General features: G+C 37.4%; 2 protein-coding genes across 3 annotated transcripts; one reads left to right on the forward strand and one right to left on the reverse strand.

Annotated features, from left to right (window-relative positions):
• Positions 1-25,805: 25,805 nt before the first annotated feature.
• LOC145057396 (F-box/LRR-repeat protein At2g42720-like) lies at positions 25,806-27,383 on the forward strand. The gene has a single exon (XM_079005226.1). The coding sequence runs from the start codon at positions 25,806-25,808 to the stop codon at positions 27,381-27,383; it is 1,578 nt and encodes a 525-aa protein (XP_078861352.1).
• A 1,068-nt stretch (positions 27,384-28,451) lies between these two features.
• LOC145092814 (uncharacterized) lies at positions 28,452-54,648 on the reverse strand. Of its 2 annotated transcripts, XM_079030806.1 has the most exons (7): positions 54,429-54,648; positions 30,935-31,057; positions 30,296-30,796; positions 30,086-30,217; positions 29,516-29,985; positions 28,856-29,236; positions 28,452-28,687 (listed from the first exon to the last, which is right to left on the reverse strand). In XM_079030806.1, the coding sequence occupies exons 2-7, from the start codon at positions 31,020-31,022 to the stop codon at positions 28,604-28,606; spliced, it is 1,656 nt and encodes a 551-aa protein (XP_078886932.1). In that variant the 5' UTR covers positions 31,023-31,057; positions 54,429-54,648; the 3' UTR covers positions 28,452-28,603. The 2 variants fall into 2 exon arrangements, with proteins under 2 accessions (XP_078886932.1, XP_078886925.1); XM_079030799.1 differs by having other exon boundaries at positions 28,452-29,236.
• Positions 54,649-72,089: the final 17,441 nt, after the last annotated feature.

A 72,089-nucleotide genomic window follows, 5' to 3' on the forward strand; every position in this document is an offset into this window, starting at 1 on the left:
GAGGATATAGCCAATTTTTGGTGCTCCAAGCTCTCTCTCATTGTCATCCAGTTGTTGGTGGTGTTTTGTGAAACATTTGAGGCATCACACTTGAGGTGTTAAGCTCTTGAAAGGCCAACTTCTACAAGCTACAACAAGAGGTAATCATCTAACTAGTTTTTATGATTCAAATATCAAATTTGTATGCTAGTTAGGCTTCGTGCTTTGGAAAAGGAATATTTCATGTATAACTAGAGAAAAATTAGATCCAAAGCATTATGGTTGTATGTGCACCATAGGGACATTATAGTGCTCAAAACCTATCAATGGTATCAAAGTTTAGGTTGTTTTCTGTTATATTGATGCATGGCTAATTGTTCAAAGTTGAAGCAAAAATGAAAACTTTTTTCTGCCAGACTGAACTCGACGAGTCCCATGATGAACTGGACGAGTCCATTGCTTGACTTGACAAGTTGGACGGTCTGTTGGCAGTTTTTCGGGTTTTTTGGCCTGAATTGGATTATGATCATTACCACAAACTGTTTAATTTGTATCAGAAAATCTGTTTTTTGATATGGTAGTGATTATCCTCATCCATTTAATAGATAATTGTCAAAATTTTAAGATAATTGTTAGTTTATATGATAAAGCTAATCATTTGTATTTTTTTGTTTTGAAATTATCTTACTTTATGAGTTAAATTAGGTCAATTTGGTAAATAATAAATTATATGATAATTTTATTAGTTAAATTCGATCTAAATGTTATTTGAAGAGTTTCATAACTTGTCCTCAAGTTATGGAATATGTAAAGTCTCATTCATGGTACATTAACTCCTTAAGTTATGGAATTCAAGAGGTTTTGAAGAGTTTCGAAACTTGCCCTCAAGTTTTGGAATTTGAAAAGTCTCATTTATGAAACATTAAAATTTCAAACCCTAGAATTTTAAAAGTTTAAAATTCAACCTGTATACTATTATAATATTAAAAGTTTAATACTTATATATATATATATATATATATATATATATATATATATATATATATGTATAAGACAAGTCAGTCTTACCGTTAGTAGGCCTCATTCATGAAGCTGATCTATAAGGGGGTATAAGGAAACTGTTTATAAAATGGTGGTTGAATGGGTGTCCACTCTCACCCACCGCTTCCTTGATTGGTGGAGGGTCGTTAGCCGAATGGGTATGATAGGACATTAATTCTCATTAAAAAATATAATGATAATTATAAAGTAACTAAATATTTTATAAATTCTCAATCTTAATTACTTTAGGAAAAATGTGAAAATTGTGTTATTCCGTGAAATTGCACTTTACACCTTGCCAAGTCGTTAGTGGAGCGTGTGCGGTTAACCGGCACACTAATTTAGGACTAGCAAGGGTGGCAAAGGGTAGCTTGATGTTTGTCATAAATCAATGGAGCGTGTGTGGTTAACCGGAACATTGATTAGGTGATAAATGACTTTGGGTAGGTCCAGTCTAATAAATAGGTGGAAAGGTTTTGGGCAGTCGTGGTGTGGTGAAAGTTTTGTAAGACTATTGGAGAGCTGTAGCATTCACTAGTGATCAGTTGGGGAGAGATTGTTGTAGGACTGTGGGGTAGTCTGTAGCATTCACCAGTTCCTAGGTAGCGGTAAGATGGTGGCAAGTCTGTTATTGCCCTTGGATTTCTTTAGTAAAAGGGTATCATGGGATGTGATTTGGATTATCTGATTGATTAAGATTCATAGAGTACTCTTCAGGATTTCCTGAGCTGGGTAATCATTATGTTTGGCTAGCAATGGAGCATTAGTATTGTTTAGCGTAGGGTATGGGCGGTTCACACTTTTGAGGAAGATGGATCGTTGATTATAAGGTTTAAGAGGTGGAAAACATGGTTGGATGGAAGTATTGTAAGGCTGCAATGGGATCGTAGCATTTATCAGTTCAAAGTAGACTATTATGTGATGGTCACGAGCATGAAAGGGAAATCAGTTCGTGCCTTGGGCACGCCGGCCATGGTTGTCGGGAAATTATTTTCTGTTCTAGGTTGAGGTTCTTCGGATTCTGTGGGTGAGCCCAAATGATTATGGGAATTTAGTATGGATTTAGTAGAGACCGTTGGTTCAAGGGTTTGGATCTTGAGTTGCAGGATGTGACATCCCCATTTTCACAGCCAGAAAAGACCGATTTGTTTATGCTTTATTTTGAAAATCATAGTATCTTTTAAAGAAATATGTTGCCGAATTTGTTCCTAGAAAAACATGCTAAATATATTATCAAATCATTTCCGAAGAAATGTATTTTATTCCTTTTTAAAACATTGGGATGTCATCGTCAATACAGAAACATAAGTATAAACAGACCTTACATTCATTTACACTAGTGGTCTATATATCCTTAGTCTCTCAGTGTAATGTAGATTCGTATCGACACCTGTGATACAAATAAACTGAGTGGGTCAATTTGGGAAACATGGTAAGTACTTAGGGGTTTCAATCCCACAATGTTATATCATATATACAATTGAGAACTCAAAATATACAATTTCACCATATATATAAACAACTCTTACCTTACCCTGTCGATCCTCACAACGAGACTATCCATAATATCAGACCTTAAAAATTATCTCATTACTTAATCCATACTCCCGGATCTAATCCATGCTCTCGGATCAATAACTGTGTCCATTCCATATGTCTAAATCCATACTCTCGGATTAATGTCAAATAACTATGTCCTATCCATACTCCCAGACTAAGGACAACTGACTATGTCTTAATCCATACTCCCGGATTAATGACAACTGAATATGTTTTAATCCATACTCCCGAATTAATGTCAAATAACTATGTCATATCCATACTCCCGGACTAAGGACAACTAGTTGTGTCTTAATCCATACTCCCGGATTAATGACAACTATGTCTTAATCCATACTCCCATATTAATGAAAATTAACTATGTCCAATCCATACTCTCGGACTAGGGACAATGACTGTGTCTAATCCATGCTCCCTGATCAATGACATAATTTAAATTTCTATTCTCTGTGTATAACTCACTCGTACTCATAAGAAGATACTACCCAATATTCCCCATAATTAATTTAGGATTACTCTTTATCCTAAATCATCATATATAATCAGGTATGTTCTTTAACATGTATTTCAGGCAACATCAAATAACTCACACATAAACATATATTTAATAATTCAATCAATACTTGTATTAAAATCATGTTCATGAAAGGTACTATGCACTCACTTGTCAAAGTGATGATTTCAAACTCGGGCAACACTTCGCTTCTAATGATTCTATTTTCCTTCAACGAAACCTAGCATTATTATCGCTAAGTTTTAGTCTAATCTTTATTGAGACTAATTATTAGTCTATATTCATATTTAAATCAAAGTCTACATCATGATCTATCAAGTAAGGAACAACCAGGTAGGATCATATCGGAGGTAGGGTCGGTTTGGTATACGAAGTATACTGTTTGGAAATCTCACTTTAAACACCTCACTAAATCACAGCCTAGACATCATCCCCGTAAGTAGATCAATCAGCATAACGACTTTGAATCACTGATAAATCTTATATATAGGTTCATAATAACGATATTATACTTAAATATAAGCTATATTTAAATTAGGGTAGGCGTATCTCACTTATAGTGGGTTTTGCTAAAGATCGGGTTCTGCTGGAGCAGAGCTTTTGAGTCGAAAAGCTCTTTTTCTCAGAGCCTTCAGGCTCTCTGGGTCTTTCCTCTAATTACTTGAGGATACTAGGGATTCAAAGGGGTTTTAGGAGTCTAGAGAGAAGTTAGAGAGAGAAAGAAAGGCTTATGGTGTGAAGAAAAAATATGAAGGATTCACCCTTTATTTATAGGGGTTTTATCATAGAGTAGGCCATAAGTTTCGTCCGTATCTTCCGCATACGAGCTTTGTTTTCTATGTTCTTTATATCCACACGTTGGTATTTACAATTACTACAACTTTCATTTAGACCCCGTCGGCTAATTTTCATTCTATCTCCGATTTGCAAAACTTTATCGAATTTATCGCGCTCGAAGAGTAGGGACTAAGTTTCTTCCATATCATTAACATGCGAGCTCTATTATCGAATTTCTTTATATCCATGCATTGGTATTTACGAGTACTACAACTTTCTTGTAGATCTCGTCGGCTAATTCTCATTCTATCTTAGATTTACAAATCTGTATCGAATTCGTCGCGCTCGAAGAGTAGGGACTAAGTTTCGTCTGTATCTTTCGCATACGAGCTCCGTTTTCAGCTATCTTTTTATCGTTGAACTCCTATTAACGATATCTTCATTTCTTGTTTAGATTATTTTGGCTAAAAATCGACCGATCTAAAATTCAAATTTCGGGTTGTGCACTGCTATGCTAAATCTTAGAAAAATCATAACTTCCTCATACGAAGTCAGATTTGGACATTATTTTTATGCACACTCTCGGTTTAACATATACTAAGGCTTTCGTTTAGATCGCTAAGGCTAGAAAGTATTTTATCATAAATTCACTTTTTACGATTTCTGGTGTCGTGCCAGTTTTGCCATAAAACTTCGACGGGTCATAACTTCTTTGTTATAACTCAGATTTCAGCGTTATTTATATGTACGAAACCCTTGTGACATATACTATAACTTAGTCAAGATTATTTATTCTAAATAATCCTATATCAAAAAAAAAGTTATTTTTGACGCTTATTGTCTATAAATTGACTAACCCGAATATGTGGGTGTTACACAGGATCATGTGGATAATCAGTATGTGACACGGTACGGTTTAGGTTGGGTAGCCTTTTTTTTGGTCTCTTGGGAACCTGGCAGTTGGACCAGGTGCGAGACTGGTAGTCTCAGGGATGGTTTGGGAATATTATTATATCTCGATCTAGTGATGGGATGTCAGGAATCAGAAGGTTTTGAGCGTAGTGCAAGTGCAGCTTCGTAAATCTCGGGTTATAAGCGAAGTACCAGATTGGATTTGGTTAAGACCTTGAGTCGGGATTTTCTTTCAGAAGTCACGAGGGGCGACTGTGTGGGAGTATTTTGGCTCAACAACCGAGCAAGAACCCGATATTCAGAAAATTGGCAGACGGGTTGGATCAGGGAGGTCTCGGTGGATTTGGAAAGCAACATCAGTGTTTCGGGCAGTATCAGTGCTTCGGGCAAAATTAGTGATTAGGGTTTTCATGTGTGTATGTGAAGTATCTGGGAGTTTGGGAAAATGCTAAGTCACTCACAGCGGGATTAAATAATCTCATAGTAATTGATTTAATCCTGTTGTGCAGCTCTTGTCTAAGTCTAACCGCTACAGGGATGAATTTTCTACTCGAAGGATTATCTAAACCTCATGTCAAATATAAGTGTTCTGTAGTGGTATATGGTTAGTGACTTTGTTCCCTTTGAAGCATTTGTTGGTTCAAAACTCTATGGGATTGGCTTGGTGGCAGTACGGTGTGGGAGGTCTGACAGGGAGTCGAACCATTGAGATTGTAGGTTTCAGAATTCAGGCGAGATAGGAGTAGGTTTATTCACAAGATTGAGGATTCGTTCTTCATCTGGCTTGAAAAACTACTTTGAGGATGGTTTCAGTAGACATGGATAGGTCGTTATATGATCAGAGTTGGAAGTGTTATGATTGGGTGTTTTTCGTTGAGAGTTGGCATAGGTTATTTCAGCGTGGGTGGTCAGTCAAGAAATCAGGGCATTATAGATTTTAGGTCTCAGAAAGGTAGAGGTACGTGGTTTGCAAGGGTTGAATGTTTGATTAGTGTCTTCGGGATGGAAGTTTCGTTTGGGTTTCGGTTGTTTCGAGAAGATTTTTCTATGCGCAAAATCTTCGTTTGTGTTCCTCAGGTTGTTTGTTTTGATATGGGTGTTTGTAAGGAGTGATTCTGAGGATTAAATCTAATCTAAGTGGGGGAGAGTTGTAATACCCGGAATCTAAGCGGGGAGAGTTGTGTTTTTGGCCTCTTTATGGGATGATGATGATGGAGTGAAGTTATCTAATGGGTTTGTTCTTTTAGATCTTAGTGGGTTTTGGTATCCTTGGGCTTAAAGGTGCAAAATTTTTGAGGATTTTGGTGTCATGCATGCATTAAGTCAACTATTAAGTCCATTTTAAACTTAAGAGCTTCATTTAGACATGCATGAACGTAAAGTTGGCAAATTTACGTGGTTTTCCAGCTCAAGAAAGTTAGATCTATGTTTTGAGGCCAGGTCCTATCAGACTAAGTGCTTTTTGTTTTAATTCGTTGGGTTTCTAGAGAACTCAGCGAGTTCATTGGTGAAGTCGGCAAGTTGGATCAGTTTTCCCCGATTTTGCAGAATGATGGAGGAACTCGACGAATTGAGTTAACTCGGACCGCTAACTTTGACTTTGACTTATGTCTTTGACCAAGTTTGTCCCAAAGGGTGTTTGGGGCAATTTGAATTGTATTTAAGGAAAATATGGGCTTAGGATAAGATCTATATGGGATTGGGCCCAATTTAGTAAATTGGGCCATTAGTGGGCCTTTTTGGATCTTTTGGTTTAGGGCCTTTTGGTTAATGGATTTGGGCCTCAGTTTTGGTTCATGTTGGGTCAGGGGTAAAATGGTCACTTTACCCCAAGTATGGATGGTAGGCCTTAGAATGGAACTCAATTGCTAATTGGGTGTATGTTGATCTGTTAGATCGGAGGTGTCTTTAGGGAAGCAACTAGGGATTTCTTTCAGTAAGCTTCATCAATCGAGGTGAGTCTCCTCGCCATATCCATGGGTCGAAGGCACCAATGCCGACCCATTATGTGTTATGTTGTATGCTAGTTGTCTTTGTGAAATGTGGTATGCTAGTTGTCTCTGTGATACTTGCATGGAAGAACCCAGGGGTGCCCGAGGCAATTGGACATCAGACCATGGGGGAGCCCATGGTATTCCAGGCTAAGACCATGTGGGGTTTCCCATGGCAGTTCGTTAAGACCATGTGAGGGTTCCCATGGCACCGGAGTAAGACTGTGGAGGGTTTCCATGGCATCCTTATATGTTTGTATGCATGAATTATGTGGACTTATGTGGTTTCATGTGTGGTATGCTTTGGAGAACTCACTAAGCTTTGTGCTTACAGTTTTCAGTTTTGTTTCAAGTACTTCAGTTTTCAAATGAAAGAGTTCGGGACGATCGCAACACATACACCTGTGGATTCCGCAATATGTTATCTTTGGGCTTGAACGCTGATAATTGTTTTATTTGAAATGCTTTTCAATGTTTTAAATAAAGTTGGCGAGCAGCCCTTATAGCAATAGTAAACGACATTTACACCACCTATTACAAGTCAGGTCCTAAAATAGTGTAATTCCCTGTGACTATTGACAGGAGATCCTTCTATGCTTTCACCGATAATCACATCCAACTACATCCAGGAATCGCATCTGCCAGATGTGGTTCCGGGACCAGGCGTGTAACCTCGATAGCATGTGCCCTAGCCACCCAAGCCTATTAGTCGCTTAGATAAAGAAGGAAGCCCTTCGGGAGCTATTCTTTCCCTGATATTGGCAGGACTTACTAGTCCCTAGCTGTTTCAATGGTAGGAGCAGGGGATTAAAGAGGGACATTCGTGCTAAGAAGAAGGGACGACAACCCCAAGGACAGTGTTTTGAATATAATAAAAATGAAATTTTTACCTTGGATATTTGGGCCATTACAGGTTGTCTATGGAAGAACTATTGTGTTCAAACCCTACCGTTGCTTGGGGAGGAGAGGTAGCATGAAGATGGTGATGTCAGATGCATGAGTTGTTGGTCATTGGAAGTTCCAAGGTATTTTTATATTCGCATGGATTGTAGTTGGTTATAATTCAAAAAATCTTTGAGAATGGAAGTTGGGATAAAGATTCATCGGTTTAGGGCAAGGGTTATAATTTTAGTCGTCGGCATAAGAACTCATGAATTGGTATGGTATCATGGGAGTTGATTTCGAATGTCAAACTCGTTAAGATTACAAGAGTATTCTTCAGGGTTTCAGAAGTCGGGCGATCATTGGATTTGGCTAGTAATGGAACGCTAGTAGTGTTAGCTCAGGTCATAGGCGGTTCATGCTATATGAGGTTGTCGGTTTGGGAATCCATCACGATTTAAGAGATGGGAGAGCTCTGTCGAATCCAAGTGGGAGAGAATCGATCAAACTTTTCGAAGTTTAGAAGGTTGTGGAACTAGGGCAAGTTTCACATCCTGGCCAGGAAAAGATACAACCCAAGTGGTCGTTTAGATTGATATTGTGTAAGTGGGAGTTCAGGAAACTTCCAACCGCTGGTCGACGTCTTCTTTATTATGCTTAGCAGGCTTGTTATTGAGTCCAGGTCGAGGGATACAGAATTTGAAGTATGACCTGGACATCTGATTTGATGCAGTTGGGTGCAGGTTTCGGCTCAGGATTAGTGAGGTTGTGATGGTTTTTGTATGATAAGGCCATGGGTGGTAACCATGGTTGGGTTGAAGTGTTGTAATACTACGATGGGATCGTAGCATTCACCAGTTCAAGGTAAACTATCATTGGAGTGGTCATGAGCATAAAAGGGGGAATCAGTTTGTGCCTTGGGCATGCCAGTCAGGATTGTCGAGGAGTATTTCTCTGTTTTAGGCTGAGGACCATTTGGGTCCGATGCGGAGTCGGGCCTGGATAGCTCTTGATGGACGGGACCCGTAAGAGAGGCTGCTATGTGGTATAGTTTGAAGGGACTCGTGGGAGAGTTCGTGTGATTATGGTGATACAGGTGGGACCCGGTAGAGGCCATTGGGCCAAGCTTTTGGATCTTGAGTGGCAAGATTAAGTAGATGGTCAGTGTGTGATGCATAGGGGTTTATATAATGGGTAGCCTTGTTATTTAGACTCTTGGAAATTTGGTGGTTGGACCAGGTGTGAGATTGGTAGTCTCGGCGATGGTTTAGGAACCTTTATATCACGGTCTATTGAGGGTTTTTCGTGAATCAAAAGGTTTCGGGTGAAATGCAAGTACAGATTTGTGGGTCTCGGGTTATGAGTTATGTATCGGGTTGGGTTTTGGTTGAGATCTCAACTTGGGAATCGCGGGTGTTTATGTGCAGCTTCTTCTTTTCAGTAGGGTAAGAATTAGGGGTATCTATATGCCAAGGGCATCAATCAAGGGGTTCAAGGGTAAGGAATGGATTCAGTTTTGATGATAGATCAAGCCTATGTGATTGTGTCTTGGATTGTTTCTATTCATGAAGGGCATCAAGATAAGTCAAGACGGTATTATGGAATTGGATCTCGTGTGTGGAGTTGCTTGTAAAGCGGAGAATATGTTAGGTCACTTGCAGTGGGGTTAACTAATCTCAGAGGAAAATATTTGACCCTGTTGCACAACTCTCGTTTGAGTCTAACCGTTGCAGGGGTGAGTCCTCTACTCAAAGGACTATATGAGCCTTCTATCAAGTATGAGTGTTCTGTAACAATATTGGTCAGTGATTTTGTTTCTATTAGAAGCATCAAGTCATTCAAGGGTTGGAAGCATTCTGTTTAGGTCTGGGATTAAATGAGGTTTTGGCATAGTAGTGGTACAGCATGGTCGGTCTATCGGGGAGTCAGACCAATTCGAGATTTCAAATTTTAGGTAAAGTAGGATTGGTTTTCTACATGGGATTTTGGATTCATATTCTTCGGTTTGGAAAGTTCTATTTGGGATGGGTTCAGTTGCCTTGGGAAGGCCGTTGTATACTCAATGTTATGATTGTGTCCCTTAGGTTGTCGAGCTTGCTGGGGATGGTAAGGAATGATTTCGAGGACGAAATCGAATTAAGTGAGGGAGAGTTGTAACACTCAGTTTCTAATCACTTCATCATTCAGGGTCATGCCCCGATCATTAGTTATCATAAGGATTAGTGCATTTGAAAATGTGGGATCTAGGCCCATTTGGATGCGAGTGATGTATTTGAAGTGATTCGGGTGTTCGGTTCGTGTTTTGGAGCCAAGGGGTATTTTGGTAAAGTGTCAGTTTGGGCTTTTATGGAAATTGGATTCTTGTTTGGAAGATCTTAAGGATGGTATGAGTTGATAGAAGTGTTGGATTAATGTCTAAGTCCATAACTATAATTGGTAAGACTTGACCCGACCCGGCATGGTCCATTTGGGTTGCATGGCATCATGCACTTGGATAGACTATAATGAGAGAAATAAGACACTTATTGTAACGCCCGGGTTTCAGGGCTAAGCATTTTTTTCAATCTAATAGTCTAGGTCAACTCTTGTAACTCTTTTTGAAGAAATAAAGATGAAATATTTGAGTATTATGTGAATTATGTGTGTTTATGTGTTTATTATTTAATTATAAGTGTATAATTAATAAAGAATAAAAATAAGCGTCAAAATTAAAGTATGAGATAAGCCCGATGTCTCTACATAAAGTTGTAGAATATGTCTCAAGGTTTCTGTACATATAAAGAACGCCGAAATCCGAGTTATAACGAAGAAGTTATGACCCGTCGAAGTTTTACGGCAAAACCGGCACGACACCGGGAAGCGTAAATAGTGAATTTACGATAGAGTGAGATTTATCCTTATCAATCTAAACGAAAGTTGTAGAATATGTTAAACTAAGAACGTCGATAAAAAGAACGCCCAAATCTGACTTCGTATGAGGAAGTTATGATTTTTCTAAGATTCGGCTTAGCAGTGCACGGCCCGAAACTCGAATTTTTGTTCGAGCGGTTTTTGGCTTACGTGACCTAAATGAGAGTTGAAGATCTCATTAATAGGAACTCAACGGTAAAAAGATGGACGAAAACGGAGTTCGTATGAAGGAGTTACGAATTCTTCGCGGTCATTTAACAGTCTAAACGCCTCTTACTGTTAAATTTGAGATCGGTCGAGAATTAGCCGACAGAGTCTAAATGAAAGTTGTAGAACTTGTTTTTACCTACACGTGGAAAAAAAGAACGTCGAAAACGGAGCTCGTATGCGAAAGTTACGGGGTTTAGAAGTTGGTAGAGTGCTGCTGCAAAAGGGGTGACGTGGCTGAATATGGGCCAAGGCTTTCTCCCCAAGGAAAGCCATCAGATGATGACACGTGGCACTGACTCGGCGAGTCAGTGAACCGACTCGGCGAGTCCGTCAGGATTTCACCCTATAAATAGAAGTGCCGGGTTCTCTCATTTCTCACACCTTTCCCCACTTCTTTCTCTCTCTACACTCTCTCTCTAAGCCTCCTTAAGCCCCCTAAAGCCTAGGTAAACCCCCTAGCACCCGAAGGAAGCCCCGAGGCTCCCGGAGTCCCGAGAAAAGAGCCTTTCGGCTCAGGAACGCTGCTCCAACGAAGCCCGGTTTTCGAGAAAACTCGCTGCAAGTGAGCTACGCCTAACCTATCTTTAGTTTAGCTTACGTTTTAATATAGTAATGTTATTAGGACCTTATAATAAGTACTTGGGCTATTATTATGGGTTATATAAGTATCGTTTAACGCTTATATAATAATAATAATAGCTAGACTATTAATTAATCGCGGTTATTGTTAGACTAAACCCTAGTGGTGTTGGTACTAGGTTTTATCGAAGGAATATCGTTTTGAGAGTATCGAAGCGCTGTCCGAGTGCTGAGTCACCACCTTTCAGGTGAGTGCATAGTTACTTTCAGCTTACACATAGATATGAAGTATTTTATAAATTACGTGCTATGTGTGCATATTATCTGATTACTTGCTATCTATGCTGGATGAACGTTGTTATACATGTTTTCAATGATTTAAATTGTATATGTATTTTATATCTACGAAAATGTTGGGGTAAAACATGGGTAGATGTAATAGGTGATGTGTGATAAAATGATGAGAGGCCTCGATGTTGATGTTGTTGTTTCTGTCATCTAGCGGAGTATGGATGACGACCACGGACTCTTCTAGACAGTCCAGTGGAACACTAGCAGGCTCGCAACCTGTAGGTGTTTGTGAACGATGTGTTCACCGGTGTACTCCATCCCCCACATGGTTGCCTTTAGGACATTTATTGCTGAGGAATCCCCTTAGCAGTAGTGTCCGTCCCGATGATGATCCTTAGGCTAGGTCCCTTATGATAGGTGTTTAGGGACGTAAAGTGAGGATAACGGGAACGGGTAATCGGGTTATTGTTGATTGATGAAATTAATAAACTTATTTATTGTGGGTTGAAAACCCTATGTGCTCACCAGGCTCCCAAGCCTGACCCACTCAGTTTTATGTATTACAGGTAGAGGCGCATGAGCATAGATGTGATGTTTTGGACGAGGGATTACAGATATAGGCCTGTAGATATGAAATAATGTAGTAAGGCTTATATTGTACTGTTTATGCTTTTGATCTGTACGAACATGACATCCCAAGTCTTTTAATGAAATACATTTCTATGGAAATGCTTTTGATAAATCTTTATCATATCTTGTTTTAGGACAAATTCCGCAACACTTTCATTTAAAATGTAACTGTGATTTTTAAACAAAGCATAAACAAACCGGTCTTTTCTGGCCGTGATTTTGGGGATGTCACACTTATGGTTATTAATATATTATAAGTTCTAGTATATTAATAATAAGAATAATAAGATTATTTAATTAGTATTGATCAAGAATTAATCTAGGATTAATTAAGTGATCAAAAGAAGACTAATTAAATATATGGGTTGATTGTGTAAATCATTCATACTTGTATAGTTGGGCTAAAACCCATAGGATGGTCCATGGATGCTCCATGGTGTATTTGAACCCATGGATCCAAGGAAATGGAAAGTCATGACAATTAGGGTTTACCCTAATTGTAACACTATATAAAGATCTTATTCTTGACAAAATCGGCCACTAGTAAGAGTAATAGAAGGGCTAGCCGATTTCATGAAGTGTAGATTTCTCTCAAGTTATTCCAAGTGTATTTGGTGTTGTGTGAACCATTTGAGGTGTCACACTTGGGGCACTAGGCACTCAAGCTTCATGAAGACTTTCTACATCAAAGAGGTATGTATTCTATCTTGTTACACTCATTGTTTTGTATGCTAGATTAGGATAATACCTTGGAAGTTCTGATTTGCATGTATAATAGAGAAAACATAGATCCAAGGTATTTAGGGTTTCATGTACACTTAGGAGTGTTAGAATGCTCAAAACCCAACAGTGGTATCAGAGCCTAGGCTTGTTTTCTTGTTATACTTGCAAAAGAAGCTGGAAAAATCGAGTTTTGATGCTGTCTGCCCAGCAGACTCGCCGAGTCCATGAAACTCGCCGAGTCCAAGGCAAAAAGCATCCAACTCGCCGAGTTGGTTCGTGCACTCGACGAGTTGGACCCCCAGACAGCATAAATTAGACTTTTTTTGGCTGGAATTGGACTAGGAACATTACCCTAAGATGTTTTTGGACTTATAAACTTGTTTTTGATGTGGTAATGTTCACGCTAATCCAATTTCAAAGATAATTGTCAATAGATTCATGTTTTGTATTAGTTTAAGGTTTAGACTAATTACATGAAAAAGTTTGATTTGAATTATCTTGTTCTTATGAGTTGCTTAGATTAATAGAAAGTTGAGTGAAATAGTTGTTTTCAATCCAAATTAATCTAAGAGTTGATTCTAAAATGTGTTTTTGTAACTTGTCCTCAAGTTATATGAAAAGTCACATTTAAGTTTCATAAAACTCATAAAAGTTGGCAAGGTTACAAAAAATGAAGAGTCTAGTTCTAATTAATGGTTTTATGACTCCATAACTTGTCCTCAAGTTATGGAGGACCAAGAGTCTCTTCATTAAATAATAAATAAATAAATACAAAGTGTAACCTTAATTAATTCCATAAGTTATAAAATAAAGAAAAGTTAATTCTTTTATTAGTTTAAAGTCTTCCATAACTTGTCCTCAAGTTATGGAACTTGAAGAGTTTTTGGATTAAAACTACTTTAAACACATAAGTTATGGAATTAATTAGTTTTGAATAGTTTCAAAACTTGCCCTCAAGTTTTGGAATTTGAAAAGTTTTCACTTATGAATACTTTAATTCCAAGTTAGCCCTTAGAACTTTTAAAAGTTAAAATTCAACCCTTATACTTTATAATATTATAAGTTAATAATATATATATGTATTAGAGTAAAGTCAGTCTTACCGCTAGTACGCCTCATTCACGAAGCCGGTCTATAAGGTGGGTATAAGGTTGTTGCCTATAAAATGGCGACTTAATGGGTGTCCACTCTCACCCACCGCTTGCTTGACTGGTGGAGGGTCGTTAGCCGAACAGGTTTGACAGGACTATAATTCTCCCTTCATTAAAAGTATTAATGATAAATACTAAGTAACTAAACTCTTAATAATACCCAATCTTAGTTACTTAGGAAAATGTGAATAAGGTGCTAATCCATGAAATTACACTTTGCACTTTGTTTAAGTCGGTTAGTGGAGCGTGTGTGGTTAACCGGCACACTAACTCGTATTTAACAAGGTAGGTAAAGGGTAACTTAATGTTTATCATAGTATCGATGGAGCGTGTGTGGTTAACCGGCACATCGATTGAGGGGTAAACACTTAAGGGTACCAAGTAATTTGCATGGTTACTTCACACCTTGTTTTGTGATCCTCAGCATCCCAGTCACAAAACCCGAAGGGCACACTCGAGATTGAAACATGCCATTGAACAGTTCAATGAATCTCAAAAGATCTAGGAGTTTCAAAACCAATTAAAACCTAATAATACATTTCGTTTATCTTGGTGGAAATCGGTGAATCGTCATTCACCTACCTTCAAATATTTTATAGCTTGGATTACGGCATACCTCTTCTAAGTTATAAAATAGTTTGTTGGGTCCTAGCCTTAATATTTCATATTGGGTGTCATATTAAGGACTTTAGATCAACTATCTTGAATATCTCCCAAAAGATGTCTGGTTTAGACATTTATGATCTTCCCAAATCTCTTGAAACAAGCTTTCCTAAATGAAGATGATGTCCCTTGGAAATCATGCTTCATTTACCTCCTCCAATTATTCTGCCCAACCCACAAGTTCTTGAAAAGTTTAAGGTCACTCAAGCCCAATTAGCAAGGCAAGGTCTAGGTGTGGTCACGTCTTGGAGATGTAGTCACATATTGACAAGCCGGGAGAGTTGGGTGTCAAAGTCTTGAGAAAGTTGGTGGTTCAATCACTTTCTAAGTCACATAGTGAGTTCCTTTGGGACGCCTATGAAACAGACTATGACAAGACCCTTAATGATCTTATCTATTTGTTAAGATCAACTTCCTTAAAACTTGATGGACATTGACAATAGTGACACAGGAAATCCAGGAAAGCATTCTCTTCCGAATGGAAAGGGATCGGCCATAGTCAACTCGGTTGACCAAATGGTAAAGAGAAAAGCTAAGTCTGTGATAGTCCCGTGTACCATTATCAAAGGGTCCATATGTTTATATTGCCAAAGAAAGGGGCATTGATTGCGAAGCTGCCAAATTTACCTAAGGATGTTAAAGTCAATAAGTTTGGCTCTACTTCAGGTAAAGTCCACTATCTAACTCTGCTAAGTTTCTATTCTGAGATTCTTGATACATGATGTGACTGGGTCACATGGTGATGTTTTAAGAATCAAAGAAAAGTGAAGAAACTTAAAGAAAGAATATGCTGAATCTGATCGCATAGATAGATTTCTATCGCGTAGCTTGAAGATCAGATTCTTGAGCTACTTCTTAGGAGCTATGAGATATTGCTTAGGAATAGATAACAACAAGGTTTTCATATGGATTGTAAGGATAAGTTTTCTGCAAAGTTTTAAAATAAAAGAAAAAGGTTTTGATTTTATTTATTTTAAGTATCCTTACAATGGCATTTGTGAAAAATTGTTGCTTCTATGATTCCATTAATAGCAAGAGTGGAAATATGAAATTGATTCTTTCCTTTGTGGTAATGTCTAAATTTACCAAATAAGGAAAGATTCTCATCACCCAAGTTTCAATTGGACCGGAACTTGGAATCATGCAAGTTGTATAGCATGATGAATGAGAATTTTCAAGTATTGGAAAATTAAGAATAATTACTTGTTCACATGGATGTGTGAGTCAAGTAATGGACTAAGGGATCGAGTACATAGTCTTGTGCACTGATTAAGTCCACCACAAAAGATCGATAAGATTATTCGTCATAATTTACTAAAGCTTAGTAAATATGGTTATACTTACAGGCTAAAGTATAATTCTGAGACATTGGAAAAGTTTCAATGTAAGGTAGAGCGAATAAGAAGAATCAACTTAGGCAGAAGGATAAAAGTTTCTCAGATCTGAAAAGATGGGAGAGTACTTTAGTATCAATTCTGTGATCATCTTAATGATTAAGAAACCATAGCACAATTAGTTCTCTAAGGAAATCTTAGTGCATTCTTATGACTAAGAAGAGGGATCTTGAATTGTTGAAATGGTTAAATCAAGAAGATGAGTCATACTTCGTTCCAATACAAGTCTTAGAGTCATACTCCAAGATTGTAACTTGAGTGACATGTCTTAAAGAAGGTTTAAAACACTTGTCAAATGTAAGAGTAAAAGTTCCTACTCTTGTACATTTGAAATTGGTAAGTTGTGATGTTTTGGATAAAACAAAGACCAACTAAGGCCAATTGTGTGAAGTGTTTGTCTTGATTAGAATCCACACTATCTCTTGAATAACTGACAAGAAAGTCTTATATGTCAAGAGGACAGTAGGAGTCTTAAAATTCTTGAAAGTCGCAAGAACTAATCAAGAGTAAAACCTAAAGTTCTTCACTAGCACACGGCTTGAGGTTTATAACCTATCGTGTTGACATAGTCTATGCCCATTCCAGTTAAAGTTGGCTTTGCATATGAGTTCTTAGAGTTCTCAATGTGTTGCACAACAACTTGGAAGCAATGGCAGGCCCTTGAGCTGCCAGGTGGCAAGAAATTAAGATTGAGTTCAATCCATATGAGTGTGGATTTGTCATTATCCTTGTCTTGTGTCTATGGTTTTGACAATTCACATGGATAAGAACACATACACCATTAAATCTAAGTGTCATAAGGTTTCTCTCCGATTCATGAAAATGATGGTGAGGAAACACTTTCACTAAGTAGATTTTAGCTAGATAGCAATTGTGATATTTGCATTCTCAAAGTCGTTAGTGGAGCGTGTGTGGTTTACCGGAACACTAACCTGGACTTGTGAGAAGTGGCAAAAAGGTCTAACCATTATGATTACGGCATCCCTCTTCATAATTGTATAGACACACAAGTGTGCTATCTAAGGGAAGGTGTATGATTTTGATAAAGTTTTATCAAAACAATCTAGTATCAGAAATCTGAACTTTGGTAAGAAAGTCAGCTGATTTCTGAGTACATGTCAAAGCTAGTGGTAGCATAAGTGTTATGATAATAATCATCATGTTAGTGGGAGCATGATAATTATGATAAGTATTGCAAGCTAGCAATGTTAATTATAGAAAAAAAAGTTTCAATTGGGAAAGAGTTGTTTTGCTATAATTAAGGGAGAGAAAATTATACTTCATCTCAAATCTATAAGCTTAGATCGTGAGGTTTTAATCATTTAGTCAAGGATATATATGAATTTCATGTTGGAATGGCTCAACATAAGGAAATTTTGTATACGAGTCCATTATTTGCGTTCTAAAATTCGATTATGATTACGGCATCCCTTTTCATAATCTGAATTATGAGAACTTGGCAAATTGAAATGGAAATATTATAGCAAAAGACTGGTTTAGTCTTTATGTGAGACATCATGAATCGTGTCCCATATGCTTCGGATATAGGATCGATTACATGTGTTATATTCATCCTTTCTAAAATTTTCCAAATGCCTGGGGCATTAAGAAGTGAAAAGGTTTAGAACTGGATATGACTATAAGGATTAAACAATTGTCGAGGACAATCTAAGGTTTACCAAAGATTGGTTGCTCAAGGGCAGTTGGAAGTATAGTGATAATTCTGGAAGGACCATATTGACATAATCTGGAAGGAGGCAACTCTTGTTCAGAAGTGATAGTCAAAATGGAATCTGGAAATGTTTCAAAGTTAGAATTTTCAATCTGTTTAAGATTAGGAAACTTAATGCGAGAAGGATGTTTCCAAGGAGATGATCTCCTTTGGAATACTTTGTAATGATTGTTGTCAAGTCTTTCTGATTTTGTGCATAATCATTACAAGAAGATCAATGCATATAAGTTTAGAATCTAACAGATTTCAGTAAATGGCATGAATTTGGAATTCTTGCATTTGCAGTAAGGATTTGGGAGTGTGAAAAGAGAATCATTGAAGTTATGTTCAATTGATCTAGTTCACAAAGTAAAGATCATAGACAAACATAGTATGCATACTTGGTGTGTGGCATGACTAGTGTTTAGAAAACATAGTGTACATGCTTGGAGCATGGGACAACTATTGTTTTAAATTCAAGAATAAAGTTGATAGCTGAAACAGTATACAATGAATAATGTGTAATCATATGGTGATAAATAAAAGGTGTTTTATTTATGTTCATAGGTTTTGATACCGTATTGGATTCAATTATTATTGTGTTTCATTTTGCATGTTTTGACTTCTAGAATAAACTAGGTTATTCTTCCGAAATGACTAAGTTATTCAAACCATCCACAGTCGGTCATATGTTGGAAGTAGATATGAATTAAGACTGTCATGGGTTGGCTTGTAGAGGTCTATGGTGTTGGACAAAGGGCTACAACACTCATGAGTGCTCATAAGTTCTGAGTATTGGATTCAACCCGCGCTCATTGGAATCACTTCATGGATTTTATCGCGAGTGATCATGAGACGATAATATCTTGTATTCTTTAAACCTAGAGATATGAGTTGTTACTATGAGTTGATAGTACATTGATTGCACGAAAACGCATTTGGTAACTCGGTGCTATAAAACGTGTCTTTGTGTATGATTCAACAAGTAGTAGAACAAGCCATATGAGTCAAAGTTTATCCATTCCTTTTACCTTCGGGATAAAAGCGATATCTGTGGGCCCCTCGATGATTTGATGATGGCAAATGGAAGTGCTCGGCCGGGCCAGGACTGATTTGATTTGTTCAATTAGTCAGTCGTCATAAATCAGAAATCGGGAAACAACAAATAGACAGAGAGAATGATTATAATCCATGTCTCAGCTCATATGATATCTAGAATGGAGGAATATATGATCCCTTATCTAATGGACAAGTCATTGACAAAGGTCAGAGTTCATCGACAAGGTCAGAGTTCGACAGAAGCTTTTGAGAGCTACGATTGCCAGTTGGTTCCTGAAGTCATACGCAATAATATTTTTAGACTTATCCAAGTGGGAGACTGTTGGATTAATGTCTAAGTCCATAACTATAATTGGTAAGACTTGACCCGACCCGGCATGGTCCATTTGGGTTGCATGGCATCATGCACTTGGATAGACTATAATGAGAGAAATAAGACACTTATGGTTATTAATATATTATAAGTTCTAGTATATTAATAATAAGAATAATAAGATTATTTAATTAGTATTGATCAAGAATTAATCTAGGATTAATTAAGTGATCAAAAGAAGACTAATTAAATATATGGGTTGATTGTGTAAATCATCCATACTTGTATAGTTGGGCTAAAACCCATAGGATGGTCCATGGATGCTCCATGGTGTATTTGAACCCATGGATCCAAGGAAATGGAAAGTCATGACAATTAGGGTTTACCCTAATTGTAACACTATATAAAGATCTTATTCTTGACAAAATCAGCCACTAGTGTGAGTAATAGAAAGGCTAGCCGATTTCATGAAGTGTAGATTTCTCTCAAGTTATTCCAAATGTATTTGGTGTTGTGTGAACCATTTGAGGTGTCACACTTGGGGCACTAGGCACTCAAGCTTCATGAAGACTTTCTACATCAAAGAGGTATGTATTCTATCTTGTTACACTCATTGTTTTGTATGCTAGATTAGGATAATACCTTGGAAGTTCTGATTTGCATGTATAATAGAGAAAACATAGATCCAAGGTATTTAGGGTTGCATGTACACTTAGGAGTGTTAGAATGCTCAAAACCCAACAAGAAGTGTATGGCTTTTCGTTACCTTTCTGTGGATACATGGAACATCGGAAACGAGCTTATAACGAAGAAGTTATGGCCTTCAGAAGTTTGGTGGTTATTAGGGTTTAGCCGGGTACACGGGGCGTACATAGGTGTACGCGCAATATACTAGTAAAAAGGGCAGTACGCAGGGCATAACATGACATAAGTTGGGCGTACAGATCAGGATGGTCGCGGGTGCTATATGGAGTACGTTGGGCGTACTCATGTCAAACTAAAACCCTATTTTAGGGTCTTGGACCCTATTTAAGCTCCTTATCTCATAACCTGACCCTAATATCTTCAGCCTTCATCCCTCTAAACCCTATAAATCGAACATTAGCCCCCATTTGAGTGACTTTTTTAGCTTCAAAGTAATTTGTGTGTGTTTTTGGTGCTTGAAGAGGAAGAAGGAACTTCTTGAAGAGTCATTGCTTGACATAGAGCTTTTAGATCCAGGCTTTGTTCACCTAGATCTAACTTCTGGAGGTATAAAGTCTCAGTCTTGGCAACTCTTTCTTGAAGATCTATCTAGGTAGCACTTTGTTATGATTTTGGTCTATTTGTGGTGATTCTTATGAGTAGAAGTTACTCCAGAACCTTTGAGCTATTTGGCCATTATTAGGGTTATGGAGTCATAAAGTTTGGATCTTGATGAGTATAAACCTTCCATGCATGATTTGGTAGTCTTTTGGTGAATCTTGGGACTTAGGGTTTTGATTTGGGTCCCATTAAGTCATGCTAAGTCATAAAGTCATGAACTTTATGACTTAAGAAGTCCCTTTGAATCAGATCTGGAAGTTAGGACTAACGTCTTAAGCTATTAAGAAGTTTTAACACATTTTTGGATGATTTTGACCTTTGGAATTCATCTTTGGTGATTAGGCTTCATTAATCCATGCAAAGATTTAAAGCCTTCCGCTTTATGGATCAAGTCACTTATATTTAGCTATTCTGAGGTTTTGGACGTCTTGGCTTAAGGGATTAAGACGTTTTCTAGGTTGGTTGTGGACAGGGTCAGTCCACGAGGCGTACCTCCTCGTACGCGGGGCGTACTGGGTTCTTATGCGTATGCTTAGCGTACCCACAGAGTACGCGGGACGTACTCAGTCAGGAAGGATTTTGTATATTAGGCTTTGGTTTGGGCCATCTTTTGGGCTTAGTTGTCTTGGGCCCTGCTGGGCCATCAGGTTTTGGGCTGATAATTATTTTGAGAATGCCTACAATGGGTTTGGGCCCAATTTGGAAAGTTGGGTCATGGATTGGGCCTTAGGTGGTTTTCAGTATTTGGGCCTTGTGGGTTATATGGTTGGACTTATGTCTTGGTCCAAGCTAGGTTAGGGGTAAAATGATCTTTTTACTCCGAGTGTGGATTTATGGATATAGATTGGAACTCAATTGTTTATTGGGTGTTGTTTTGATTTTGATAGTTTGGGGATCTGTCAGCGCAACCAGGGATTTTCTATATGATTCGGCAGTACAAGGTGAGTTTCCTCACTAGGTTTAGCAGGTCTAAGGCACCAAAGCCGACCTTTGATTGGTTATGGTAATATACTTGTTGTCTGGCGGATACTTGTATGTGCTTATATTTGTATGCTTATTGGGTGGGGCCCGTTATACGAGTGGGGGCGGGGTCTGTATCTTATTGGGCGGAGCCCGTTTTGCGAGTGAGGGCGGGGCTCGTATCTCATTAGGCGGGGCCCGTTATGCAAGTATGGGCGGGGCACGTAGCTCATTAGATGGGGCCCGTATCTCATTTAGGTCGGGCCCGTTATATGATATGTATGGTATGTGGTATCTTAGGGAACTCACTAAGCTTTGTGCTTACAATTTTCAGTTATGTTACAGGTACTTCGGTTTTCAAATAGAAGAGCTCGGGATGGTTGCAGGGCACACACCACATGTTTTCTACATTCTATGATTTACTCTAATTCGATGATGTTTTGCTAAATCTTAATTACCAAGGTTTTATGGAAATGATATGTATTAACCATTTATTTATTTGATAAACGAAAATTTTATGTCATTATTTTTGGGACGTTACACCTTCCCTCTCGAACTGAAAGTACCTGAAACTAGGGGTGAGCAAAAACGGCACCGCAACTAAAATTACCTGCAAAAACCGCATAAACCGCAACCGCAATAAAAACCGATGGTGAGGTTTTATGTTTTTCAAAAACCGCAAATTTGCGGTGCGGTGCGGTTATTAGTTTTCAAAAACCGCATCGCACTGCATATATTATATACAATTTTCTTATTAATTATTAATATATTAAATATTAAAAATAAGAAAATTTTCATAAATGAAAGATGAATAAAATACTAGAAGACAAAAGTATGGTTTTTTGTTATGTTTAACTTTGAAAAATGGTGAAATTAGACAATTTTAAGAAATTTATTGTTAATTACTATTGATTTGACGTTTTTAAGATATTAATTGTTTGTGATTAAGTTAATTGTCTTATACATTATGGTTTTTTTTTAATTATTACAAGTAATATGTTTGAACTCTTAAAACCATTTGAGCTTAAACTGTGGTTAAAAACCACACAAAATAACCGCACTAAATCCATGCGGTTAATAACCGCAACATAGAAAAAACAAAATCGTACCGTAAAAATAACCGTCTAATCGCACCGCAAAAATAACCGCTCCAAGCGGTTTTGAAAATGGATTAACCGCATTTGCAGTTAGTGGTGAGGTTTTGGCTAATAACCGCACAGAACCGCACCGCGCTCACCCCTGCCTGAAACCATAACCACAAAACTGTAAGCACAAAACTAAGTGAATGCGACTAGTAAAGTTAGTCTGTTTTTTTTTCCTAAACATTTTACCCTTAGAGAGTAGCCGAAGTCTCGGTGGCCAAATAGCATGCTCTATAGGTTATCAACATCCCTGGAGACTACCAGTAGTCTCACACACAACTTCCATATCACAATAATAACAATAAGACCCAGTTGGTTAGCACGTATGAGAAGACTCACCTGAATCGAAGAACTCTGAAACACAATGATACGATCCATTTTCTGCACTATTTGCACCCGCAAACCTACTAAAACCAGAACCAGATACAATCTTAATTAATAGCCCAAAATCCTCAAGTTTGACCGAATGTCAAACTTGGTCAAAAAGTCAACGGAAGTCAAAGTCAACAAGTCCAACTTCAGGTTAAGTACGCCCAACGTACTCACCATCCAGAGAAGGGACCCCACATGAGTATGCGTAGTGTACTCAAAGGTACGCCCATGGTCAAATGACACTTTTCCATTAAGTCCTTTCATCCAATACTCAGATATAATCCCATAATATCATTCAAAGTCATAAAGTTCCCACCTTTATGACTTTACATCTCTAGATATGGTCCAAAAGCCAAAACCCTAACTTGTTAACCCATTAAGACATCGTAACTCTTGCATGGAAGGGATAGAAGGACCATGATCACATTTTTATTGTTCCTTAAAGTCCCATAATGGATAAAGTTTCCAACTGTATCCACTAGAATGGTCCAAACCTCCAAGATCTAGTTTTTTAAGTCTCAAATCGACCAAAAGTGCATCTATTTCAACTTAATTCGTTAAGTCCAAGTCTCCAACCTTTAGATCCGAATCAATATGATATATGGATTAAGTTTTCAACTTTATCCATAACATGGTCACAAACTTTCAAGATCTAAACTTTATGCACTAAAGTGACCAAAAGCTCATAACACCCAAAACTAGTTAGATCTAACAAATGCATCATCAAGATTCAAGTTTTATACATCTAGAAGAAAGATCAAGGTGAACAAAGTCAGGATATACAAGTTTCAATTCAAGCAACACTTCTACAATGAGTTCCTTCTTCTCCAAGATACACCAATCACACTCCAAAGCACTCAAAAACACCTTCTTTTTGCTCACAATACTCAAAATAGGGTCAAATTCACAAGGCCCAACGTACTCAATATACGCTCAGCGTACTTAGTACGCCCAAAGTACTAAATTTACGCCCAACATACTAGACTAAGCCCAAAACCTTTCTGACTTCAAACGGTCATAACTTCTTCGTTGAAACTCCGATTTCGATGATCTTTATATCCACGGAAAGGTATTGAAGAGCTCTACAGTATTATCTAAATATCTTGGACTAAAAACTTCTCGAACAAAAATGCATATTTCATGCAAGAACCCGACCTATATCACGTTCTAGCCTTTGGTCCAAAACACAATTCAAAGGTTTAGCTCTCACAACCATCATTAGCTCCTTCCAAAATGTCTAAACATCACCTCCTTAAGGCCCAAAGTCTTTACACAATCAACTTTCGGCCCACGACCCTAAATCACAGAATGATCCCGAACATGGTGTTACAGTTTTCTTTGTGTTTTTAAGAATTTACCCCCGCCACGTCACTTCCTTAAAGTTTTTACAATTCCTCAGAGCTGAACGAGTTCCGCAAAGACCTCTCTGCAGAAATCATGGTCATTTTCCGAAACTTCCATTTTCTTGGTTATTTTTTTCAAACAAAACTCTTTTTTGTCATTTCACAAATTTTCCTTTCTTTTAATCCAAAGGGCAAGAAACAATTATACATTCAAACAATATTTATATAATTATATATATATATATATATATATATATATATATATATATATATATATATATATATATATATATATATATATATATAAGCTTAGGAATAGTAAACTTGGCATTTTTTTTTGGCAAAAATGGTCTCTGCACTTTGCTCCTCATTCTTTACCTATTTTGACATTTTTGGTCATTGGAATCAATATTTTTACACTTTTTAGAAACCTTTTAATATTTAAAGTTTGGCCACAAAACTTTAACGGTTTGACAACTTTGATCCATTTTCTAAAAATTTACTAATTCCTACCCCTTTAATTCTTTAACCGTTTTGAAACTTCTGATCCTTGTAGTCAAAACTTTTATATTTTTTCATAATAACATGAAAATAACGGTTCGGGGCAAACTCCGGACTTTTCATCCTTGCACCTTCTACGTCTGTTATATTTATCGATTCGGAAACAATATTAAAAACTTCTGGCCCCGCGTAATGGGGGTAACTTTTCTAGTTCACATAATATTTATATAGTTCACATTTAGTCCAAACCCTATCTAAATATTTATAATATTTTATTTAAAGAAGTTTATTAACTTAAAACTAGGATATAAGGGAAAAAAAATCTAAAACTAAAATCAACATACGAGGAATATAATAAGATTCAACCATACCCAAGACGAAGAGGAATGTACGTATCTACCCGTGGACGAACTGCCTGCCGCTAGCCTTACCCTATCGCTTGTCTCTCGATCTTTGTTATCAAGGTAAATCCTAGTATCTGTTTTGCATGTTATTGAGTAGATGTAAATCGTCCATATTAAAAATCGAAAGCAAGGCACAACGGCACAACCCTAGATTTGAAGAATGTGTGGGGGCGGTATTTGGAAGAAATATAAAAAGTATTCGGGGGATGAAATCCATTGTGTAAATTTGAGTAACTGTGCAACCAAACATGATTTCAAGCTGTGTGTAATATAAGATTTTATTTGTATGGTGGAGGTATTGTTGACACAACCCCTAAATCTGTTCGTCATTATATGTATATGGATGGATTTGCAAATCAGTATTAGTTATTGAAGTTGAAAATCCATATGGACATGCAAAATTTTAGGCATGGTTTGGATTGGTTTTTTGTTGTTAAATTGTTGAATGAAATCTAATATTGTTATGATTATGAATCAGGCAGTTGACGATGAGGAGTGTAGAAGACGTCGAGGAGTTGATGCAGCATATACAATCGAGGTTGCCGGTAGAAGAGGCAGCACGCACGAGCGTGTTGTCAAAGTCATGGCTACACGCTTGGTCAACCATCCCAACCCTCAGGTTGCATGTCGACGAAACAAAGCATTTAAACATGGTGGACTGCACCCTGAGCAGGTATCTCCGTGACAACATACCGATCGAAAGGTTAGAGCTTGATGTGGACATTAATGACGTGGAGTCGTCTTCGCTTGCTGAAAAATGGATCCGGTCAGTAGTGGCAAGTAGTAGTCTGAAAGAACTTTCCCTCTCAGTCTCACTTACGGGCGCCTCGCTTACGTTGCCAGATGAGATACTCTCAGCCGCTAGAAACCTAACTAAGTTAAGGGTTACTTCAGCTTCTAGGCAGGGGGTCCATTCTGTTTGGATGAAGAGCAATAGCATCATGAATTGTGTCTGTGTGTCTCTACGAGAAGTTGTGTTGAGTGGTGTGCGCTTAAGTCAAGAGGTACTTGATGCCATATTCTCGTCTTGCAGCTTTCTCGAGAAAATAGATCTTTATCTTGATAAGCAGGAGGAGGGCCGAGGTCGCAGCATTATCAAGATCAAAAACCTTGCTCGTCTTCACGAAATAAGAATATATTCACATGATGGAGACTCGACTGATTTGGAAATCAGCGGCTTTCCAAACCTTCGGTTGTTTAGATGCAACTTGTTTTTTGGGCAGTTTGGACGACCGGACCCTCGTCCATTCAGCGCGTATTCAATATCATTAGGAAGCAGCGTGACTGAATTATGGTTAGGGGGTTTCATCACAGACGAGTCGTCTCTAGAGATGATCAAGTCGGGGTTTCCTTTTCTTGAGAGTTTGACCCTTGATATGAGATGTTGGACATTGGGAATATTCCATTTCACATGTGAGTCTCTCAAGACGTTGTCCCTTATGTGGTCATCCCCACGCAGGCAGATCATCGACATACAAATTTATGCTCCAAAGTTACTTGATTTCATCTTCGTTGGCTACACATTGCCTAGCTTCAAGTTTCCGAACTCTACTCTCCTTGTTCAAACCAAGTTTGTGCTCACACTCGACACACCCCTTGATGCATCCTTTTTTCTTAAGATGAGGGAAGCACTCACGTTATCGGCCAAGTGCCATGTTAGTATAACAATTAAGAACTATAAGCCATCATTGGATATCGACCTCGTTGATCTAAGAACAAGGCTCCTGTTTCCCCCTGCTAACAACGTGCAACAACTGGAGTTTCAAATGGTTGAGGCTGAGGATGAATGCCGCACCCCGTTTTTTGATGCATTTTTTGAAATTTGCCATCCCAAGCACGTATTTGCAAAGCCAGAGGTGGCTTCTGGACACACCAACCACTTCTTTCAGCTCATGCTCAGGGAGGTCTTGGAGAAGAAGAAGACAACCAGAAGAAACCCAACCCCGTATTGGCCTAGTTACCTCAAACATGTTCGAATAAGACGTCATCATCGTTGGGAAACCCTCACAAATTCCCACCGGACCTTTCTGGACGAGCCCACCGACTTCAAACTCAACTGGCGCTAACCCTTACTTTTCCTTTTAGCTTATGTTTTTCTTTTTATTGTTTAAAGTATGTTTATGAATATGTCATGTTTTATCTTTATGTGTTGCTACAAAGTACAAACATACAATAATCATGAATGCAAGTTTATTTGAATAAACATATAATACTCCTAACGCCTTCACCAAGTGAGAGTTTTGCCGGCGTGAGGTTATTCCCACTCAAATGATCAAATCTAACTCATTTAACACCAACGAATCATTTTAAGATCAGTCAGAATAAACCCCAAAAACTTGTTCGAGAGCTTAAGAACTTGAAGATCACAGGGGATTGAACAATCGAATAAGTCCTTGGTAGTTGATCGATGTATACACGATTGGTTGATTTTATTCAACAATTTAACAACAAATAAGTCCTAAAAATGGAATCTGCATTCCAGATGATTGTAAAAGAATTTGAACAATCGAATAAGTCCTTGGTAGTTGATCGATGTATACACGATTGGTTGATCGATGTTGATAAAGGGGTTGGATTGGTGGCAGTGAAAAGTCGAATGTACAGCGGTATCAGGTGGTGCCCTCCCTCTTTGAGGTTAAGGGTTCAAGTCTCATTGTGGACATAGGTAAAATTGGTATTGTTAACTTAGGAGTAAGTTAGATTTGCGGGTTCAAAAAAAAAACGTTCAAAGATTTAAATTGAATATTATATGTGGGTTAGACGCTTAAGATAATCGGCTAAAGAAAAAAAAAATTACTCTTTAAAGAGTCTAAAAAACGACCAAGGATGAAAAAAGGGTCAAGAAAAAAACCTTTTAGGATTCAATAAAATCTAATCAGTTGCTGTGTTTTTTTTATCTTAATAACGTTTTGAGATGAACGCAAAAACAATCGAAATAACACCGGGAGATAAAGTGGACAACCATAATCCGGAAAAACACGAAGTGCATTATATTTAAAATTTCGTAAATTCTTGAAATGGCTATGGAAGACCGGAAGAGACAGAAAATAAAAGCGTATCTAATGTATATCCCCAATATATACTAATCAAAATAACATTGCAACAACTCTGGCGACATATTTAGAAATACTGCAAAACGTCAAAATCTCATTCATGCATTTGAGGTTTGGAGCATATTCAACTCAACAAATACCATAAATACATACTTTAACAATAACTACATGATCATGAAAAATATCTTTAAACAGAACTTGAAATTAAGAACTAAACACAAACCAACAACTAGCTAGAACCTTGGATTATGATAGTAAAGCATTTGTTCCTTCGGCCTAAAGAGAAACTTGGAACCATAAGTCGAGCGAAATGCATCCTTCAAAAGAGGGTATTGAAGATAAGCATATGAAACGATAGGTATAATGGCAACTAAGCTAACAAAGATTGCTAACGTGATAAAACGGTGACGATACAACACGAAGAAACTGACACTAAAAGAAATCATCATGGTCACTATGGAGAGGAAAAGCATTGAGAGACCTACCAATAGTTTTTCAGGTAGTGAATTTCTGAAATCCTCTTGAGTGTAACGACAAGTAAGTATGGATAGGAACACAAGGATTGAAATCGAAGACAAGATAAAAGAAATGGCATCTAACACAACAAACAGTAGGAAGGGTCCATTGTGAAGGAACATAGGAAACCCATCATTTTGGTCATAGCCACCTGGTATTGTATAAGCGACTGCAAATACAATGGTGGCTATTAATGTAGCAACCAATGTGCATTTACTAGCGGTTCCTTTCATCCATATTTCACCATCGATAACTGAAGTTGTGTGGTTGAGAGTGAATAGTTCATACGGTGTTAAGCCACTTGTGTTCTTCTGCTCCTTGTAAAGAGGGGGGATCATAGACTCTACTTCCTACAACACAACATTTGAGATTATTAATATCCTCCCTTACAAGCATTATGAAAGGCATAATGTTCTATGTGGCATAAAATAGCTACTTGTGTGCTTAGTTGATTCTTACAGAATATTGTTTTGACTCGATAACCAAACTATAATCTAATCATTGGTCACCTAGCTCGAGGAATGCACATAATCAATTCATGGACAAAAGAAAGGAAGGAAACATATAGAAGATAATCAAGATATAATTAATTAAAGAAATGTGCTCATGTGTTTAAGAGATTAATGTACCTTGAACCATATTAAATCAAGTTGCATCTGGAAGACTACCCCCGACACATCTTGATCTCGGCGTTTCTCTGCCTTCTTTCCAACCAAATGCAACATATTATTGCCATCTTTATCTGCCAGAGAAATTATTAAAGCCTTCATTGAGCCTATCTCATATAACAGATTATAGATATCCTCATGACGATGAGACACAGCAACGTGGAAAATACTTTGATTATTCTCATTTTTCTTCCACATAAGATCAGGGTATCTAGAAATGAGCTCGACCAAAAATTTAGTGTTGCCCATTTCTGCAGCAACAAATAGTATTCTTGATGGGTATGTTTGAATTCCATCTTTAAGAACCTTGGGGCCTCTAAGTATTTTATCTATTTCAGCCTTGGGTTTTTCCTCGATCCTTGTCCAAATCTTTCTTAGTATTTGCATGGCTTTACTATCTGTTTCAACATGTTCCCTTTTCAAACAAATGACTACAAAAAGAAAAAAAAAAGTCGTCAAGTAGATGAACCACAAGGACACTTATAACAAAATCAAAATGTTAAAGTGCGAAAAATGTAGAATGAAGTATACTTGGATTGATGATTCTCCAGATGCAATGTTGTTTTGATTCATTAAATGCGGAAGGCTTTCGAGCCAAAGCAGCGAGTGCACTCCCACATTGAGCTAGGAGTGGGTAGTCTTTTAATATTTTTAGTGCGAAATCTGAAAAAGATTGATTGAGAATTATATAATGACTTAATAATGAAATCTATGTACAACAACTACCAACAAAATACCTACCCCAGAGATCAAGTTCAATGCACCTTAAGAAAACCCACTTCCTATCTTTAGGTGTCCAATCAGGAGCACCCATTCGCTGAGATTGGTGATAGAGATAATTTACCATTTCGTGGTGTCTAAATAACACAGCAATAAACAATGGTCTCATTGCTTCGCCATTAGCGATTGTGGGCAGGTCCTCGTTACTTTTCACCATAATTTTAGCAATTTCAACATTTCCAGCTGCTGCTGCTAAGCAAAGGGCAGTGTTACCTTGTCTATTTTGAAGTTGCAAGTCTGCCTTTTCCATCTTTCCAACAAGATGTTGCACGAAGTTGATGCTTTTTGTGTTCCTTTGAGCTGCCGCTGCAATGTGAACTGCTGTTTCACAATTTTCTGTGATACTATAACGTACTAGATGTTCCTGACAATTGAGGATGGATTTTGCAGTTTTCCAATCTCCTTTCATCGATGCTTTACTTAGAGGAACACAAATATTGATGAAGTCCCTTCTTTTGTTATCTAAAGTATTTCAAAGGGATGTTAATGCAGTGTCAACTTGCTAACTAGTAAAGAGAAGTTTTCAGGGCTGTGAAGTTCAAATTGTGTGCTTGAATCACCAAACATACATGAGAGTTTTGATATAAAGATTGTACTTACCATCAAGTAGATCTTGAACAGGAAGATTGTAAATTGATGGTGACAACGATACTGGATGAAACTGGTCTATGTCATTTGGCTCACCCATTAGAACTTAGTTATGTTGTTCGACTTTTTAGTGCCCTGCGCAATAAATTCAGTAACTACTGAGTGTAAATATGATAGCTTGCATGATTGAAAATAAAAAATAAAAGAATATAAATAACAATATATAATGGGCCTTAGGCTAAACCCTATACACTTTTAAACTTCACATACTAACATTCCATACAGTTTTATCGGGAGGAGTTGGATGATTAAATTTATTGGGTATCTAACTTTTTTGTATATGTGTATGTGTTTATTTCTTGTTTTTAATTGTGTGTATAAGATATTGGGATATCTTTTTCATTCATAGATCTAGAGAGTTTTTTTTATTCTATTTGTAGATGTATAGGTTGAAGATAAGTGATGAAAATGTAGGTGCTTGAAAATGATGGTGGTGGTGGGCGACATGGGGTGGGATGGGGTATGTATGTTGGGGTGTAACACCCGTTTTCAAGTATGAATGTTAATTATTAATTTAAGATTTGGGGGTGACCACAGCATGGTGAATACATCACCACGACATGGCAATATCAATTGACACACGTTGATCATTAAGGTCACCATGGTGTGGTCATGTATTGGTCACGACGTGGCGACGTCTTTTTAAAGAAACCTTAATTTCTTGTCCTTGGGCCCTATTTAAGGGAAGTGATTGTTGAGATTTCTTCTATTCTCATCCTTTATCGCTCAACAAACTCATAAACCAAAACCATGGCATCCCTTTCAAGTTCTTGACTTATTTTGGTGTTTTTGTGATCTTGGAAGGAAGAAGTAGGAACTCTTGTGCATAGATCAAGCAAGCCACTCATCTTTACTCCTTGTGTGCATCTTCTGGACCATTTGTAAGCTCTTAAGTTCTCATCTTGTTGATGTCTTCCTTATAGATCTAGATTCATGGAATGTTCTAGTCCTTATTGAATTTTAGGATGGTTGAAAGAGATAAAGTTTGCAACTTTGTGGCTCACATTGGTCCTTTCGTCATTATATCTTTTGGATCTAGGAGTTGGTATAGTTTTGGTAGCCATGCATGAGTTTTAGATCACTTTTCCCAAATTTTGACCTAGTTTTAAGGAGGACATGCATGGTTCATGCATGTCCATAAAGTTTGGATTTTTATGGACCATTAGGGTCCCAAGAAGCTTACCGGAAAGTATGATCAAGGAGCTTTTTGGATAAAGTACTCAATCCATTAAGTTGTTCATGTGTAGTAGCCACGGTGTGGCTGGATGGATGCCACAACGTATCGAAGGAGACTCTCACGATTGTTTTGTATGGACTCAACCACCGTGTGGCGGCATGTCTACAACAACGTGGTAGCTGTTTAAGATCGCGACTAAGTTAGATGACCACAACGTGGTGGTCACCTGAGTTGACTTTGACTTGACTTTGTATGTTGGCTTTTTGACTTTTGGTTGGAATGCTAGTTTTAGAAGGTAGACTAAGGTTTTACCATGGATGTTTCAATACGTGGGGCGTAACACCAGTTTCTCGTCTCTACGAGCAGTTGTATTCGATATCGAGTGTGTGGTGAGTCTTCTCACTATACTATGTACGATGCTAGATTGTCTTTGTGACTCTTACATGTATGTTGGGTGAGGCCCGTTTTGTATGTTGGGTGAGGCCCGTTGGGTGAGACCCATATTAGTGGGTGAGGCTCGTTTATATACTTGTAGGCGAGGCTCGTTATATATATATATATATATATATATATATATATATATATATATATATATATATATATATATATATATATATATATATATAAGAAAATTTTTTTGGTAGGAAGTTAAGAAATTTTTTTTCGACTTATTTTTTTGGCGAAAAAAATAAATGAATCAATAATAACATGATTCACCAAAAAAACCCAAAAAAACATTTCGATGATTCATTTTTATGATGATTTTGTTGATATTCACTAAAATTGTCATAAAAGTGAATTTTTTTTCTTGATATACCTAAAAATGAATCATGAAGGTGTTTTTTTCAGAATTTTTTCTTGTGAATCATCTTACTTTTAAATCATCTAATGATTCATTTCATTTTTTGCTAAAAAATATGCATATAATAAAATTTCTTACCTTCCTACCAAAAATTTCCTTCTTATTTGATCTTGACTCTCTCTCTCTCTCTCTCTCTCTCTCTCTCTCTCTCTCTATATATATATATATATATATATATATATATATATATATATATATATATAGTATGTAGTATTTTGGGGAATGCACTAAGCTTTGTGCTTACGGTTTTATGTCTAAATGCTCAGCTACTTCTGGTTCCAAAGCGAAGGGCCCGAATTGATCGCACTGCATCCCCTGGAGTTTTATTTCGTTGTATATTTTTATGTTTCACTCTGATGTTGTGAGAATACATTACGCTTGATTATCCTTTGAAGTAATTAATGAATGATTTTGGTTGAATTAATAATGAAATTTGTACTTAGTATTTTCATGACGTTACAAGTTGGTATCAGAGTCTTGGTTTGAGAAAGTCGGACACGTGTTATGCTGTGTTTGAACTTAAAATGAGGACTAATAAAATCTATTAAAAAGAAAACAAATTTTCTAAAAAAAGGTTTTACAAGGAAAAAGGTGTGATGTGTGCAATCAGTCGAGCTCAAGTAACTATTCCCAAAATACTCATACATGAATGTTATTCTTTAGTATGATATGATATGAGGTGCATGCTATAATAGGACTAAGGATCTTCTCAGGATTACATGATTAGAATTCTTGTTAGGAGAAATGCATTTTGTGCCTATTATATGTATTGCTAGAAATGCAAGATAGAGAATGGCTAAGGATCTTCAGAGACTGCTTGTTAGGATTGTCTGATCTTCTTGATGCCTTAGTGCTTAGTAGTTTCACTGCTCGAATGTTTCTTGCTTTGTGTTATGTGAAATATATATTGATGTTAATTTACTATTAAGAAAGTACGTTAGTTTTCATGCCAAAAGGATTAAATATTCTTAGAATGCTTGATTTGACTCTATTGCGCGGCTCTTGTTTGAGTCTAGCTGTTCTAGTGTAGGATCTTTCAGTAGAAAGATTATTTGATGTTTGTTGCATGTGATTATGTTTTTAAGGTAATTGGTCGACATTGGTAGAAGTTTCTTATGCAACTGGTGGCAGTGTGGGATGGGAATTCCTAGCGATCAAGGAAGTATTTTAGTAGTACATTGTTTTGTGTTATAGCTCGCATTAGGAAAGTTTGTAAGATAGTAACTTACAAGATTCAAGACGACTCTTGAGGAAATTACGGATAAGCGTAGAAGGTAGTATGGGCCCATACTACTGGAATCACAGGATCTATACTCAAATTAAGGAAAGTAACGTAAATTCGGAGGAGCTTGTAGTATATGGGATTTTCAGGTATGTTCGAATATCTTGTTTGTTGTTTTTCAGTATGGTGGTGATTATCCATAATGGTGGTATCAAAGGATCTGGGTTTGTTTCCAGTTCGTGGTCTAGCGCAGCCGATCGATGAAAGGCTACATGAGTATATTGCAATTGATATTTAGTGTGGTATCTTGGATTCAACTCCTTTGATGTTCGGTGCCATCAAGGAGGGGATTATGGAGTTCTTGGACAAGCGCTTCACGGCCTTTCACATGGAGTTGACAGCTAGCCAGCGAGGAACACACATTGTTTCCTACAAGGATGTTCGTGCTTGTGGAGCTCCCAAGTTCTTCGGGAACAAAAGACACTATTTCTATTCGACGATGGATCGCTGATATGGAGAGTGCTTTTCGGACCAGCTCCTGTCCGAAGGGGTTGAAGACGATGTCTTTTGCTGATCTTCTAAGAGGGATAGCTCGTGATTGGTGGGAGGAGATTGACCATGATCTGGGCGAGCCAACCATTGAGGCTAAGACCTATCCATACTTTGTTACAAGAATCAAGACTGAGTTCATACCTACAGTTGAGGTACATCATCTTATGAGGGAGTTTTAAGACCTTCGGCAGACGAAGAAGACTGTGGTGGAGATTACCGCCAACTTCAAGGAAAGGGCTTAGTTGGTTCCACAGTATATGGCGGTCGAGGAGATGAAGAGGATGAGATATCATGATATATTCAGAGATGACATCAGGGATTTTGTTAGCATTTCAGCTTGCAGGACCCTATAGGATATGATTGACAGAGACCATGAGCGGTAGATTGATTTAGAGCTTCTGAGGAAGTGGAGGCCACTTTAGGTCCAAACAGTGGAGGGTCCGATGAAGAGACCCAAGACTTTTGATTTTCAATCCAGAGGCTAGCAGGGCCGGATCTGGTTTGGAAAATCTGGTAGGGTACATGACGAGGCTTGTCATGCAAGGGGGGGGTCTGGTTGCTTTAAGTGTGGATAGATGGGACACATTAGTAAAGATTGTACTCATTGAGCATTGATATGCTTCCACTAAAATCAGACTGACCACATGAAGGATGGTTGTCCTAGCTTATCAGGAAGATAAGTGAGGATGCCTGCTCTAGCTACGTTAAGGATCACTGATGGCCGCCAGGGTAAGGCAGAGGATCCTGTGGTGAGGAGTCGAGCATTACAGTTTACGGCCGAGGAGGCCCAAGCAGCACCAAATGTGGTTAACAATATGTATTCTTTTTATCATTTTGTTACTGCTTTTGTTTATGCTTATGATTCATATGATTTTTTTTTAGTGAATGGTTTATCTGCTCTTGTTCTTTTAAATTTGTGTGCTACTCGATCATTTGTATTTCTTGCGCTTAGCAAGAAGTTGACTCTTCAGGAGCGTTGGATTCCCCATTGGATGTAGAGATTGCAGATGATCCCATGATTAGTGCTTCGAGACTTCACCGGGGTTGCATTCTTAAGATGTTCTATGAAAGGTATCCATTTGATCTAGTCCCTATTTCCTTACAAGAGACAAAGATCATTATGGATATGGATTCCTTTAGTCGAAATGGGGTGATGATTTATTATGAGCATCAGTTGGTGAGAGTTCGTACCCGAAGTGGGGGAGAACTAGTTATACGCGGTGAGGGTGCACAGCACGAACCGACTATCTTTTCAGTTGCTAGAGCTAGGAGATATCTTTAGCATGGGTGCTTAGGGTTCTTAGCCTATGTTGTAGATACTCGTGAAGGAGAGAAAAAGATTGTAGATGGTGTATCTATCGTTCAAGAGTTCCCTAATGTGTTTCATGAGGACTTGTCAGGAGTGCCTCCTGAGAGGCATGTAGTGTTTCGGATCGACTTGGTTTTGAGTGTAGTTTTGATAGCTAAGGCACCATATTGCCTAGCACCACCAGAGATACAAGAGTTGTCTACATAGTTGCAAGAGATGTTAGACAATGGATATATTAGTCCAAGCAGTTCACCATGGGGAGCATTGATTCTGTTTATGAAAAAGGACAGTTCACATAGGACGTGTATTGATTATCGAGAGCTGAACAAGTTAACAGTGAGGAACCGTCATCCACTTCCAAGGATCGATGACTTGTTTGATCAAATTCAATGGAATATTGGTTTTTCAAGATTGATTTGCGATTGGGCTATCTGTTGGATTAGGTGTCTAAGCCCATAACTATAATTGGTATGTACTTGACCCGATAATAGCATGGTCCTTTTGGGTTGCCTTCACCGGAGCAATTTGATAGGATGGACATTTGAGAAAAAGGTTATTTGTGATTTATTAATATATTATATGAATAATATATTAATTGAGAAATCATATTATTTAATTGGTATTGATCAAGAATTAATTTGGAATTAATTTAGTGATCAAAAGAGACTGATTAAATTTACGGATCCTGATTAGGTAAATCAGTAATACTTATAGTTTGCACTAATGATCCATGTTGATTAGGGATGGACTAAACCTATATGACAGTCCATGAAGATTTATTCCAAAAGGCCTATGAAATGTGAAGAGTCATGGTGAATTAGAGTTTACATGTAAGAAACCCTAGGAATTCCACACTATAAATGTAACCCCTAACCCCCTAAAATCGGCCAATCTCTTCCAAGGTGGAACCCTAGCCGATTTGTGCTTCCTAACCTCTCTCTCTCACAAGCTCTGTTTGTTTTCGGTGTTTGTAACACATTAGAGGTATCACACTTGAGGTACTAAGCTCTTGGAAGACCAACTTCTACAAACTACAAGTAAGAGGTATTCATCTAACTAGTTTTTATGTTGTATATCTCCTATTTCATGCTAGCTAGGGTGCATGCTTTGGATAAAATGAAATTGCATGTATAACTTGAGAAAAATTAGATCCAAAGCATGAGGGTTGTATGTGCAACATAGGGATGTTATAGTGCTTAAAACCCATCAGTGGTATCAGAGATTAGGGTGTTTTCTGTTATATTGATGCAATTGTGTTACTTTCAAAGCTGGAAAATTTTCATTTTTAGCCACTGACTGATGGACTCGTCGAATCCTATGAAGGAACTCGACGAGTTGAGCCAACTCGACGAGTCCATTGCCTGGCTCGACGAGTTGGATCATCTGTTTGCAGTTTTTCGAGTTTCTTGGCCAGAATTAGATTAGGAACATTACCACAAACTGTTTTGTATCATAAAATTCGGTTTTTCTTATATGGTAGTGATCATCCTTATCCAACTAAAAGACAATTGTCAAATTTGAAGATAATTGTTTGATTATATGATAAGTTGATTATTTGTATTATTTGATTTGAATTGTCTTGCTATATGATTTGAATTAGGTCAAATTAGTAAAAGATAAAATTATATGATTATTTTATTAGTGTAAAATTTTGATCTAAAAGAATTTGAAGAGTTTCAAAATATGCCCTTAAGTTTTGGAATTTGAAAAGTCTTAATTATGAAACATTAAATTCTAAACCCTAGAATTTTAAAAGTCTAAAATTCAATCTTTATACTATTATAATATTAAAAGATTAATACTTATATACATGTATAAGACAATCAGTCTTACCGTTAGTAGGCCTCATTCACGAAGTCGATCTATAAATTAGGGGGGGGGGGGGGGGGATAAGGAAATTGCCTATAAAATGGCGGTTGAATAGGTGTCCCCTCTCACCCACCGCTTCCTTGATTGGTGGAGGGTCATTAGCCAAACGGGTACGATAGGACATTAATTCTCATTAAAAAGTATAATCATAATTATAAAAGTAACTAAATGTTTTTCTAAATTATCAATCTTAGTTACTTTAGGGAAAATGTGAAAATGATGCAATTCCATGAAATTGCACTTTGCACCTTGCCAAGTCGTTAGTAGAGCGTATGTGGTTAAATGACACACTAATTTGGACTAGCAAGGGTGGCACAGGGAAGCTCAAGAATTGTCATAGATCAATTGAGTGTGTGTGGTTAACCGACACATTGATTAGGTGGTAAATGACTCAAGAGGGCCAAGAAAATTTGCAAGGTTATTCACACCTTGTTTGTGATCCTCGGTATCCTAGTCACAAACTTGAAGGTCATAATCGAGAATTAAACATGCCATTGAAAAGTTCAATGAATCTCAAAGAAGTAGGAATTCATAAAACTTAATTCTTTAAAATTTTAGTTTTGGGTGGTGAAATTGGTAAATCGTGATTTACCTACCTTCAAATATTTTTGCAATTGGATTACGGCATCCCTCTTCCGAATTATGAAATATTATGTTGGGTCCTAGCCTTAATATGTCATTTAGGTGTTATATTAAGGAGTTTCTATCTAATGAAACTTGTTTTTTTTTTCAGATGTCTACTTCAAACTCAAATGATTTTGACTCTTTCTCCCTCATGAACTTATGTGGTAGGTTCGTTTTCGATGGGTCGAATTTCAATGACTAGATTCGAAACATTCGCATGGCCATTCGCTACGAGGAAAAGGAATATGTCCTTGACAAAGAGCTAAAGGAGATTGATGAAGAAACTGCTACTCCTGAGCAACTGGATAAGTATAGTGCTCATGAAAAGGACGTGACAAGGGTGTCGTGCATCATGCTAGCCACAATGACTTTTGAGCTTCAGAAATCCTATGAGGACTTCTGGCCTTTAGAGATGCACCAAGACCTGATGGAAAGGTACCATCAGAGTGATCGACAAGAAAGGTATGAAATCATTGCCTCCATGATAAAAACAAAAATGAAGGATGGAGAGTCCATCACGACCCACTTGTAAAAGATAAAAAGGTATGTGGACCGCTTGCTAAAGTTGAATGTCAATTTCGACGAAGAGTTGGTTGTTGACATTGTCCTACACTCCTTGCCTCCTTGTTATAATCAGTTCAGAATCACTCATCATATGAACAAGGAGGAAGTCACTATGAGCAAGCTTCAAGGCCTTCTAAGAACTGTTGAAAGTAGTTTGAAAGGCAAGTCTGTTGTACCCACTCCTACTGCTGCTGCCCCAGTCCTGGCAATTGGACAAGGGAAGGGAAAAAAGATGATAGCTTCCTCAAAGAACCAAAAGGGAAATTCTCATGATGGATCCTCTTCCAGTGGGTCCAAAGGTGGTCCTATTGCTCCCTCATCCAATCCAAAGGAAGCAGAGTGCTTCTATTGTCATAGAAAAGGGCACTAGAAATGAAGTTGCCCCAAATACTTGCAGGACATTAAGGATGGGAAGATAAAGCCCACCTTCGCAAGTATTTACACTATTCAATCTAATAACTCATCACATGCTAGTTCATGGGTCGTTGATACCGGATGTGGTTTTCACATTTGTTCTAATTTGTAGGGTCTAAGAAGAAGTAGAGATGTGGAGCATGGGAAGATGAACATGATCATAGGGAATAGGAACGCATCGCATGTCACCAAGATTGGAGTTTATTCTTTATTTCTTAATAATGGGTTAGGGTTAGATTTGAACAATTGTTGTTACTTGCCAGATATGGCGAGAAACATTATTTCTTTTGATGGTTTGTATAAACAAGGTTTTAATTTTCATTGAACAATGAAATTAGTTCTATTAATGCTTTTTTTAATGGTAAATTTTATTTTGAAGCGTTGCCTTGTAATGGTGTATATGAAACTATGATTGTTGTAGACAACTTAGGAAATAGTGTATTGCATATTGATTCGTCTAATGGTTTGGACAAGGCATGCTTATGGCATTGTCGTCTTAGACATGTCAAAAAGAAGCACATAGCCCAACTCCAAAAGGATGGTGTGTTGGAGTCATTTGACTTGAAGTCAGATGACACGTGTAAATCTTGTTTGCTTTGAAAGATGACCAAGTCACCTTTCACTAGTACTTATGAAAGAGGTGAGGGTTTGTTGGATCTCATACATACCGATGTGTGTGGACCCTTCAGATCTGCTACAAGGGATACTAATCGCTTCTATGTAACCTTTATTGACGATTATAATAGATATGGATATGTCTACTTAATCAAGCACAAGTCAGAAACCTTTGAAAAGTTCAAAGAGTTTAAGCAAGAAGTGGAGAATCAATTGGGCAGGAAAATAAAGATGCTCCGATCTGATCAAGGTAGTGAGTATCTTAGTATCGAGCTCCACGACTATCTTAAAGAATGTGGAATTTTTTCACAATTGATGCCACCTGGGACACCACAGCTTAATGGTGTGGCTAAGAGGCGCAATCGAACCTTGTTGGACATGGTTCGTTCCACGATGATTCGAGCTTCGTTACCTATCTCATTTGGGGGGTATGCCTTAGAGACTGTCGCCCAAATCCTTAATCTAGTCCCAACTAAGAAGGTTGCCAAAACACCTCACGAAATATAGACAGGGAAGGTTCCCTCGTTAGCACATATCAAGGTTTGGGGTTGTGAGGCTTTCGTAAGACGAGAGACTCACGACAAGCTCGAACCTCGCAGTGAGCGTTGTATTTTCATCAGCTACCCACAAAAATCCTATGGATATTTGTTCTATAGACCTAGTGAGAACATGGTCTTCATAGCGCAAAGGGGTGTCTTTCACGAAATAAAACTCATATGCCAAGAGGATAGTGGGAGGAAAATTGACGTTGAAGAGCTTCAAGAGTTAAGCGATGAAGGAACCTCTAACACTAGCAATCAACTTGAGGATGAGACTCATGTTGAACCAGTTGACGAGTCTGTACCTCTAAGACGTTCCAGTAGAGTTAGTGTTCCAACTGTGTTATATGGTTTTCATATAACAACTGAAGGTGATATGTTTATCAGTGATACTACATTGATAAATTTGGATTAACCTAACTACAAGGAAGCCATGGTGGGCCAAGAGTCCACAAATTGGAAAGAGGCAATGAATAACAAGATTTAGTCCATGTATGACAATCAAGCTTGGAACTTTGTTGAAAATGTACCAGTTCGTCAGACATTCAGGTGCAAGTGGATCTTCAAGAAGAAGACCAACATGGATGGGAAAGTACACACATATAAGGCATGATTGGTTGCGAAGGGCTTTACTCAAACTACTGGAGTTGATTATGACGAGACCTTCTCACCAGTAGCAAAGATTAAATTTATAAGGGTTACGCTAGCCACGGTTGTGTTTCATGATTATGAAATATAGCATATGGATGTCAAAACCGTTTTCCTTAATGGGAAGTTGGCTGTGGATGTTTACATGAGTCAGTCAGAGGGTTTTGTAGATGCAAAGTACCCTAATAGAGTGTGTAATCTTGAGAAATCCATTTATGGATTAAAGCAAGCATCTCGCAGATGGAATCTTTGTTTTGATGAGAAAGTCAAAGAGTTTGGCTTTTCGAGAAGCAAGGATGATTTATGTGTGTATGTAAAGGATAGTGGGAGTATAGTTAGCTTTCTGGTATTGTATGTGGATGACATATTACTCATAGGAAACGACATTCCAACCTTACAGGAAGTTAAGTCCTGGCTTGGGAAGTGCTTCGCTATGAAGAACCTTGGGGAAGCTGCTTACATTCTAGGGATAAGGATATTGAGACATATGAGTAAAAGACTAATAGGACTTAGTCAAAGTACCTACTTGGACAAAGTGTTGAAACGTTTCTGTAGTGGTGTTGATTATGATGGCATGTGCGGAATTAGAAAGATCTAGTGATTCATCATACAAATTCAAGAACACAAGGAGTAAATAAATCTTTGTAAGCTCTTATTAGATCTAGAAAGATTATACAAATGAGTTTGTATACAAATTCTCTCTCTAGTCTAACACTCCAAATGATTCCTTACATAATGGGAGTCACTCACTTCCTATTTATAGGAAAAACTCAACCCATTTACACATACAAAGAGGAAAGCCTAAAACATTACATCCAAGTATGACTTTGCACCCTAACATTCTCCCCCTCAAAGTTAGGATTGGATGTCTGGCTTTGATCTCCAACGAGCTAGCGCGATCAAGACCAAACTCCCCCTCGAAGTAACACCGGTCTTCAAATCCGCAAATGAATATTCGACAAACCCGAGAAGCTTCGAATACCCATCATTCTCCCCCTTTTTATAATCAAAAAATGATTATAAAACCCACTAAGGATGAGAAGCGCCTGAGGAATAATCTTCACAATACTCCCCCTTGATGTGTACCAAAAATGAATCACCAAAAATCTTGCACGGAAAAATAATCACGAAAAAGCCACAAAAAATTTTCAATTTATGAAAAATTTTGACTTTTTGGGTGAAAGTTGCAAGATTTTTCAAAATCCAGGTAGAAATTGTCACTTTCTGAAACTTGCAGGGACCTGTTGCGTCCAAAACAGCCAAATATGCATAACTCTCCCCCTTTTTCAAATCTGGGTAGAAAGCGTCAATTTGCACAAACTGCAGGGACCAGAAATGAAGATTCTTCAATTTTCAGCAAAATATAGTCCTTTTTCAAATTTGGGTGAAAACTGCCAAAAATTCGAAGTTTCAGGGACCATTTTCGAAAATTCTGCTCTTTGTGTTCCAAACATACGAAGATTCCCCAAAATATTCAAAACATGTGTTAATTTTCGAAGTGTCAACAAATCGAAGGTTCAGGGGCTGTTTTCGAAACTTTGTCATTTGCTCAATTCTTTCGAAGACCCCAATTCACGAAGACTTTATCATATGCAAAACTAACGAAACACTAGGGACCATTTTTGAAACTTCATGTTTTCCTTATAAAATCATCAGCACCCTTCGTTAAATGCAAAGCAACCCTTCGATTTTCCCAATTAAACCCAAAACATACTCTTCGAATGTTATTCACCAACCCTTCAAAAATTAACAATCAATATCCTTCGTATCTCGTTTTTTTTTTTTTTTTACAGTTCTTCGTTCCAGAAACCCTTCGAAAATTCTTTCATATTCATCCTTCATTCGTTCATTTCACCAAACCCAAAATCAACAACATACAAAATTCTTTTCCAGTCCATACCCTTCGAATCAAATCCAAATCACACAGTCGGATCATTTTTGTTCGTTTTTCAGTTCAACCCAAACATACAGTTTATCACTCCTTCTCAAACACTTAACTGTTTGTAAATCTATCGTCGACTCCAGTTTTTCGTTCTTTTCATTACAGGGGCCACATCGACAAAATTCGACTCCAAACATTCGAAGAATTCACCCCAATTCCAAAATCGAAGATATCAAGAATCCCAAATCATTCGCTTTTTCATCGACCCAAGAACAAAAATATTCAAAATCAAATTCAATCATCCCTTCGTCACTTGCCATCGATCGTTGAAATCATCCACAACTATTTACTGCTTCGATTTCATTCAATCAATCCAGTTCATCGATAAAAACCAATCGATCTTAAATCAAGTTTCATGCCATTTAACATCATCGATTCATTTAAATTTTGACTTTCGTTCATGATACTTTGACTTTCAAATCAGATGACAAAATCAATCGACATTCAAGTATAACCCGTCGATAACATTCAAAATCCAAAATCAATCATCGACATACTCATGTGTTCTTGATTCAATTCATCATAATCAAGATCCAAATATTGATTTCTACTCTACAACCTGAAGCAAATCGATTTCATCATATACAAATCATTTGAAATCGAATCTCACAAACAAGAATCATCGGTCGATTATTAGGAACAAAGAGATGAAATCGGAACTTAAGAACAAAAAGGCAACAGATGAGTTGTTTGAATGATCTAAAAGTACAACTCGTCAAAGCTTGGGATGAAGAAGAAAGTATTCAATCGGACAACTAAAGACAAAATGTTAACAAACAAGTTGGACTTTAGAAATGATCGATGAACAGTAAGTGATTTAGCATTTGGGCTCAAACAAATCACGAATAGAAATAAGTACTGAATTGAATATTAGGCTTAAATCGGACATGAACAGTGTCAGATCTACTCTTTGGGCTTCGAACAAAAGTATTAAAAAAAAATTTGAATCACATCAAACATATGGATTTGGAATTGGATTGGGCTTTGATCAACACAAAAAATTATTGGATCATCAATGAGGTTGAAACAGATTAGATCCAACGAAACAAATCGATCAAAAATGAAAAACGCAAAGTACGAATCGAAATCATGGACGTTTTGGAATCCATTTGAGAATTTGAGATACCTTTTTGACGAATTGAGTTCCGTTTTCAACAAACGAATCAAATTTGGAAGATCTTGGTTCTTTTGTCGGAATGAGAAAATCTCCAAATCGAACATTGTACCACCCACCATGCGAGATGTACAACTTGTTCTTCATGTTCTTCGTGTTCTTCAACGATCCAAGAACATCTTCAAAAGAACCACCAACACTTTTGGGTTTTGACTTCAAATTCAATGCAACATTTGGAGATTGTTGCTTTGGAACCCAAATTTGCTTCACGGATTTTGGCTTCACAACATATGACGATTTTTGTGAGTAAACCTGCTTGTTCTTCTGATTCATCTTCTTCTTCTTTTTCTTTCTCATCTTTTTGCATCTTGAAGAATTGACTTCATGAACAAACCCACTTTCAACAACATGAACATTTTGAGTTTGAATCAAATCTTTTGGAGTTTGATATTTGTGATTTTCTTGGATCACCGGCTTCCGATAAGGAATCATTCCTTCAAACGAATCACAAGAACACAAAATGTCATCGGTTTGAACTCCAATCGAGCAAAAAACTTTTTCATCTTGAGAATCAACTTGAACTCTTTTTTCTTGAACATCAAGAACATCACATTGAACTCCTTTTTCTTGAACATCATCATCATCAAGAACACCATCCCGAGCTTCACGACAATCTGCATAATATTCAAGTTTATTGCTTCCATATTTATATTCGGCACGAGAAATTCCTTTTATGACTTCTCCATCTCTTCTATTTCTTCGTCTCTTTTGATATGTTGTAATCAAACGATTAAACAAATGTTTGGTTCGAAAAATTGGACAACTAATTAATTCTCCAACTTCATTCTTTTCTCCATTTACAACAATATCACATTCACTTATCAATCCAACAGTTAAGCTATAAAGAAGATATTCAAATGAGTATTCACTTTGAAAATCATCCCTACGTATCATCCATTTCTCCATGATTACAAGAACTTGAAATTTTCTAGAGAGAGAAAGTGATTATGAATGGGTTTTCTAGAGAGATAAAGTGATACAAACAAGTATTCTAGAGAGAGAAAGTCGAATTATGGATCAAATCAAAGAGAAATTCAACTTCTAGAACACAAAAACACTCTCTAAACACGAAGATCAATGAACAATAAGAATCACCAAATCAAAATAGCCATCAAGGATCAATTCTTGATGAGATTCAAGAACACCCGCTCTAATACCAATTGTAGTGGTGTTGATTATGATGGCATGTGCGGAATTAGAAAGATCTAGTGATTCATCATACAAATTCAAGAACACAAGGAGTAAATAAATCTTTGTAAGCTCTTATTAGATCTAGAAAGATTATACAAATGGGTTTGTATACAAATTCTCTCTCTAGTCTAACACTCCAAATGGTTCCTTACATAATGGGAGTCACTCACTTCCTATTTATAGGAAAGACTCAACCCATTTACACATACAAAGAGGAAAGCCTAAAACATTACATCCAAGTATGACTTTGCACCCTAACATTCTCCCCCTCAAAGTTAGGATTGGATGTCTGGCTTTGATCTCCAACGAGCATATGCTTCTGTCGTTGGCTTGATCGTGTATGTTATGACATGTACTCGTCCTGATGTCGCTTTTTCTTTGAGCATGGTTAGTCGATATCAAAGGAATCCTGGTAGAGCACACTAGATTGCAGTAAAGAACATTCTTAAGTACCTACGGAGGACTAAGGACTGGGTCCTTACCCTCGGTGGGAGTGATGACTTGAGAGTGACAGGGTATAGTGACGCCGACTTTCAAACCGACAAAGATAATTTATGCTCTCAGGTGGGCTGGGTATTTACCCTAAATGGAGGATCAGTAACACGGAAAAGTTCCAAACAGGAGATTGTAGCTGGTTCAAGGTGCGAATCAGAGTACATAGCAGCAAGTGAAGCGTCGAAGGAGACAATATGGCTGAAGAACTTCATCGGAGACCTTGGAGTTGTACCAACCGTAAAGCAGCCTATGGATATTTTCTGTGACAACGAGGATGCGGTTGCCTTAACCAAGGAACCAAGGGATCACGGCAGATCCAGACACATCGGCAGAAAATAACACTTCATAAGACATCGAGTAGAAGAGGGACTCCTCGTAGTGAATAGGGTATCGTCAGAAGAGAACCCAGCAGATCCCCTTACGAAGGGACTGAGTAGGGTTAAGCACTTGCAGCATGCTAGGAGTATTGGGCTGAAGGACGAAATTAGTTTTAGTGATTAGATAGCTATTTAGAAACTTGTAATAGATAAAATGTAATTGACATTTGACGATTAAATAAAAGAGTTTTATTTATGAATAAAGTTGCTATCTTGTATCAATTGTTTACTATTGTTTCACTTTTGCATGTTTTGACTTCCAAAATAATATGATTATTCGAACCATCCACAATCAATCATACTTTGGAAGTAATCTATGAGGTAAGACTGTCATGAATTGGCTTGTAGATTGTCTAAAGTGTTTAGACATTACAAAAGTTTCCTACAACGTTCATGAGTTCTCCTAAAATAAAATTTGAGTATTGGGTTAAACCCACACTCACATGAATCACTTCATGGAATTTATCACGAGTGATTGTGAGACGATAATATCATATAGTCTTCAAACCAAGATATATGAGTTGTTGATTACGAGTTGGTTGTGCATTGATAGTACGAAAACACATCGGTAACTTGATGTTATAAAACGTGTTGTTGTGTATAATTTAACGAGTAATTAGTACAAGCATATAAGTCGAAGTTTATATGTTCCTTTTATCCTAAGAGGATTAAAAGCGATATCTTGGGCCCCTCGATGATTTTGTTTTTGACTTATGTGTTGGGCCCGGTCAGGACTCAATTCATGTGTTCAAATTAAGTTATATGTCAAACAAATTAGAAATCGGGAAACAAACTGTTGGACAATGAGTATAACTCCATTCCATGTCTTTTTCCACATGATAACTTGAAGAACAGAGGATTATATGATCCCTTATCTAAAGGATGCGTCAGGTCAGAGTATGACAACGACTTTTGAGAGTTTTGATTGCTAATCGGATTTTGAAGTAGCATTGGTAGTTAAAGTTATTAGAATTATCCAAGTGGGAGACTGTTGGATTAGGTGTCTAAGCCCATAACTATAATTGGTATGTACTTGACCCGATAATAGCATGGTCCTTTTAGGTTGCCTTCACTGGAGTAATTTGATAGGATAAACATTTGAGAAAGAGGTTATTTGTGATTTAATAATATATTATATGAATAATATATTAATTGAGAAATCATATTATTTAATTGGTATTGATCAAAAATTAATTTGGAATTAATTTAGTGATCAAAAGAGACTGATTAAATTTACGGAGCCTGATTAGGTAAATCAATAATACTTATAGTTTGGACTAATGATCCATGTTGATTAGGGATGGATTAAGCCTATATGACAGTCCATGAAGATTTAGTCCAAAAGGCCTATGAAATGTGAAGAGTCATGGTGAATTAGGGTTTACATGTAAAAAACCCTAGGAATTCCACACTATAAATGTAACCCCTAACCCCCTAAAATCGGCCAATCTCTTCCAAGGTGGAACCCTAGCCGATTTGTGCTTCCTAACCTCTCTCTCTCTCTCTCTCACAAGTCTCTGTTTGCTTTTGGTGTTTGTAACACATTAGAGGTATCACACTTGAGGTACTAAGCTCTTGGAAGACCAACTTCTACAAGCTACAAGTAAGAGGTATTCATCTAACTAGTTTTTATGTTGTATATCTCCTATTGCATGCTGGCTAGGGTGTATGCTTTGGATAAAATGAAATTGCATGTATAACTTGAGAAAACTTAGATCCTAAGCATTAGGGTTTTATGTGCACCATAGGGATGTTATAGTGCTCAAAACCCATCACTATGATCATATGAGGGTTAGGGATGAGGATATACCAAAGACATATTTCAGAACTTTTTATGATCATTATGAGTTTGTGGTGATGCCTTTTGTGCTCACCAATGCATCGATAGTGTTCATAGATCTCATGAACTGAGTCTACAGGCCGATTTTGGATCTATAATTGTGTTTATTGATGAAATCTTGGTTTATTCCAAGACTAGGGAAAAGAATGAGGATCACTTGCGAGAGGTTTTGGAGATATTGAGGAGGGAAAGGTTGTATGCCAAGTTCCCCAAGTGCGAGTTATCGTTGCATGAGGTGCAATTCATGGGTCACCTTGTCAAACAGGACGGTACATTGGTTAATTCGGCCAAGATCTAGGTCATGATGCAGTGGGAGGTTTAGAAGTTTCCATTTGAGATTCATAGTTTCTTGGGATTATCAGGTTATTAGCGGAGATTCATTCAGGACTTCTCCAAGATTCTTGTACCCTTGACTCACCTAATGAAGAAGAGTGTCACTTTCCATTGGGATCCTGATCAGTAGGCGACATTTGAGGTTTTAAGACAAAAGTTGTGTGAAGCACTGATATTAACCCTACCCAAGGGTGTGGATGATATTAAGGTTTAATGTGATGCTTTAATTATAGGTTTAGGGTCACACTTATACTAAAAGGCAACATGATTACTTACGCTTCGAGGCAGCCGAAGCCTCATGAGAAGAATTATCCTACACATGATTTGGAGTTGGGGCTATAGTTTTTTCCCTCAAGAATTAGTGTCACTACCTATACAGAGTTCGGTGCACTATTTTCATGGATCACAAGAGCTTGAAATACTTGATGGATCAGCCAAACTTGAATATACGACAGCGCATGTGGCTTAAAGTTGTCAAATATTATGACTGTGAGATCTTATATCATCCAAGAAAGGCCAATGTCATGACTGACACCTTAAGTCACAAGTCGACTAGTACTCATATCTAAGATTTATGTTTGAGACTGACAGTTGTTACTCCACTTATGGAGCGGATCAGAGGAGCGCAGGTTGAGGAAGTGAAGAATGAGAATCGAAAGAGTGAACAGATTGTGGGTCATACATCCTCTTTTGATTATGATAGTTGGGGTTTATTGACTCTTCATAGGATGGTTTAGGTTCCTTATCTGGGAGGAGCTCAGAATACATTGATGGATTAAGGGGATAAGTTGAAGTTTTCGATTCATCCTGGTGTGACGAAGATGTATAGGGATCTCAGATTGGATTATTGATTGCCCTGCATGAAGCGATATGTGGCTTGGTATGTGGAGAGGTGCTTGACTTGTCAAAAAGTCAAGGTCGAACATCAGATACCTCACGACTTGTTGCAACCGTTAGATATTACCTGTGGAAATAGGAACAAATCGTCATGGATTTCATCACTAGGATATCGAGGACAATGTATGGGGTTGAATTGATATGGGCCATTGATGATAGATTGACCAAGAGTGTTTATTTTATCCCTATTCAGGAGAGCATTTCCGCCGAGAAATTAGTCGATATTTACATCAGGGAGTTGCATGACATGGTGTGCCTGTTTTAGTTATTTTTTATAGAGATGTTTGTTTTGCTTCCAAGTTTTGGAAGAAGTTTCATGAGGAGTTAGGAACTCAACTACATTTCAGTATAACTTATCACCCTTAGATAGACAGGCAGAGCAAAGAGGACTATTCAGACGCTTGAGGATATGCTTTGGGCATGCATGTTAGATTTTGGTAAGAGTTGGGATGCTTCTCTTCCACTGGCATAGTTCTCCTATAACAATAGTTACCACACCAGTATTGATTGACCTCCATTTGAGATGATCTACGGGAGAAAGTGTAGGACCCCAATTTGTTAGGGCGAGGTCGGATAGCGACTGATGGGGAGTACTAGGGTAGTACTCAAGACAAGTGAGTTAATTTAATAGGTGTGTGGTAGGCTCTAGACCTTGCAAATTCGCCAGAAGAGTTATGCTAATAAGCAACATTTCGATCTCAAGTTTCGGGTTGGGTATTTTGGGCTTTTAAAGGTGTCACCTAGGAAAGGTGTCATCCGATTTCGGAAGTGGTGCAAGTTGGGTCCTAGATTCATTGGTCCGTTTAGAGTGTTATCCTGGGTGGGTAAGGTGCTTACCAATTGGAATTACCTGTAAAGCTTAGTCAGATCCATAGTACATTTCATGTCTCTTAGTTACAGAAGTGTTTAGTTAATGATCACGCAGTGGTTCCATTGGATGATATCAGGTTAATGAGCATATAAATTATGTTGAGAGACCAATTTTCATACTTAGTAGGAAGACGAAAGCCTTAAGCAACAAAGTGGTGAGTTTGGTCAGGTTACAATGGCAGCACTAGAAAGGTTCTGAATGGACTTAGGAACCCGAGGCGGATATGAGGAAGCATTATCCCGAGTTGTTTGCAGTGGCAGATTTCGAGGATAAAGTCTGATTTAAGTGGGGGAGAGTTGTAACACCTGTTTTTAGGTATGAACGTTAATTATTAATTTGAGATTTGGGGGTGGCCACGGCATGGAGAAGACATCACCATGGCGTGACAAAATCGATTGGCACGTACTGATCATTAAGTTCACCACGGTGGGGTCATGTATTGGCCACGACATGGCGACATCTTTTTGGAGAAACCCTAATTCCAGGCCTTGGGCCCTATTTAAAGGAAGTGATGGCTAAGATTTCATCCATTCTCATCCTCCATCACTCTCCAAACTAAGAAACCAAAACCCTAGCCTCCCTTTGAAGTTCTTGACTCATTTTGGTGTTTTTATGGTCTTAAAAGGAAGAAGAAGGAACTCTTGTACATAGATCAAGCAAGCTACTCATTTCTACTCCTTATATACATCTTCTGGACCATTTGTAAGCTCTCAAGTTCTCATCTTGTTGATGTATTCCTTATGGGTCTAGGATTATTAGCATGTTTTAGTCCTTGGTGAAGTTTTGGACGGTTGAAAGAGATAAAGTTTGCAATTTTATGGTTCACCTTGGTCCCTTGGTCATTATATCTTCTGGATCTTAGAGTTGGTATAGTTTTGGTAGACATGCATGAGTTTTAGGTCACTTTTCCCATATTTTGACCTAGTTTGAAGGAGGACATGCATAGGTTATGCATGTCCATAAAGTTTGGATTTTTATGGAACATTAGGGTCCCAAGAAGCTTATTGGAAAGTATGAGCAAAGAGATTTTCAGATTAAGGACTCAATCCATTAAATTGTTCAAGTACAGTAGCTACGCCGTGAGATTATGGATACCACGACGTGGCGAAGGAGAATCTCATGACTGTTTTGCATGGACTCTGTCACGGTGTGGTAGCTCTTTTAGATCACGATTGAGTTAGATGGCCACGACGTGCATGGTGGTCACTTGAGTTGACTTTTACCATTGACTTTTACTGTTGATTTTTTGAATTTTGGTCAGAATGTTAGTTTTAGATGGTATAATAAGGTTTTACCTTGTATGTGTCGATAGGTGGGGCATAACACCAGTTTCTCGTCTCTACGAGCAATTGTATTCAATATCGAATGTGAGGTAAGTCTTCTCACTATACTGTGTATGATGTTAAACTTTCTCTGTGACTCTTGCATGTATGTTGGACGAGGCTCGTTTTGTATGTTGGGCGAGGCTCATTGGGTAAGACTCATATTATTGGGCAAGGCCCGTTAATAGCTATTTGGATGAGGCCCATGGGCGAGCTTATTTATATACTTATGGGTGAGACCCGTTATATGTATGGTATGTGGTATTTTGGGAAACTCGCTAAGCTTTGTGCTTACGGTTTTATGTTTAAGTGTTCAGGTACTTCTGGTTCCAAAGGGAATGACCCAGCTTGATCACACTGTGTCCTCTAAAGTTTTATTCCACATTATCTTTTTTATATTTCACTCTGATGTTTTGAGAATACAGTGCACTTTATTATCCTTTGAAAGTAATGAATGAATGATTTTGATTGAATTAAAAATGAAATATTTATTTAGTATTTTTGGGAAGTTACATGGGGCATTTTTAACTGATTTTGTTTTGAAAAAGGAAATGATGAAAAGAGTATAAAGAATATTTTACATGGATTAAGAACCAACTATGTAAGAAATTAAAACCGCATAGACCACACCGTTACAAAAAGACTATACACATCATTTTTTGTAAAACGCATAAACTTATCCTGAAATTTCGTCTTGATTAATAAAAAATATCAAATAAACTGAAAACTGATCGTTACAGTTTAAGAAAAAATTAAAAAACTATAGATGCTGTCTAAAATCTAATTATTCCAAAACTAAAAAAATTTATAGTTACGATATGATAATATGATGGATCTAATTAGAGACTGTTGATCCAAAAAACTAAAACTTTTTTAGTGACGATATGGTGGATCTATTGGTACCCATGTGTAAGTGGATGATGTATGTTTGATTTTTTTATTAGTATGAGGTATATAGGATATAGCACCTTTAAAATAATTCAAAATATAAATTAAAATGGCAAAAGTTATTTTTAAAATTTTCAGGAGTCAAAACCAAAATAATAATAATAATAATAATAATAATAATAATAATAATAATAATAATAATAATAATAATTTTCAACCATTTGTGCAAGTTGAAATTTCTTTTAAACTTGGACCAATTTGTGTACCAAGTTATTAACACTAAATTTGGATTTTGTTCTAGAGTAATTAGTTGTATGAATGTTTAAAGTAAAGTTAACCTCGAAAATATAGGAAATACTAAACCTAAAAAAATTGCGTGAAAGAAAGAACTTTATAACACACTTATATCTTAAAAAGAGTTACATATTTATAAACTTTGGTTTGCAAGAAAAAAAAAAAATATATATATATATATATATATATATATATATATATATATATATATATATATATATATATATATACTTTATAACACACTTATATCTTAAAAAGAGTTACATATTTATAAACTTTGGTTTGCAAGAAATATATATATATATATATATATATATATATATATATATATATATATATATATATATATATATGCCATATTTTTTATCAAACATAAGGAGTAGCATTCCATGAGAGAGAGAGAGAGAGAGAGAGAGAGAGAGAGAGAGAGAGAGAGAGAGAGAGAGAGAGAGAGAGAGAGAGAGAGAGAGAGAGAGAGAGAGAGAGAGAGAGGTGCGCCCATTTTCTACCGCACACCCTAAACCGCATAAGGGGATGGTGTTCACTACGGTTTCACATGCCACGTAAACCAAAACTGCAATTTACTTCTTCTAATCTAATATTTTAGTCAGATAACTACTTTCATCACCAAGATAATAGATAATTAATTGACTAGATCGATTTTAATAAATTATGACGTGTCTTTTTGTATTTATCTTTTGGTATCGGAACATGTTGACCCCGAAGTTTTTAATAAGCTTAAAAGATGTAATGGTTGATCATCCATTCATAGAAGTTAATTAGATGGAAATTTTTGACATAAATGACATGCAAATTTTCATAAAACAATGTAGTTATAATTTTGTTTTGAAAAAATATTTTTCTGTTTTAAACATTATTATTATTATTATTATTATTATTATTATCATTATTATTATTATTATGTTTTTAAAACGGAATACAATTCTTTTGTAATGAATTGCAAAAAAAAAAAAAAAAAAAAAAAAAAAAAAAAAAAAAAAAAAAAAACAACAGTTGGAAACAAAGGGCAGAAGTTGAACAAAAACAAAGTTTTTGTACTTCAAAATGATCTACATCTTAAACAGCCAAATATAACTAGTATTTAAAGCAAAATAAGACAAAATAACAAATCTAAACAATCAAAAGTGTGGGTCGCTTAAATCAGATCTGCAGAAGTGAAGGCAGAAATAGTTTTTTTAATTGTTGTTGACTTTAAAGTTTAATCATCACAAAGACACAAAGTAACCTAAGACACGGTTTGTGGTTGTATGTTGCAGTGTATAACTGGCCACACCCACTGATCTAGTGATCAACCTAAATCAAGATCTTGCTCAAATGGTTGAATTGTATATTTTGTCTTCATTCATTTAAATAAAGCATTCAATCATAATTTGGATTCGGTTACAGCAAATTTAACGAACACATACCTTGTCAAAACCCGGTAGATGTTGTTTTGCTGGTCTTCCGGTGTTTAATTTTGAGCCTCGCCACAAACGAAGAAGTCAACAATCAACAAAGAAGCTTCATGAAAAGCTGGAATGCGAGGAATATGGTGAGAAGAACATCGAGAAGAATCAATTGCATTACAAAACTAGAAGTGGCTAATGAAGAACAAAGAAATAAAGTTTCACTATGCGACTGAAAATCAAGAAGATCAATCGAGGCAACCTTGCATAAATATGGTCGACCTGATTTATTATTAAAAGGGGGATGGTCCCTACTCCCTATGTTTCAAATACAAAATGACACAAACGGTCCTATACGAGAAAAAATTACTGATATGGCCCCTCTTTCACAGAATTACAATCGTCTAACATAAAATTACAGAAATGGTCCTTCAGTAGAAAATAGATGGAATTATAGAAATAAGACAAAATTGCAAGAATGATCATTGTTGTTAGGTGGAAATTGTCAATTTAGGTCAAAAATGTTTGGACTAGCATTAATGGTACAAAGATTTTCATTTTCTTGCCACTTTGGTCCAATTTATTTTAAATTTTTTTGTAATGACAATTTTGCCCTTAGTTTTAGCTTTTTCAGTTTTTTAATCTAGTTTAATACTTTTATAACTAAAAGAAAATACATCTCTCTCTCTCTCTCTCTCTCTCTCTCTCTTGAGAAAGAAAGTCAAAATCCTTCACCCATTTCTTCTTCTTCCCAGAAATCTATGCTTTCTTTCATTGCCGACGTTCACCTTCTTTGACTGATCCATTCTCGGTTGTTCTAAACATAAACTCACACCCGGTTTAACATAAAAACACACACCATATGAACCAAAATGAAGATGAACACAATATATCTGAAAAACATGAAACCAAATATTCAAGAACTCAAGAACTTGGATTCAAGATGTTTGTTCTTCAAGGATTTTGTAGATTTCAACTTTGATCATAAACACAAAACACATACATACAACCCATATCTAAGGTAGAATGGCACCTTTTTCATCGTCTCTCTTACAAATAGGGTTTAAGATCCTGAAACTAAAACGAAACCCCAACAATTCCTCGTCACCATTTCGACGAACGTTAGGGTGTCCGAAGACATCGATGTTCGGAAAAGAGGGCATCCACCATTGCGATCGCAAGCTGTTTCATTCGTGATTATCATCTCGTCGTCGTCTCAATCTTGGATCCATGGAAAAACAAACCAGCGAAAAAGTTTTTACCAATGGAATCTAGTATTCGGTTGGTCCCTTTACTTAAAACCTAAGAACATTTCCCATATTTGAAGCTAAAAAGTACCAAGTAGCGATCTTCAGCTAAACTGATGCTCATAAACGAGGAAATGTAGATGAAAAGGAGATAGTAGAGAAAGGTAGAAGGAGCAACCATGAATTGGAAACTTTTGAGGGTATAATCTTTGCTCTCGATAAGAAAATTATAGAGTCAAGGGGTTTGCATTATCAATTGAGAGAGAGAGAGGAAGAGAGAAGGAGAGAGAGAGAGAGAGAGAGATGTATTTTCTTTTTTATTTTTCTTTTAATTATAAAAGTATTTAAATAAATAAATAAATTGAAAAGGCACAAACTGTTGGATTAGTGTCTAAGGCTGTAACTATATTTGGTAAGTACTTGATCCGGTTGTGCATGGTCCTTTTGGGTTGCCTTCACCATAGCAACTTGATAGGGTGATTTAGAGAGAAGAGATATAATTATTAATGTATTATAGGAATAATATGTTAAAAGAATAATAATATTATTTGATTAATATAAGTCATAAATTAATTATGAATTAATTTGGTGACTTAAAGAGATTAATTGAATAAAGGGGTATAAACTGTCAAATGTGTGAAAGTTGTATTTTGAGCTGATAACCCTTATGGATATAGGGTTGGATGATTTTAGGGATATGGTTCACCTAGAAATCGTCCAAGGCCTTATCTAGGAAGGGATTTGGATTGCTTTGAGGCTAAGTTATCCAATTAGGGTTTTAGGGTGAAACCCTAGGAGCTCACAATATAAATAGACCCATAGGGTTGAGGAAATCGGCACCCTTGTGATTGGAGTAACCCTAGAGCCGATTTCCCTCTTCCTCATCTCTCTCAAATCATCTTCTTGCTAGTTGGTGTTTGTAAACCATTAGAGGAGTGACATTTGTGACTCTAAGCTCTAAGAAGAAGAAGGTTTTCAAGCAAGTAACTCAAGGTATCATTCTAGATCTGTTTTCTTATGTTATAATTGTTAGTTTACATTAGATCTAGCCATGAAAGTCTTGGATATGTTGCATGTTCAATTAGTGAAACCTAAATCCAAGCTATAGGGTTGTATGTGCACATAGGTAAAGTTCTTATGTCCAAAACCCATCAGTGGTATCAGAGCCATGATTGGTTTCAATTGAATATGATACTTAACTGTTTTACTTGCTAAAAATCGTTTTTCTTGCCCTCTGTCGACCCAACTCGGCGAGTCAGTATTTGGACTCGACGAGTTGGCCCTACTCGGCGAGTCCAAAGCTTGACTCGGCGAGTCCGAGCGTCAGACAGAGGATAATTCGGGATTTTGTTGCTGTTTTGTCTTAGATTGATACCTAAATCGTTTTATTATGTAAAAATCCGAATTTTAACTTAATTTGATGATTATCCTTGACATAAATATAGATAATTTCAAATCTTTTAAATATTGATTATTTATATGATAAATATTGGACTATTTAAGATTATTTGGTAATTATCTAATGACTAAAATTGGATTAGGTCATATATAGATAATTATGAAATTAATTGTTTAATTTGAATTATTTGTTATTTGATCCCTATTGTTTGAAAAGTTCAATTTCTATCCCGAAGTTTTTTGAAATTTGAATTTTGTGATTAATAGTTTAATTTAGAAGAATTTAAATTTCAACCCCTAGAGTTTTACAAGTTTAAAATTCAACCCTATACTAATATATTATTAAAAGCTTAATAAATATATAAGTAAAATTAAAATGCTAGTCTTACTATTAGTAGGCCTCATTCACGAAGTCGGTCTATAAGGTGGGTATAAGGTTGCTGCCTATAAAATGGCGCTTAATGGGTGTACACTCACACCCACCGCTTGCTTGACCGGTGGAGGGTCGTTAGCTGAACGGGTAGGATAGGGCAACTCTCTCTCCTCATTAATAAGTATAATGAATATATATAAAGTAACTAAACTATTTTATAAAATTTTCAATCTTAGTTACTTTAGGAAAAGTGAATTGATGCAATCCCATGAAATGCGCTCTGCACCCTTGCTAAGAAATTAGTGGAGCGTGTGTGGTTTACCGGCACACTAATTGGTTCTAAGCAAAGGTGGCAACCGGTGATTCATTGTTTATCATAGTTCAATGGAGCGTGTGTGGTTTACCGGCACATCGAATAGATGATTGTAACAATGAAGGCACCATGTAGATTTGCATGGTAATTCACACCCGCTTTGTGATCCACGGTATCCCAGTCACAAACTAGAGGGGCATATCGAGATTTAAACATGTCATTGAAGAGTTCAATGAATCTCTAAAATCTAGGAATTCTCAATAAAACTTAAGGTTATGTTTTCGTGGTGAAGAATTAGTGAATCGTCATTCACTTACCTCCAAATTATTTGCATGATTGGATTACGGCATCCCTTTTCTAATATGTAAATAATGTTGTTGGGTTCTAGCCCTAATTTTTAATTTTGGGTGTTTAATTAGGGATCCAAATTCTAATCAAACTTTGTCCTTTCTATTTGTAGATGTCGAACGCACACAACGTTGCTGCTAACTCATTCACGTTAATGAGTCTTTGCCAAAAGGTGACCTTCGCTGGTACGAACTTTAGCGAATGGATAAGATACATTCGCACCATTGCACGCTACGAGGACAAAGAGTATGTCCTCGACGAAAAGCTCGAAAAGGTCAACCCGGAAATCACTACTCCTAAAGAGATGGCTGTCTTTGAGACACCCGAACATGATGAAACGAAAGTTCATTGCATCATGATAGCCACTATGAACCAAGAATTCCAAAAGTCCTATGAGGACATGTATCCGTATGAAATGCATCAAGACTTGATGGAGAGGTACCACCAAAGCGCGAGGCAAGAGCGCTACGAGATCATCACTAACATGATCACCGCTAAGATGGGAAATGGAGAATCGTTGACGGTGCACTTGCAAAAGATGCAACGATATGTTGATCGTCTTCGCAAGTTAAATGTTAACTTTGGGGAGGATTTGGCCATCGACATTGTTCTTCATTCCTTGCCTTCATGCTACAACCAATTTAGGATGACCTACCACATGAACAAGGAAGAGGTCACCCTAAGCAAACTCCAAGGACTCCTAAGGACTGCTGAGAGCAACCTAAAGGACAAGTCTGTTGCACCAACTCCCGCACCAACCGCTGCTCCTGTTTTGGCCATAGGGCAGGGAAGGGGCACGAAGAGGAAGGCTCCGTCAAAGAGCCACCGCAAGGGAAAGTCCCAAGATGGTTCCTCTTCTAGTGGGACCAAAGTTGATCCCGCTAAGCCCAACCCTAACCCGAAGGAGGCAGAGTGCCATCATTGCCACAAGATAGGGCATTGGAAGAGAAGTTGCCCGGAATATCTGCAAGCCATCAAGGATGGAAAGATCAAGCCATCTTTTGCAGGTATATACACAATTAAATCCAGTAATTCATCTCACACTATTTCTTGGGTTCTTGATACAGGATGTGGTTACCACATTTGTTCTGATTTGTAGGGACTAAGAAGAGATAGAGATGTGGAGCAAGGAAGAATAAATCTAATCATAGGAAACAAAAGATCATCGCCTGTCACCAAGATTGGAGTATATTCTTTAGTGCTTAGTAATGGATTAGGTCTAGATTTAAACAATTTGTTGCTACTCGCCAGATATGGCAAGAAACATCATTTCATTTCATGGTTTGTTTAGACAAGGATTTAGATATTCGTTTAATAATATGAATGGTTCTATTTATGCTTATCTAAATGGTGTTTTATACTTTGAAGCAATGCCTTGTAATGGAATTTATGAAACTGTTATGGTTGTAGATAACCTAGGAAATGATGTGTTGTGTTTAGATTCTTCCAATAGTATGGATAAAGCATCTTTGTGGCATTGTCGTCGTGGACATGTCAACAAGAAACGCATAGCCCAACTCCAAAAGGATGGAGTGTTGGAGTCATTCGACCTTAGAGAAGATGACACGTGCGAATCTTGTTTACTTGGAAAGATGACCAAGTCACCCTTCACTGGCACTTGTGAGAGGGGTGAGGGTTTATTGGATCTCATACATACCGATGTATGTGGGCCCTTTATTTGACAACCGGATATTTCAAGACAATATGATGGAACACAAGTCAAATTTAGGTCAAAATTTAACTTTCCTAAAATCTTATTTGGGTTAAATAAAGTAGTAGGAAGTAGGAATCGTATCAAGGTTTTCGTACGTATAAAGAACCCTAAAATCCGAGTTATAACGAAGAAGTTATGACCAACCGAAGATTCTCGGCAAAACCGGCAACACTGATAGACGTAAAACGTGAAGTTTCAATACAATAATTTTTAGCCTTAGGTATCTAAATGAACGTCCAAATCTGACTTCGTATGAGGAAGTTATGATTTTTCTAAGTTACGGTTATAGCAGTAGACAGCTAAAAACTCGAAATAGAGATCGAGGGACTTTTTGCCAACATGACCTAAACGAGAATCGAAGATCTCATCAATGGTATTACAACGGTAAAAATTCTGGCGAAAACAGACATCGGATGAAGGAGTTATGGAATTTTAATGGACTTTTCCTGTCCCGTCCTATTAAAAATATGATATTAAAAATAAATTCAAAATTAGCCGACGGAGTCTAAACGAAGGTTGTAGATCGTAGTCTCACCTACGTGTGGATATAAAAAACGTCGAAAACGGAGTTCGTATGAGGAAGATATGAATTTTTGAAGTTTAATAAATAATTAAAATATAAATTTAATTCAAAATTCGATATTATCCGAAGGAGGAGTCATCGGACCAATCCAAGTTACGCCCAACGTACCCTCGTACGCCCAGCGTACTCGGATGCTAGGCTCCAGCTCGTCCACGTCGCTCTGATGCTTCGACCGAGGATGCGGTCATGCATGGCGCATGAGTACGCCCCGTGTACTCTCGTACGCCCAGCGTACCGAGGTCCTCCAGCCACTATAAATAGAATGCGAGGGTGCCGGCCATTTTTGCTCATTTCTTCCCTTTCTCACGCCGAAGCTCTTCGTTTCAACCCTTGGAGCCAGTGGATGTCAAGACCGCTTTCCTTAATGGGAAGTTGGCTGAGGATGTTTACATGGCTCAGCCAGAGGGGTTTGTCGATCCGAAGCATCCGAATAGAGTGTGCAAGCTTGAGAAGTCCATTTATGGACTTAAGCAAGCATCTCGTAGATGGAATCTTTGCTTCGATGAGAAAGTCAAAGAATTTGGATTTGTACGAAGTGAAGATGAATCGTGTGTATATGTCAAAGCCAGTGGGAGCATAGTTATCTTTCTCGTTTTGTATGTCGATGACATCCTACTCATAGGAAACGACGTCCCGACTCTGCAGGAAGTTAAGTCCTGGCTCGGGAAGTGCTTCGCTATGAAGGACCTCGGAGAGGCTTCCTATATTTTGGGAATAAGGATAGTAAGAGAGAGAAGTAAGAGACTAATAGGACTTAGTCAGGACACTTACTTAGATAAGGTACTAAAACGTTTTAGTATGGAAAACTCAAAGAAGGGAGAATTACCGATACAAGTAGTAATGTCAAGTTGAGTAAGACTCAAAGTCCGAGTACCGAAGCCGAAATAGCAGAGATGAGCCGAGTACAATACGCTTCCGCAGTTGGCTCAATCATGTATGCTATGACTTGTACTCACCCTAATGTAGCCTTTGCTTTGAGCATGGTTAGCAGATATCAAGGGAATCCTGGCAGAGCCCATTGGATTGCGGTGAAGAATATCCTTAAGTACCTTCGGAGGACGAAGGAATGGTTTTTAGTCCTCGAAGGGAGTGATGACTTGAAGGTGCGAGGGTATAGTGACGCCAGCTTTCAGACCGACAGGGACAACTACCGTTCGCAGTCGAGCTGGGTCTTTACCCTGAATGGAGGAGCAGTGACTTAGAAAAGTTCCAAGCGGGAAACCGTAGCTGATTCAACGTGCGAATCAGAGTACATTGCAGTGAGAGAAGCATCGAAGTAGGCAATATGGTTGAAGAACTTCATTGGTGATCTTGGAGTTGTACCTGCCATAAAGGAGCCCATGGAGATTTTCTGTGATAATGAAGGAGCGGTTGCCTTGACCAAGGAATCGAGAGATCATGGTAGATCTTGACACATCGACATAAAATATCACTTTATTAGACATCGTGTAGAAGAAGGACAACTCGTAGTGAAGAGGATATCATCAGAAGATAACCCATCAGATTCGCTTACGAAGGGACTGAGTAGGGTTAAGCACTTGCAGCATGCTAGGAGTATTGGGCTGAAGGATGATATTAGCGTAGATTAGATAATAGTAGAAATGTGTAATAGATAAATGTGATTAACATTTGATGATTAAATAAAAGAGTATTATTTATGAGTAATGTTACTGTCTTATGTTAATTGTTTAACTATTGTTTCATTTTGCATGTTTTGACTTCCAGAATAATTGAGTTTATTAAGAATAATCGAATTATTCAAATTATCCACAATCGTTCATATGTTGGAAGTAGATATGAATGAAGATTGTCATGAATCGGTGTGTAGATTGTCTAAATGGTTTTAGACATAGCAAAAGGTTGCTGCAACGTTCGTGAGTGCTTATGAACTAGTTTTGAGCATTGGAACAAACCTGCGCTTGCTGGAATCACCTTATGGAATATGATATAAAAGGGTGATCGCAAGACGATAATATCATATAGTCTTAAAACCTAGATATATGGTTTGTTATTTGTTAATTGGTGGTACATTGATAATGCGAAACTGCATCAGTAACTCGGTGTTATAAAACGCATTGTTGTGTATAGTTGATTAATGAATAAGTAAATGCATATAAGTCGAAGTTTATCTGTTACTTTTATCCCAAAAGGGTAAAAGCGATATCTTGGCCGCTCGATGATTTGATTTGACTTATGTGTCGGGCCCGGTCAGAACTGAATTGATGTGTTCGATTAAGTTCTATGTCAAATGAATCGGAGATCGAGAAACCAAATGCTAGACAAATTATTCCATAGAATTGTCAGCATGATATCTAACAGAGGACTGTACGATCCCTTATCTAAAGGACAAGATTGATTAGATCAGAGTTTGACAGCGTCTTTGAGAGCTACAATTGCAAATCAAATTGTACTTGTGCTTATAGTTACTAGACTTATCCAAGTGGGAGACTGTTGGAATAGTGTCTAAGGCTACAACTATATTAGGCAAGTATTTGACCCGATTGTGCAGGTCCTTTTGGGTTGCCTTCACCATAGCAACTTGACAAGATGATTTATTATGAGAGAATAAATATTATTAATATATTATGAGAATAATATAAGGAATAATAATATTGTTATTTGATTAATATAAGTCATAAATTAATTAATTAATTTGGTGACTTAAAGTGATTAATTAAATAAGAGGGTATAAACTGTCAATTGTTTGATAGTTACAATTTGGGCTGTAAATCCTTTATGGATAGGGTTGGACGATTTCTAGGGCTTAGGATAAGCCACAAATCGTCTAAGGGCTTATCTTGGAAAGGATTTGGATTGCTTTGAGTAAAAGTTATCCAATTAGGGTTTAAGGGTGAAACCCTAGGAGCCTTACAAATATAAATAGACCCTTGTGGCAAGGGAAATCGGCACCTCTAAAAAAGAAAAGAAACCCTGGCCAATTTCCTCCCTCTCCTATCTCTCTCAAACCATCCTCTTGCTAGTTGGTGTTTGTAAGCCATTAGAGGAGTGACATTTAAGACTTTAAAGCTCCAAGAACAAGAAGATCAAACAAGTGTTTCAAGGTAAGCTTCTAACTCTGATTTTGTATTGTTCTTATACTCTATTAGCTATTAGAAGTCTTGGATTCAATGCATGTTTAATTAGAGAAACCTAGATCCAAGCATTAGGGTTTGTATGTGCACATAGGAATGTTCATATGGCAAAAAACCCATCAAATATATGATGAGTTATTATTACATATTATATGTCTAGATACTGTTATATAGTTCTCCTTCTTATCTTTACCTTGTGATACAATCACATCATCGACGAGATAGATTGGACTTTATATCCTAGTACCAAAGGATACTTTGTGGGACTAACCATTCCTATCACCACTGTTAGCTACAAAGGTAAATGCACATCTACGGATGTCTTCGGTTGATACCATTACAGGTATACTTTAAGGGACTAACTATTCCTACACCCAGCTGTTAGCAACAAAGGTAAATATATATCTACGGATGTCTTAGGTTAACACTGTTAGTTATCCTAGAACAAAAGGGTAATACTTAGGTCATTATATTATCTCTTCCTTTACTTTGTGACACATTCACATGATCGACGAGGTAGGATATATTTGATATTGATAACTATTTTCCTTATTACCTTTAAATTGTGACGCATACACATAAACGATGAGGTATACTATAGTTTTATACTAATAGTTAAACAGGGAAAAACTATCACATTTACAAAGATGCTTACTTTCAAAACAGTAGGGTCTTGGTAGAAGACTATTTTCAAAACAATAGGGCCTTGGTAGAAGACTTCTTTTATAGGGATCATAGGGATTTCTAGGGTTATTCAAACGCTTTCTATTACTTACAAACCTTCACATACTTATATGAACTTTCTTTCAAAAACAATGTCAAGACTTTCATTACAAGTTTTACAAATCAAAGACACATTAATACTTATGAATACACCAGCTTTTTGGCTGATAGTCGCTTTCAAATTAAATTGTATTCTCAGGTCATAAATAGACAGGTACGACGATCAGGTTTTGTGAAGACGGAGCAGTTCAGACTCGTCTTTTATTTGGATGATTCATTATGTTGTCTTATATTATGAAAGAACACATTTGTAATTAAAATTATACTATTAATGCAATGGATGATGTTGTTGCTTGTTTACTACTTTACATTGTTGTGATACATTACATGACGTCCTCCGCCCCAGAACGTTTCCGCCGTTCTCGGTTTTGGGGTGTGACAGATTGGTATCAGAGCATTGTTTATAGTGAATATAGTATATCAAACCATAAAAGATATACTAACTATAAATACATTGGGATTAAAAATACTCTGATTTAGAGTTTATACTTTTAAATAATAAAATATTTAAGTAAGTATACGTGCCTGCATTCATACTAAAATCGGTGTCACAACGACAAGAACAAAAGTATTACGATTATTGAATATCACAAGTAAGCTTGGGGATGTATAGTTAGTCTTGGGAGTGGCATAGCCTGATCAACTATGTTGGTCCGAGGAGTGATTAGCATATGCCCAAGAATGGTTGTGATATGGCAACAATTCTAAAAACTTACCAACATCACCACAAAGAAGACATAATATCAGAACCTAAGTCTAAAAAACCCTAGGGGTGTTTTGGGTTACCATAATTACTTACTTGAGAACTAAAAAGGATCTTCATTACTAAGTTGATAGTTGCTAAGTGGATACACTAAGGCTATATGTAACTAGGATGTTATAGACTTAGAATCTGTGAAATTTTTGCTTTACCCTTATTCCTTGTGAATTTGGAGTTAAGGTCACTTATTCGAAAGCTTATCCTGTGTTGATTACATATGACTGGTATGCACTTTACAAATAGCGATGTAACTGATGAAGATTTTCTAATAATTATCTAGATAGTTCGTCTAATAATTATTTCCTTACCCTAATTCTCGCGTAGATAACATGGCTGGACTCCATCCCCACGACAGCCCGTACTACCCTAACCGCAGCAATGTTGGAAGGCTCGGAGAGGAGCCAGTGGTTGATCACCAAATCCCTATGGATGGTCACCAAGCCGAAGGCTTTGCTGAAGGGTATGAATCTGAACCTGAAGTAGAGAACCTACCCCGATGGCTCTTGTTTCAAATCCTAACCCTCGTCCCGCTTTTTATGGCCCGACGCCTCCTTGGGTAGAATGCGTGGAAACATGGAGAGAAGAACAAGATCAACCTATGCTGTTTAATGGAGTCCGAAGCTTCTACGACGTAAACGAAGGGAGCTCAGCAGATAGAGTTCTACCAATCCTAATCCGTAGAGTTGCCCGAAATGAAATTCAGGGCAGGACGGCTCTCCAACGTATCGAAGAGGTTAATACCAATGCGAGAATGCATACCCTCCGCACCATTCGTCTGGAAGATGCTCGTGAGAGCTCTGAGAGAAACCATGAGACCCTACTGCAAGCACTAGCTGAAACCCGAGCCGAAGTCATAGAGCTCCGAGTACGCTAGAAGGTGTACGGAAGACACCTACTTGATGTGGAACGCCAACTTGCTGAACTGAGAGTTCACCAGAGGGATTAGGAGATACTTTACTTTTTGTTTTAAAGAACCGTGTTCCTGTCTATGTCCTATGTGGCATTTTATATGGAACTGCCTTGTACTGTAGGTACTTTTAGTTAGGCCTTTATGCGGCTAAAACGTTGCTACTCAGGATATGATGTAAGTGTTGGATAAGGTGTCTAAGTCCATAACTATTTCTGGTTAGTACTTGACCCGACCCGACATGGTCCATTTGGGTTGCATGGCACCATGCAATTGGATAGACTAAATGAGAGGAGTAACACTTGGAGATTATTAATATATTATAAGTTCTAATATATTAATAATATTATTTGATTAGTTTGATCAAAGAATTAATTTAGAATTAATTAAGTGATCAAAAGATAACTGATTAAATATATGGGTTGATTATGTAAATCATTCATATCTTGTATAGTGGGCTAAGAGGCTCCATGGATTATCAAGTTGGGTTCTACCCATAGGATGCTCCATGGATGCTCCATGGGAGTTACAAACCCATGGGTCATGGAAATGAAGAGTCATGACACATTAGGGTTTACATGGTGTAACCCTAGATGTGTCAACACTATATAAGAGTCCCATTCTCCACCAAAATCGGCTACACATAAGAAACAAGAGGGCTAGGCCGATTTCAAGAAGTGTGTATTCTCTCAAAAGTCTTTCCAAGAGCATTTGGTGTTGTGTGAAGCATTTGAGGCATCACACTTAGGGTGCTAGGCTCACAAGGTTTCTAGGAACATAAGCAACAACAAGGTAAGTTATTCTATCTTTCATTCAAGTTAAAATTGTTCCCCATGTATGCTAGATAGGAATATATAACCTTGGAATTCAACCTTGCATGATAATTAGACAAACATAGATCCAAGGTTATTAGGGTTGCATGTACACTTAGGAAGTGTTAGAATGCTCAAAACCCAGCAGTAAGACCTTATATAAGGTAAAAAAATTTCCTGGACTTATTTCATCTTAAACACCGATAATACTGACAGCCGGGTAACTTCCGTGTCACTCCTTGTTCAAATACTCTCATCATACTTTCATTGGAGTCTATCTGAAACATGCTTTAGTCAAGTCATTGGACTATAGTAAATTAACTCCGGAGACATTTCCAAGCCTCTTTTAGTGGTTGGATCATGTTATTCACCAACCAACGATACCTCGGATTGAACGACAAACGTCTTAAGACCATTATACAAGCATACTTCTACTCTGTACTAGGACTGCATCATAGGGATGTAGGTTAAACCATCATGAACATACTTCCAATCCGTACTAGGACTGCATCATAAGGATGTAGGTCAAACTTTCGAGAACATACTCTTACACGTTACTTAAGCGATCGAAGTACATTTAGAGTCAACCAAAATCGCTCACAAAATCCTTATCTTTTGTGTTACAGAATCATGTCGACATCTGGAAACAATCAGTCGGGCAATGAAACCTCTATCCTCCATATCGACGCCACTAAGTTACAAGCTGTAGTAGCAGCTGCTGTGACAACCTTCCTTACACACATCAACTCCGGCAACACAAACAAGACTAACAAAGGAGTCGAGAGTTCCGGTTATAGTACCAATCCGGGAAGTCAACAAATGACAACAGTCACGGACTTGCGAAGCTGTAAGACCGAAAAGAGGAGACGATATCACCAAGCCAAAAGTAAGCGAAAGTGATTCCAAAGACTTGCCATGCAACAACAGCAAGTGGAAACTCCTGCCCCTTCAGCACCGACATGACCCATTCCTCCAGTCCCTGGCATCGGGACCAACCCTACACACAAAAGTAGTGATAAAGCCGGACTATTTAAGAGGAAATTTTCAAAGTGGAGTAATGAGGAAGGCACCCGTGTCCACGTAACTCTGACTAAACACCTCACTCCCACCACCAATGCTAGTACTAGCCAGTCATGCCACCAATGCGGTGAGATAGGGCACTTCAAGAAGGATTGTCCTATAACAAAGAACTTCGGCGCAGACGGGAAAATACTAAGGATCACGGCTGCAGGAGAGACTACTCCGGACCCACGTAAAAGTAATTAGGGTGTTCATTGTAACAGACTTATAAACTGTTTAAAACTAGTGCAACTCGAGTCTTATCTTTTGCGAGATCCCGTCAGTTAAGGGACCCTCGTGCTGCGTATACTTGCCTTTTGTAGTATATTTTGTTCGCAGCAGTATTCCTGTAGTTACTCTAAAGTATTGTAACTATGTTAAAAGTTACATTGTTGTGTTTTGTCGGTAAAGCCCTTATGATCAAATCTAGTGTCTTTATTTCCAAGTGAGGCCGATATTATCATACGACTTGAGTCAATTCGATCCGCACAATACCAGTTCCGTGCGTACATCTCTTCCTCCGAAATCGTCTTTCTAGCAAAGCCGTCATTCTAGAACACCGAAGTACTCATGCATAGAGTACCTCATGTTTCTTATCCTTTCCGAAGAAAAACTCAGCAAACCTCCCCGAAGTACCACTCGTACAGTACGTCAAGTTCAATCCAATGACCCATACGGTTGATCTATCGCGGAAGAATGTATACATGGGGGTGGTATATAATCAAGGTTCTACAAGTTTAGAATTGATGATTCCACTTTAACTTCTTTTCCTCATTGGGACGTGGGCTTAAAGAAGAATCATTTATTCGACTACCTTTTCAATCTTAATTATATACGACTCGTATACGCGAAACTGTAATTGATGTACCAAGTATGAGTTCTAATATAAACTTCAGGATGGAGACAGCCCAAGACTGCGAGTGATCGTGCTTCCGTAAGAATAAACTTAGAAATACCTATCCTTTTTCCTTAATTCAGGAGTAATCATACTTTCTTTTAGATCTTCATGACATCTAATCAACCACAAGGTTTTGACGTCTTAATAAGTATGAATTGGTTGAGTCTACATCAAGCCGATACCAAACGCTTTGGGAAAGCAGTTCATCTTAACCTCCCTATCAAATAACCTCTTGTTATTTGCAGAGAAAAATCAAGTACGAACCTTCGCATCATTTCGTGTATTCAAGCTTAAAAGCTCTTACGAAAGGAATATCACACATTCCTTGCACACATCGTCACTACAAGCCCAAAAGTGAAAAACATTCAACATACATTCTACCAAGAGGAGTTATCATGCCAGTGATGTGACAACCCGATATTTCAACTCTATGTAATGACCTAAAAAGTCAAGTATTGTAACCACTTTTAATATGATGAAATTAACTTCGAAAATAAGAAGTCCAAAAAGTCTCTAAATAATTACCTACTATGTTTGATGTCATTAAACCGTGATCGTATGTAAAAAGAACTCCCAAATCTGACTTCGTATAATGAAGTTATGATTTTTCCAAGTTCGGCTTAGCGACAGACAGCTAAAAACTCGAATCGGAGATCGGGCGACTTTTGGCCGGAATGACCTAAACGAGAATCGAAGGTCTTGACAATGGTATTACAACGGTAAAAAGTCTGGCAAAAAGAGACGTCGGATAAAGAAGTTATGAATTTCTAACGAAATTTTCTTTCCACGACCTTTTAAAAATAAATAATAAAAATAATTTCAAAATTTGCCGACGGTATCTAAACGAAAGTTGTAGAGAGTAGTCTCACCTACGCGTGGATATAAAGAACGTCAAAAACGGAGTTCGTATGAAGAAGATATGAATTTTTGAAGTTTATTAAATATTAAAAATATAATTTTTAATATAAATTTCGGTATTATCGAAAGGCTGAGTCGCACACGAGTACGCCCAGCGTACATGCGTACGCCCAAAGTACTCAAGGCCTAGGCCTCGGATCTTCCACGTCGCGCCCTATGCGAGCCTATGTCCAGTCCCATCCGGAGTCTGAAGCAGTCGAGGATGCGCTCATGCGTGACGCACGAGTACGCCCAGTGTACTCGAGTACGCCCCGCGTACGGAGGCGATTCCCACCCCCTATAAAAGGGATGCGAGGGTTCCGAAGAGAAGAGCCATTTCCTCTCATCTTTCTTGAATTTTTGCCTCGTTTTCCGTGCACGAACTATTCCGAAGCCCCGGTTTCCTTGCTCAAGTCCCGAAGGTCGTTTGTGCTCCCGAGATTCCCGAGAATCCCGAGAAAATCCGCTTTCTCGAGTCGAAGTGCTACTCGGTTTTCATCTCGCCTTTTTCGATCTTTCAAGTGAGTTCATACCCTTATAATCCACACTTTTAAATGTTTTATAAATGCTTTTATATGCTTTCAAGGGGGGAAATACAAGTAAAACACACGATTATTATCGTGTGTTATATAAAGTTTCATTATACACTTTTTATCAACGGAATCATATGTGATTTATAACTATTATAGGGAAACTTTCGTATGCAAAATATATCACGATAACATCATATCTTTTGAAATGAAAAATGTTGTTATATATGTATAAATCAAACACTCTTCTTAGACTGCATATATATGTGTCCATCTTAGACACTATAAAAATTTATACTTTCATAACAAGTGATTCATTTTTCTAGGGATTTCTAAACAAACGAGACACACTTTTAGAAAACTATAATAGGTATAGTTTTACGAGAACATCACGAACTGTTACATACTAGAAACACTATTTCAAGAAGTTTACTTTCACCTACAAGAACAAACGAACATTTTCACAAGTAAATCTGTTTTATACTAAGTTTTGTGAGACATTAACTTCACGTACGTTCGAGTACACATTTCAAGTCATGTATTATATACCAGAATCCCTTGGAGGGGGAGCATGGTGTTTGCGTATAGATCTATACGGGCTTGACAACCCCGCACCCTTACTGTTAGCTACAGTACACCCTTTGGGGTGACAAACGTCAGAACATTCCAACGCCTGAAGAACGTTGTGTATAGGCATTTCTAGTCAATAGCATGGTTATAAAACTCACATGGAGTATTAAAAACACATTGATTTACGGGGTTTTTCATACATATTGGAAATTTTATACGTACATACATTTTCTAGAAACAAACATCGGTTTTAATAGAATGCTACATTTATGCTAGTAGAAAATATGGGATTTTCTAGGAACAAACAAACAAAACAAACAAAACATTTCATTTCATACAAAAATTGTCATTTAATACTTATGAAACTCACCAGCTTAAATGCTGATCTACTCTTTCAAAACTACTTGTATGTCCCAGGGATTCAGTAATTACAGGTAACAAACAGCTTTTGAAGAAGGAACGTTGCGACACCAGTTTAAATTCATATTTTGGCATCATATTGTAATTGGTTTTTGAACATGTACCTTTTAACAATGTAAACTTTCAATTATATATATGATGGTTGTATTGCTTTCTTTACTATGTATTCATTTGTTACGTTACCACATGAAGTACTCATCCGCCCCCGAACGTTTTCGCCGTTCCGGTTTGGGGGTGTGACAGATTGGTATCAGAGCAATGTTTATAGTGAACTAAGTATATCGAACCACATAAGATATACAAACTATAAATGCTTAAGGGACTAATACTCTCTGACAAAACATTTTTTTGTTTTACGCCTAAGCCGCGTTTCGTTAAACTTAAAATGTTAGTTCATTTAAGTACAAATACATGCATACAACAACTTATTTTCATGATTATAGCTTTGCAACAAGTATTTAGACAAGTTGGACACTACGATTAAGACTCGATATATGTAATCAGATTTGGGACAAATATAGCATGATCAACTATATTTGCCCGAGATCGGACCAATGTATATCGAGGAATACTCGTATTGAGAACCAAGTCAAAACTTACCAAAACAACACAAGGATCAAACACATGAATTTAAATACTATAGGAGTATTTGCTACATAAAATAGCTTAACTTACATGTTTAGTCTTACATGTTCCAAATTTTATTCAATTCTTGTAACCCTATTCTCGTACAGTCAAATGGTTGGATTTCATCACCCCGGCGACCCCTACTATCCCAACCAAGGCAACGGGGGTTGGATCGAAGAGGATCCCGAGGAGGACGAAGAACCCATAGAATTGGACGAAGAGGATGACTCTGGTACCGACTCAGAGCCGGAAGTGATCAACCCACCACCCGCACAACCTCCCGCCTTCGTAAGGAACTTTCAAGGACCGAATCCCGTTTGGGGAAGTCACCTCCACCATTGGATCCAACAA

This window comes from Lactuca serriola, chromosome 1 (genome assembly GCF_051521515.1).
Source record: "Lactuca serriola cultivar US96UC23 chromosome 1, Lser_US96UC23_V15, whole genome shotgun sequence".
In the NCBI taxonomy this organism is placed as follows: Eukaryota; Viridiplantae; Streptophyta; class Magnoliopsida; order Asterales; family Asteraceae; genus Lactuca; species Lactuca serriola.

Excerpts from the sequence above, each read along its gene's own strand:
- LOC145057396 (XM_079005226.1), top strand. The coding sequence starts at position 25,806 with ATGAGGAGTGTAGAAGACGTCGAGGAGTTGATGCAGCATATACAATCG.
- LOC145092814 (XM_079030799.1), bottom strand. The coding sequence starts at position 31,022 with ATGGGTGAGCCAAATGACATAGACCAGTTTCATCCAGTATCGTTGTCA. Across the intron at positions 30,797-30,934 it reads TGTTCAAGATCTACTTGATG|ATAACAAAAGAAGGGACTTC; the intron begins GTAAGTACAATC and ends GAAATACTTTAG. Across the intron at positions 29,986-30,085 it reads CTGGAGAATCATCAATCCAA|TCATTTGTTTGAAAAGGGAA; the intron begins GTATACTTCATT and ends TTCTTTTTGTAG.